General features: G+C 35.0%; 3 protein-coding genes and 1 long non-coding RNA gene across 4 annotated transcripts; all 4 read right to left on the bottom strand.

Moving 5' to 3' along the window:
* Window positions 1–5,052: 5,052 nt before the first annotated feature.
* Window positions 5,053–6,239, bottom strand: LOC133696798 (uncharacterized). The gene is made up of 2 exons (XR_009842748.1): window positions 5,641–6,239; window positions 5,053–5,476 (listed from the first exon to the last, which is right to left on the bottom strand). It is a non-coding gene; the product is annotated as an uncharacterized LOC133696798 (long non-coding RNA).
* A 17,691-nt stretch (window positions 6,240–23,930) lies between these two features.
* On the bottom strand, window positions 23,931–27,468 carry LOC133690668 (glutamate receptor 2.7-like). The gene is made up of 5 exons (XM_062110953.1): window positions 27,200–27,468; window positions 25,851–27,112; window positions 25,400–25,706; window positions 24,882–25,279; window positions 23,931–24,415 (listed from the first exon to the last, which is right to left on the bottom strand). The coding sequence occupies exons 1-5, from the start codon at window positions 27,462–27,464 to the stop codon at window positions 24,041–24,043; spliced, it is 2,607 nt and encodes an 868-aa protein (XP_061966937.1). The 5' UTR covers window positions 27,465–27,468; the 3' UTR covers window positions 23,931–24,040.
* Window positions 27,469–42,002: 14,534 nt separating this feature from the next.
* LOC133704039 (glutamate receptor 2.7-like) lies at window positions 42,003–46,482 on the bottom strand. The gene is made up of 6 exons (XM_062128767.1): window positions 46,375–46,482; window positions 45,916–46,213; window positions 44,403–45,655; window positions 43,433–43,739; window positions 42,932–43,329; window positions 42,003–42,510 (listed from the first exon to the last, which is right to left on the bottom strand). Exons 2-6 carry the CDS (start codon window positions 46,169–46,171, stop codon window positions 42,127–42,129), a joined length of 2,598 nt encoding a protein of 865 aa, XP_061984751.1. The 5' UTR covers window positions 46,172–46,213; window positions 46,375–46,482; the 3' UTR covers window positions 42,003–42,126.
* A 13,003-nt stretch (window positions 46,483–59,485) lies between these two features.
* On the bottom strand, window positions 59,486–63,225 carry LOC133696114 (glutamate receptor 2.8-like). The gene is made up of 5 exons (XM_062118165.1): window positions 62,807–63,225; window positions 61,470–62,719; window positions 61,017–61,323; window positions 60,498–60,895; window positions 59,486–60,029 (listed from the first exon to the last, which is right to left on the bottom strand). The coding sequence occupies exons 1-5, from the start codon at window positions 63,069–63,071 to the stop codon at window positions 59,655–59,657; spliced, it is 2,595 nt and encodes an 864-aa protein (XP_061974149.1). The 5' UTR covers window positions 63,072–63,225; the 3' UTR covers window positions 59,486–59,654.
* Window positions 63,226–72,089: the final 8,864 nt, after the last annotated feature.

Here is a 72,089-nt window from a genome sequence, read left to right as displayed (position 1 = left end):
GTCCAACTTTCTCGATTCTTAGGGCTGCCAATGGTTTTTTTCTCTTTCTAAATTAATTATCAGAAATTTTTTATTGCGCAACATATTTGTCACGATTACGAGGTCCGATACTCAAATCCAAAAGCACAGTGCAAGTTGGAAGGCCGATAGGATGCACCCTTAATTGTGTTTAACTTGTGTGAAGAGGCCACACAAAGTAAAGACGAGGATTTTTCTGTGCGGGGCTGCTTGCCATGCATGTAAGACAAAATACATGGTTGAAGAAGTTCATTTGTCAGCTAAGAAAAAACCCTTCAATAATTTCCTCGTAATTACTCGCCAGATTTCTTCGCAAGCCGAGTTCTTGGAAATTAATGCTTCAGCACATCTATAGTCCTTGGAAATACGTGTCGGTGTCCAAGACTGAATCTGCACGCATCGAGTCTTGAAACGCTTCAAGTTCTTCAGAAAAGAGAATCACGACTCTAGTATATGTCCAGTTACGTTTTTCCAAGCTTGACTATTTAATGTAAAACATTTTAAATTATATAAATTTATCCCTTTTTAATTAATCTCATGAACAATTTTAATTACCTCCCATTGAAGTTGAAATCATTTCAAACACGGGATTGTATGTTTGTATATTAATCTAATTACCATAGTTATTCAGCATACAATTCTTTTTATTCATATTATTAATCTTGTGATATTTAAAATGAAATAAATGATAATGAATCCCATACCCGTGAAAAATCCTTGAATTAAATAGGTGTTTCATGATCTAAGACTCATCTAAGATTTGTATACCAAAATATTAACAATATGGAATATTTCCTTCTCAACTCAAAACACATTTTGTATTGCACCTCTCATCCAAATATATGTATTTGACTATTGATATATATATTGGTTGAAATAATTTTTTTAATATATAATAATAGAAAAAAAATCAATATAGAATATGTGGATATAAAACATTTTATAATCTCCATGTATATTCAATTTATAATTTTTAATTTCTGTTGAACTTTTTAAAAGAAATATCAAATAATTTCAAATTTTATCAATAAAGAACTTAATTGAAAAAACAATAAGGACATAAACAATATATAATTAAACTACTATACTATCATAGTCTCTTAAACAATTTAAGATATTTTGATTAAGATTCAACCAGTATTTATATAAAACAATATATTTCATTAAAAACAGTAATTATTCACTATTAGATAGGGCTGAGCATTTCCGGTTCGGTCCGGTTTTAAACCAAAATAAACAACCAAACCGAATTTATTTATTTTTAATTTTTTGAATCGAACCGAACCGAAAACCGGTTCAAACCGATTAATTTCGGTTCGGTTCGGTTCGGTTTTTTCCCCTTCCAAACCGGTTCAAACCCAATGGTCCTCTCTGCTTCTCCTACAACCTTGACCGCAACAACGTTCAACTACACATAGCGTTGATTGTTCGAGGGAAAGTTCATCCATTTCATTATAATTAATCATATGGCAGGGGGTTGTAGAAATCCACAGATTTGAAAAACAAAAGAAAAGGAATGGATCTACTATTCCAATTCCATTTGTGGCACAGACTCAACAAGAAAATTAAAACCCAAAGGAACCAAATCCACAAGGGAGGGGAGGAAAATCAAAGGCAGAGGGTAAAGTGAGAAAGATGCAGAGAAGGGAGGAATGGATCTACTATTCCAATTCCATTTGTGGCACAGACTCAACAAGAAAATTAAAACCCAAAGGAACCAAATCCATAAGGGAGGGGAGGAAAATCAAAGGCAAAGGGTAAAGTGAGAAAGATGCAGAGAAGGGAGAGGGTGGGGGGGGGGGAGGGTAACGTGAGGGGTAGAGAAGTGAGAGGGTAAAGTGAGAGACAGAGAAGGGAGAGGGTGGGGGGGGGGGGTGAAGTGAGAGGGAGAGAGGGGGGGGCGGCTAGGGTTAGGAAATGTTTGTACTTATAGTTAGTTTTTTTTTTAAATGCTGGTTAATTGAACCGGTTCGGTTCGGTTCAATCGGTTTCAGACTTTAGAAACCGAAACCAAACCGAACCGGAATTTTTTTGTGATTTTTTAATTGGTTAATTCGGTTTTTTTTTTCGGTTCGGTTTTTTCGGTTATTTTTTTTCCGGTTTTCTCGGTTTAATCGGTTTAATCGGTTTATCGGTTTTTTTGCTCACCCCTACTATTAGATTCATAATAGTGGTCAACAATTGAGTATAACAAGAACATATACAGCTAGGAAGGATACACGTGAATAAAGAATACAAATTATATTAGAATTAAGATTGTACCGTCATTATTTGTCATGGACATTTTATATAGAATTAAAATTTTTGTTAGACTAATAAGAGAGTAGTTACGATGTCAAAAAATTAAATGAGAAAAACATGGTTATAGTGATTGATGAACACAGTGGCCAATGGAGTAGTCTTCATCAGATGTGTAGAGGATGTTCTTCATCATTTCATTCTCCACTTTTGTATCTATAGATGAGCTGTACAACTCAATTCATTCTCTTCTTATGAGAAAATTGTTAGTTCATATCATATCCAATTGAGCCAATTTTATAAATACAAATTAAGTGTTATTGAACAAATTACTAATATAGGAGCAATTTTTAATAATTGAGACATATGATAGATTATGCCCCAACTTTTGGGTTTATATACATCTGAGAATGTCTTAGGTTGCGGTATAGTGTGGTTTCTAGACAGTATAGAATTGATACTCTCAAGTACAGTTTATTCCAAATGCTGCATGTTCATGTGATACACAATACCAGAATTCATAGTTTTTCCTACGGATCAAATCCATAGGTGTGAGATTTCATTGTTTTAGTGGTGTCAGGTTTCCAAACATCCTGATTGGAAACTAGATATCAATGCATGATTTACAATATTTAACATTAATGTTAACTTAAAAATTATACTATCATTAATGTTAATTCCTTTAAGATTTAAGATTGGAAACCACATGTTGATGCATGGTTTCCAAACATCATTATTGAAATTATTGATTTATTTTTTTATAAATGTTTAATGCAAGGTTAAATTTAAGTGGGATATAGCTAATGATAATGTTGTAATGAGAGTTTGGAAAAATCACGCTGCAATAAGGTAACATTGAAAATAATACGATAATTTTTTTCTTAATTTTAAATATTAAAATTTCATTTTTCATTATCCAATATAGAATACAGTTGTATCGTGTAAGTTGCGTGATTTTTTATATGATGCGTAAAAAAATCTAAAAATTATGCTTGAGAAAACACTATACCAGGCTCGAATGATGTGACAATTTAGAAAGGATTTCAGGCCGCCATACATCTTAGAAAATATATGGACGGAATATATTTAGCACGTGATGTTCGAGCATTTCGCATAACACTCACAATCCAGTGTAGGGAACCAGAGCAGGCAAATTCATGGTTTAGTTACCACGCACACTAGCAGCTTCGTTATGTTTGTTTTGCATGTGAAGTAAATGGTAAGATTAATTTTAATCACATCTATCTTTAATTATTTTATTGTTATTTATAAATATATTTAACTCGCAACATTTTTTTCTTACAGACTACGACTCTTAAATGTGAACCAAACTCAATTGAGCTTTTTGTGGAGATGCATATGCGTAAAGAGGACTGCCAAAAAGGGATACAACAATGCATTGACAACCATGCCCAATACTTTATGATATGTTCATTCAACCATTTTCTTTCATAAGTTATTATTTTCTTAAATTGAATTTGATGATTTTATTTTTTATTTCCATGAGACATATAACAACTAGTTAAAGGAGAGATACGGGGATGATCGTTTTATTGGATAGAGGGAGGATCGACTGGTGGACCCGATAGAAATCAGGTGTACGAACTCTCCAACACTAAGATCAAGAACTTGCAGACAACCCATAGTGTCTCAACCGTTGAGAGCTTACAATCGATATCGAACACCCAATCTCTAGAGTTCACGACCTTGTTACAATAAGGAGTGCAAGAACATTATGGCCTATCTAAATGAAAAATATGAACAACTCTATGTGGAATATTAAGAACTTCGATCAATGGTCATGGATATTAGATCATAGATGAGTGGTACATGAGCACCCTTTTTTTGGCTCTATGGTCTTGGAACGACTAGCCTTCTTTTCATCCTCCAGTGCCGCCTTTGTTCTAGTTTTATTGTCTTTGAAAATATAAATTTGTAATAAATATTTAGCTTTTATGTTAAGATAATTTATTTTTACATACTTGAATTTTATATAATTTTAATTTTTTTTAGTTATTTTCTTTTTCTGTTCAATAGATTTTTTTTAATTATTAGAAACGGAGTTACTAACATACTCATATTCCAAAGAGTTGGAACTATTACTACATATCATGAAATGAAAAGTATATCATATTAACCTCTTTAATGACTCTTTTCGGTCGTATAGGTTACATGTGTTACATGTGGTATTATTATTGTCATAACCTATTTTTAGGTTTGTCACACCTGATATCGATCTTAAAAATAAATTCATAAAAAGAATAGATTTCTGACATCTTGTTCTTAGATAGAAAAATATCTTGTTTAATGAGTCGCCACCTAGTATTATAGTCACTAGAAACCCTAACTAATCTATAGAGATTTTATGGTACGGGACTGGGTAAGTAAAAATAAAGATATATATTGTTGCACGTCAGAAAACACCCGCGCGCGGCGTCGGCCTGTCCTGGCGATGGCGGTTTTTTGCTCTCTGTTATTGGAATTGATTTTGTTGGAAGTCGCCACCTAGTATTTAATTGAGGGTTACTAGGAAACCCGGGTTGACTGGTCTTGTCAGAGATTCTCGGATAAGAGACTGATTGTGATTAGAGAAGATATTAACACCCCTAACGCACCCTACCTGAGATAAGCTGCTTCGTGGCTTGATTTGTTAAAAAAGTTTTAAAAATTTTATCTTTTCATCGGACTTTAGAAATACAACTTCCGTACAAGTTTGTACTTCTACACCGTGATCCAATCAAAATATTAAATCCTCCTTTATTCTTTTGCCGTCTCATTATAAAAAGATCCCTGAAATAAATACAAACATGCATTTTTATTTTTTTTTGTTTTTCTTTTTATAATTCAATAACATAATAAAAAAATTACAAACACAAACACACATTTTTTATTATATTATATTTTTTCTTCTTTTTCTTTTTTTCTTTTTCTTCTTTTTTCTTTTTCTTCTTTTTTTTTACATCCACAATACAAATTACAATATTCAAAAATAAATAAAAATTACATAAAATAATTTCAAATTTACAAAATGGTCCTTAAAACTCCAAAAATTGCAAGGGAACCCTTCTGCACAGGAATTGGAGGCAGGAACAGCTGGCGGCGCGCGTTCCAACGCGCCACCGTCACTGGCGGCTCGTGAACCCACGCGCCGCCGCTGGAACTCCAAAACAGCAGGGGGTCAGTCACGGTTTCGCCTCTTCTTCTCCTCACCGGTGGTGACCTGCAACAAACAAAGAAAACGCACACAATTGATTTTAGTTGTTTTATTTTTGTTTTCAGATCTGTCTTCCTCCTATCTTTTCAAATCTGCCGAATCTGGAGCTGGGCCTCACACGCGCCGCCGGCGACGAGCCAGGCGTGTGGACGGCAGGATCAACAACTTACCTCTGCCTCCTTCATTTCCACACCGGCAGTGTCGTCCACCGCTGCCACGGTTGGGAGATCGACTGGCTGAGAAGAGATGGGGCTGCCAGCTGGAAGAATCGGGTTGATGGTCTTCCTTCACCGCTGTTGTTCGTGGGTTTTGCTGCTGGAGCTGGGTCGGAGCTGCGAGCGCAGCCGTGCGTGGAGGAGGAGCTGGAGACGGCGCCGCTGTGATGGGGAGACGCTGCTGCTGGTGGCAGATCTGTGGAGTGAGCCGGGTCTGTTTTTTTTTGCCGAAAGAGAAGAGAAGCTGTCGTTGGGGAGGTGTTCGGGTGTGTTGCTGGAAAAGAAAAATGGAGCTGCTGTCTTGGAGAAGGGGAGAGTATCTGGTTTTTGGAAGAAGAGAAGGAAAATGTGCAGGCGGCTGAGATGAAGAAGGAAGGTGGAAATAGCCGAGAGGGAGAGCTGCAACCGGCTGTTTGGGAGAGCCAAAACTGTGGGGGGGGGGGGGGGGGGGGGGGGGGCGGCTCTCTGTCAGGGAGAAGAAAATGTTAAGTTTTTTAGGGTTAAGCTTTTTTTCTTTTTTTTTTGTCAAAATTACCCCCCCTTCTTCTTTTTTGTCAAAATTAACCCCCCCATTGTTCTGAGTTGTAGGCTGCTATTTATTATAGGTAGAGTATTTTTTCGGGCTTTAAAATTGGTCCCTCAAGTTTTGTGTTTGGCCCCTGATTTCAATGGATTCACTTGGTAAAAATTAAATTGGGTCTCTTAAAATTCTGATTTTTCAATTAAGCTCCCAAACTTAATTTTTCACCAATTAAGCCCTCAAATTAATTTTGACGCACTTAAAGTATAATTAAGTCCTTGCACTTAATTAAATCCTTCAATTGGACCTAAATTAATTCTTAAACATAATTAAAATTTAATTTGGCCCATGATTAAATCAAATTGGCCCATTAAAAATTGAATTATGTCATTGGACTTAATTTTTATGCAAATTTGTCCAATACTCATTTAATTTGATCTTTGAATTTGCATTTTTGTATTTTTGGGCATAACAGCGTACACTTGGGCCTTGAAATTCTTCCGAAAATTGCAGCCTGATTTTCGCCTATTTTTGCAGTCTTTCTTGGTCGGCTTTCTCCGCATTGCCAGCCTTTATTTTATTTTTTTTATTTTGATTTTTTTTATTTTAAAAAAAAACGAATTTTGGAGAATCACCCAAAATTGGGTGATGACAGTTGCCCCCCTCTTTACAATTCTTACGGTAGAAAGTCTCGTAAGAGACTTTAGATAGTAAGTATTGTAAAGAAGAAAAACAAGGATGAGATATGATTGACTCATCTTGTTGAGGAATGATGAATCCTCTTAAGGGTTAGAAAGCACACTCGAAAGGAGATAGGGTTAGAAAAATACTCTACCTAAAAGGTCCACTCGAAGGAGCTTTTAAAAAGAGGCAGGGTTGGACAACGCACTACCTAAGATGGTTGATGGCTCTAAGGCGTACTCAAAGGGAGGTAGGGTTGGAAAACACACTACCTAAGAGGTAAGGGCTCTAAGGCGCACTAAAAAAAGAGGCATGGTTGGAAAACACACTACCTAAGAGGTAAGGGCTCTAAGGCGCACTAAAAAGGAGGTATGGTTAGAAAACACACTACCTAAAGTGTTAGTGGCTCTAAGGCGCACTAAAGAAGAGGCAGGGTTGGAAAACACACTACCTAAGATGGTTGTTGGCCCTAAGGCGCATTAAAAAGGAGGTATGGTTGGAAAACACACTACCTAAGGTGGTTGAAGGCTCTAAGGCGCACTCAAAAGGAGGTATGGTTAGAAAACACACTACCTAAGATGGTTGATGGCCCTAAGGCGCACTAAAGAAGAGGCAGGGTTGGAAAACACACTACCTAAGATGGTTGATGGCTCTAAGGCGCATTAAAAAGGAGGTATGGTTGGAAAACACACTACCTAAGGTGGTTAATGGCTCTAAGGCGCACTAAAAAAGAGGTAAGGTGTGAGGGCACGAAGGCCCACTTAAAAAAAGATAGGTAGGTCTAGAAAGCACACTACCTAAGATGTGAGGGCTCGAAAGCCCACTCGAAAAAGGAAGTAGGGTTAGAAAACACACTACCTAAGGTGTGAGGGCACGAAGGCCCACTTAAAAATGGAAACAAGGTTAAAAAACACACTACCTAAGAGGTAAGGGCTCTAAGGCGCACTAAAAAGAAGGTATGATTAGAAAACACACTACCTAAGGTGGTTGAAGGCTCTAAGGCGCATTAAAAAGGAGGTATGGTTAGAAAACACACTACCTAAAGTGGTTGGTGGCTCTAAGGCGCACTAAAGAAGGAGGCAGGGTTGGAAAACACACTACCTAAGGTGGTTGATGGCTCTAAGACGCACTAAAAAAAGAGGCATGGTTGGAAAACACACTACCTAAGGTGGTTGGTGGCTCGAAGGCACACTAAAAGGAGGTATGGTTGGAAAGCACGCTACCTAAGGTGTGATGGCTCGAAGGCACATTAAAAAGGAGGCAGGGTTGGAAAACACGCTACCTAAGGTGTGATGGCTCGAAGGCATATTAAAAAGGAGGCAGGGTTAGGAAAACACGCTACCTAAGGTGTGATGGCTCGAAGGCCCATTAAAAAGGAGGCAGGGTTAGGAAAACACGTTACCTAAGGTGTGATGGCTCGAAGGCACATTAAAAAGGAGGTATGGTTGGAAAACACGCTACCTAAAGTGTGATGGCTCGAAGGCACATTAAAAAGGAGGCAAGGTTAAAGAACACACTACCTAAGATGTGAGGGCTCGAAAGCCCATTCAAAAAGGAAGTAGGGTTAGAAAACACACTAAAAAGAGGAGGTAGGGTTAGAGAACACACTACCTAAGAGGTGAGGGATCGAAAGCCCACTCAAAAAAAGGTGGATAGGACTAGAAAGCACACTACCTAAGATGTGAGGGCTTGAAAGCCCACTAAAAAAAGGAAGTAGGGTTCGAAAGCCCACTCAAAAGAGGAGGTAGGGTTAGAGAACACACTACCTAAGAGGTGAGGGCTCGAAAGCCCACTCAAAAAAAGGAGGTAGGGTTAAAGAATACACTACCTAAGAGGTGAGGGCTCGAAAGCCCACTCAAAAATGGAAGTGATTGTAAGACACTGTCAAGATGAAAGTAATGCATCATGATCAATGTGCATGTATACTTACCTGAGAAATGTAGGTCCCCTTTCTTCATGGAGTTCCTTTTTCTTCATGGAGTTCTGATTTTCTCAAAAGTTTGAGTCTCTGATAGTAAGCTTCGATGACTCTTTTCGCTCTTGCTTACTCGAGTCATCTCTTGTGATATTGACCCCTGGGAAAGACTTGATATCATCATACTTCTTTGTCCTCCGCCCCTTTATCTCAAGAGTTGCCAATTTTGCCCAACATTTTTCCTAGAAAGGGAAAAGGGAATCATGGAGCCGACTCTACCAGATGTTTTTGATTGCCCTCCAGCTTGATCATGCCCCCAAGTATGCAAATCAGGTTTGGGGATGAGGCTATGTGAAGGAAGATTTGGTTATTTACAAGAAGTTGTTTTCATACAGAATTTTTGGTGTTTCAAAGCTATTCCAGACACAGAAATCATTTTGATGTTTGTTCAAAGCAAACTCATTCTAAAGAAAATCAAGTGATTCCTATGGAGAGGTTTTCAGAAATGATGGAAACCTTTTGTTTTGCTTTTGGTGAAAATGTGAAACATGAAGTGACATCTGGTTAGTCACAAAAGGTTTAAATTTCAATTTGGGGGTTATTGAGAACTGTGTTTTGACAAAAATGTGAAGAACACGAGGTGACATCTGGTTGGTCACAAAAGGTTGAAATTTCAATTTTACGATTATTGAGAACCGTTTTCAAAGCATTCATTTTGTTTGCATGAATAATGATTTTGTTTCGCATAAGAAAGCACTGCCTACTGATCCATATTGCTTGCCTTTGATCAGAAAAGGCTTGATTAGGCACGTAATGTTGGCTTTGGCTCTTGGCTATGAAGAAAAGGATATTCGTAGGCCCAAAAGGTGTTTAAGAGACTTTAAGACTAAGGATCACTAGTGCTTATATCCCAAACTTTTTTGTTCATAGATTTCTGGACCTTGGAATTAACTTGTAAAATGGTCCACGGTGCCCTCTAGTGTTGGGCTTGGGCTCTTTCTCATTTTTTTCTTCATTTGATTTTGAGCATCATTGCATTTGCTTTTTTTTGCTCAAATTTTTTTTTTGATCCTTTGGATTTTTCTTATGCCCCCCAACTTTGTATGGGCACCTTTGATGATTGAGAATTTTCTTTTATACCCCTCAGTATTGTTTGGGCACTTTCAATTGTTGAGGTTTTTCATGCCCCTAAGAGTTATTTGGGCACTTTCAATCATTGAGGATTTTTTTTGGCACTTGCCCCCCAGTGTAGGGTGTGATCCTAGCCAAGGTTATTTTTCAAGAAAAAATACATTAGGCTCAAAAGGGGACTGCAAAGGATATATTTTAGCCTTGTGAAAGGATTATCAAAGATGACCTTTCTTCATCTCAAATGCATGCAATTAGAATCGATAAGCCTTGCGTTCATGCGAGTATGCAGAGTGATTTCTCATTATTCATGCAACCAAAACTCAGCTTTAGAGTCACTTCATGGTTTTTTTTTCTGGGTTTTCTAGGTGTATGGTTACCTCTCTAAGGAATCACCTGAATTTTTCAGAACTCGTTTGTTTCGGACAAACATCAACATGATTTCTGTTTTTTGTACTAAACTTTGATTTCCCAAAAATCCTTGTGAAAATATGGGGTCATGCTGCTTGTTTTGGGAAAAAGGAAAAACACGCCCAAAGATTCTTGGCGCAATAGTTTTGTAAGTACAAAGGTGTGCTCAGTATGTTATTTGCATGAACACACAAAAAAGAAAACACATGATTTTATTCACAGGAAAGGCTCATTGGACAAGGAAAATCTTGTGGAATTTTGAGCCAAATTACCGACAAAAACTGGAATAGGTTGAAAAAAAAAATCAAGGAGTTTTTGCAGGTATGATCAAGCAGGGGTAGTTTGAACAAGAACTGGCTCCATTCTGCAACAGTGGTGCAATTCCCCTTCGGATTGTGTTGAGGCTTTTGACCATGTTTGCCCCCCAGTTTCTTTGGGTTGAGTCCTTGTTGGAGGCTGAACAAAAATAGCAGACCGGTTGGAAGGACCTTCACCAGAGGTATTTTTAAGTGTTTGCTCGAGTAAGCTAGAGGCGAGTCAAGCTTTTGTTCAGAGACTCCAACTCTTTTTTGAAAATGGGTGATGCGGCGAGCACACTCTGTATCTCCAATGTTTTTTCCGCTCAAAATTAGGTGTTGTAGCCTTTGAGGGGACCTACCTTTTATTCTGGTGCATGCATGAAAAAATGTATGAACATGAAATCTATATGATGAACTTGCCCTTCGAGGGGTGACATATGATCGTCACTTTTGTATGATGAAACAAGAATCTTGATTCTTGCCCAAACTCTACAATGAAAAATTTCGGAGTGACAAACATTTTGTCACCTACAACTCTTGAATTCAAGATGCTTCAAGAAGGTTCGCCCCGATGCAAATAAAGGATAGCACATACAACCTAAGAACATGTACTATTCATTATGTGAACATGGATGAGTTTTCTACCTGGTCTTAAAAGGGACTTTGAACTGCCTAGTGACCACCTCATGTGAAGGCGGTATAGGGGTTTACAAGGAATGGTCAGGGCACCCTGTGACCGCCATTACCGAGTAAACACTCAGCTCATAGTTGGATGTTTCACAAATCTGAACCCCGACTAAAAGTCACGAGGCAAACCGCTACTCCCCACCTAGCTTAGAGGCTTGTGTGTGCTTTCAAAAATAAATACAAGTGATGCATGAAACAATTCTAAAAATGCATGGATAAAATAAAACAAGACAAAAATGGCAAAATTTAAACACATCAAATACACAAAGCTTATTCCAATGTTGTTAGAAACAGTACCTCCTCAGTGGAGTCGCCATTCTATCGCACGTCAGAAACCACCCGCGCGCGGCGTTGGCCTGTCCTGGCGATGGCAGTTTTTTGCTCTCTGTTATTGGAATTGATTTTGTTGGGAGTCGCCACCTAGTATTTAATTGAGGGTTACTAGGAAACCCGGGTTGACTGGTCTTGTCAGAGATTCTCGGGTAAGGGACTGATTGTAGTTAGGGAAGGTATTAGCACCCCTAACGCACCCTACCTGAGGTAAGCTGCTTCGTGGCTTGATTTGTTAAAAAGTTTCAAAAATTTTATCTTTTCATCAGACTTTAGAAATACAACTTCCGTACAAGTTTGTACTTCTACACCGTGATCCAATCAAAATATTAAATCCTCCTTTATTATTTTGCCGTCTCATTATAAAAAGATCCCTGAAATAAATACAAACATGCATTTTTGTTTTTCTTTTTATAATTCAATAACATAATAAAAAAATTACAAACACAAACACACATTTTTTATTATCTTATATTTTTTCTTCTTTTTCTTTTTCTTTTTTTCTTTTTCTTCTTTTTTCTTTTTCTTCTTTTTTTTACATCCACAATACAAATTACAATATTCCAAAATAAATAAAAATTACATAAAATAATTTCAAATTTACAAAATGGTCCTTAAAACTCCAAAAATTGCAAGGGAACCCTTCTGCACAGGAATTGGAGGCAGGAACAGCTGGCGGCGCGCGTTCCAACGCGCCACCGTCACTGGCGGCACGTGAACCCACGCGCCGCCGCTGGAACTCCAAAACAGCAGGGGGTCAGTCACAGTTTCCCCTTTTCTTCTCCTCACCGGTTGTGACCTGTAACAAACAAAGAAAACGCACTCAATTGATTTAAGTTGTTTTATTTTTGTTTTCAGATCTGTCTTCCTCCTCTCTTTTCAAATCTGCCGAATCTGGAGCTGGGCCTCACACGCGCCGCCGGCGACGAGCCAGGCATGTAGACGGCAGGATCAACAATTTCCCTCTGCCTCCTTCATTTCCACACCGGCAGTGTCGTCCACCGCTGCCACGGTTGGGAGATCGACTGGCTGAGAAGAGATGGGGCTGCCAGCTGGAAGAATCGGGTTGATGGTCTTCCTTCACCGCTGTTGTTCGTGGGTTTTGCTGCTGGAGCTGGGTCGGAGCTGCGGGCGCAGCCGTGCTTGGAGGAGGAGCTGGAGACGGCGCCGCTGTGATGGGGAGACGCTGCTGCTGGTGGCAGATCTGTGGAGTGAGCCGGGTCTGTTTTTTTTTTGCCGAAAGAGAAGAGAAGCTTTTTTTCTTCTTTTCTTGTTTTTTTCTTCTTTTCTTGTTTTTTAGGGATCAATTTAAATTTCTAAGTTGTAGGCTGCTATTTATAGGCAGAGTATTTTTTCGGGCTTCAAAATTGGTCCCTCAAGTTTTGTGTTTGGCCCCTGATTTCAATGGATTCACTTGGTAAAAATTAAATTGGGTCTCTTAAAATTCTGATTTTTCAATTAAGTCCAAATTAAGCTCCCAAACTTAATTTTCACCAATTAAGCCCTCAAATTAATTTTGACGCACTTAAAGTATAATTAAGTCCTTGCATTTAATTAAATCCTTCAATTGGACTTAAATTAATTCTTAAACATAATTAAAATTTAATTTGGCCCATGATTAAATCAAATTGGCCCATTAAAAATTTAATTATGTCATTGGACTTAATTTTTATGCAAATTTGTCCAATACTCATTTAATTTGACATTTGAATTTGCATTTTTGTATTTTTGGGCATAACAGCGTACACTTGGGCCTTGAAATTCTTCCGAAAATTGCAGCCTGATTTTCGCCTATTTTTGCAGTCTTTCTTGGTCGGCTTTCTCCGCATTGCCAGCCTTTATTTTATTTTTTTGATTTTGATTTTTTTATTTTTTGGAAAAAAAACGAATTTTGGGGAATCACCCAAAATTGGGTGATGACATATATTATCACCTCTTAAATGTCCTACCTGAGGCAGACTGCATTGCTGGTTTTGTCTTAAATTGTTAAATGTTTGTTAGTTTATGCTATGATGGTTTGCTTCTAATATTCCTGACTCTGACGTCAATGAATATTCAACTATGGATACTTTCAACTCTGGTGTTGGTAAATATTACATAATAAAAAAACATATTGTATTCTTGACTCTGACATTAGTGAATAAATCGGTAAAATGATTTTAAAATCAATGCATGCATATTTTTTAATTTTTTTTAAAGGGAAAAAAGTATCGTACACTAGATTTGCATTTCACAGTAAAAATTCATAGATCAGTTATACAGTGAAATACCTAAAACAAAATGCAAGGGACCTACAAATAAATTCAAAAAGGTCTACAATTTATTTTTTGGAATTTTTTGATATTCAAAAAGTCCTGTGTGGCTAAATATCAAAATAAAAAGGGGTGAAAATAAAGAGGTAGCAAGTGAATTATAATTCACAGCTACAGTAGCAAGTGGATTATAATGCAAAGGATAAATTAAACTGTAAAGCGTGGGAAGAGAAGAAGAGAGAGACTGACCTGGTCTGCTACTCCTGAAGATGTAGACGAAGTTGAGGGCGATCGGTGCTCTGGTTGGGCGACGTTTCTTTCTCTCCTTTCGCTACTGTTTTCGTTTCTGATTCTCCTTTTCGTTCAATTCTTGTCTGCACTCTTCTTCTTCTTCGTCTCTGTGTTATCCCTTGGTTTTCTCTGTGTTTCTCTTCAGGAGCCGCTGCTTGAAGACGAAGATGTTGATGAGGGAGGGTTGGTTAACCAATGTTCCCCTCTGCTTCTGTTTCTTCTTATCTTCACCTTGTTCTGGTCACCTGTTTTCTCTCTGTCTCTATGTTCTTCTTCTTTTTCTCCTCTCTATTCTCTTGACTCTCTCTACACTCTCTCCGTCTGTTCTTTTTCTTTGCGTTTTCTTTCAGTCTCCTCTTGCTTGCTATCCTCTGTCCGTTTTTTTTAGTCTGTCTGTCCTCCCCCTGGTTCGTGGCCTTCTCTGGCTTTTATAAAGCCAGAGAATGGCCTCTGTTCGAGCGTTCATGCCTCAAGATAATGGGGCACGTTCGCTCCTGTCATTGAGAAGAGTCAAGACTGTTGACCACGATATCATGGCCTCCAGAGAGGGTGTCGTGGAGGATAATGGGCAGCTGTACATTCCCTGCAAAACCAGTCCCTGGGATGAGGTAGAAGGCGATAAACAGTTTTATGACACGCCGCCGTTTTCTACTATGCAGTGGCTATTTAAGATTTGGTCACTGAAGTTCTGAAATTTTTCAATCAATCCCCGGGGTGAATTGTAATTGGGACCCTACATTTTAGCATCATTTACAAAATGGTCCTTGAACTTTAATTTCTTGCAATTTTAACCCGAATCATCTCTAACCTTTTGTATTTCTTCAATTAAGCCTCTGATCATTAATTAAACTAATTTCAAGTCCAGTTATGTCCTCAAACTTTCAATTTATGTTGTCTTAACCCAAATTTCAATTTATTCTTCATTTATTTCATTTTTTATTATTATTTTTACAAAATAAAATAAAAGAGTAAAAAATTGGGTTATGATAAGGTTATTTTACAAATTCATCTTTTTTCTTTTCAAAATAAAAAAAATCAATAAATAATATAAAAACTGGCATTTTAGCAAAAGCAAGTTAGGAAGATTTCTCATGTAGAAAAAATCAAGTTATAATTTTAGATCGAATCGAAAATCTAATTGTATCCCATTTTACCCAAAACTGGAGAGACAATGAAAATTTAAGGTTAAATTACATGATTATTGGACAAATCTACATAAAAATTAAGCTTAAGGACATAATTATATTTTTAATAGGCCAACTTGATTTAATCATGGGCGAAATTAAAGTTTATTTATGTTTAAGAAATAATTTGGGTACAATTGAAAGATTTAATTAAATACAAGGACTTAATTATATTTTAAATGAGTCAAATTAATTTTATTAATGGTTTAATTCGTGAAAAAATAAGTTTGAAAGCCCAAAATGGTTAGAATCATTCAGGGTTGAATCAAGAGCAATAATTTGATATCATTAAAAACAAAATATCCATCTTCCATCCAATATAATAAAGGTAGATTCCCTAATTATAATGATCATGATTACACTTAAACATACAAATTAACATTATCATATCCAATTCATACTTTGAAATCCTCTAATTTTCCCTAACAATAATTGGCTACCCTGGGCTTAGAATCCATGGCCAGTAATAAAAATATATATTGCCCTCCTAATACATATCATTTGTATCATAAAATCACAAAAATTCAACCAAACTAATATTTCCATACCTAAATTCAGATTTCTATCTTTCTATATTTAACAAATAGCTTAATATCTATACATTTTATTTCATATGAATCACAATCATAATCAAACACAATTCCATCATCATACAAATAAAGATCAATCATAACAACATCATTTAAAATAAAAAAATCAATCCAATTTAGTCAAATTTCTACACTTTCATAATTCCAAAATATAACAACAATAACTAAATTTTTAGCAATTAATATTATAATATTCAAAATCAATCTTAAACATTCCCCAATATTATTAAAACATCAAAACTAACTCAATTTACTCAAATTCCCAAATCCTCCAAAATTTCTAACCATGGTGGCCACTTTCATGTTTTAATTTCCATAACTGATTTTTTAATTTATTCAATTTAATCTTTATTCATGTCTTCACAACCCTAAATAACTATGAATTATATAATTAGAAATTTCCATTCGAAATTACATAAACCCTAAAAATTCAAAATTAGATATTTTCAATCCCCCATCATCAATAATCAAGAAGGCAATTGCATTTAATTGAAACAAATATCTCTTGCCACAACTAATTAACCCAAATTAACGAGTCTTTTGCAATAAAATGCAAAAAATCCTTATTTCTCTTTCAATTGTCACATTTCTCTCTCTATCCCTTAAACTCCCAACATCTCTCTATCTCTAAGGTTTATTAGTTTGATTTACTTTTTTTAGGTAGAAATTACCTAGTTCAAACTCTTCATTTTATCCAATTTGAGAGAAATGACAGAGAGAATGGAGAGGAAGAACAAAAATCAAGCTTTCTTTCCTTTTGAAACTGTTGGCTGCCAGTTATAAAAAGAGAGGGAAGATTTTCCTTTGATTTACAATAATTCCACTTCTTTAATATTTCATATGCTATTTCTATTAAAATTATGATAATTGATCAATGTTTGCGTGATGATGTGTTTGTTTATGCAAATGGTCAAGATTGAAACAAATTTTAAAGAATATGGGAAGGAAAAGCTAGAGAAAAATAACAAGAGAATGAGTTTGATTACTACTTGTTTTATTATTTTTTAGATTTTGAGTATAAATGCCAATAAATCATATTGTCAGTGTGGAGGAGCTTCAATTGCATAAGCAAGAAAGAAAAGGAAAAATAAAGAAAGTTTTGTGTTGTCTTTTATTAACGCTCATGAGAATAGATGTGTCAAAGAGGACGATCAAAACAATTTGAGATCATATGATTTAGCATGGTAAGCTATATACTTTGTGAATTAAAATTTTGTTTTGTGTAGGATGTATTTTATGGGGAAATATCTTTTATTTTGAAAAAATCATTGATACGTTGGGTGATTTTTTTTGTCTTTTTGGCCATAAAATTCCTGATAATTTGGCCATAGACTGTCTTTTTGGCCAATGTAATTTTTAAATTGGCCATTTGGAAAACAAACTAGACTCTGAGAAGGGATTTGATGATTTTTATTTGTTTTCCCTATCCTTTTATCAATTTATTTATGATAATTTTGTAATTGATATTGGTTGACTGTATATTAGATCATTTTAGAGGCCAACAATAGCATTACTGTATTTAACAGTTATATTGATGAAATATTCTTTTAGTATTTACTCCACCTTTTTGTCGACAAGTATTTCACCAACTGATTCGCGGATGAAAACCGTCCATCAGTAATTTATTTTCTGTCGGCATGTTCATTGATGAAAAAACCCGATGGTTTTACAAACAAACAATGCGCGCAAAAAAAAACATTACTCACTAAAATATACCGATATAATTATTTTATCGATGATTGACAATGATATTTTGAGTAATTTTATTCCAACCCTCTATAAAATACCGACGGAATAATTACGTCGGTGATGTAACAGTTGAAGTGGCATATGTAGTAATAGTTAGATAATGTTCTTTGGGCAAACTAGCATATGCACAATATGAAAATGGCAATAGGTACAAGGATTTGTGCTTAGATTTAACTTTTAGCATGATAGTGATTGGGTTTGATTTTGGATGCACAATTTGATGAAATCTCAATTGTGAAAGTTTTAGTATTTTTTTTATAAAAATATTATAATATTATTTTGATGATAAAGTTGTAATATTTATATAAATATTTTTTAATTATTAATTAAAATATAATGGTAATTCTGTAAATAATCTAATTTTTTTAACACGATGTAAAATAGAAGCAAAGTGAAATAAAAAAAGAAGAAGAGGGAAAGTGAAAATCACATAACTAAATGATAATCACGATAATTATAGTTGAGAATAACAGAATGACTTAAGCCAACTTTTCCTATTTATATATGTAGGGCAGAATACGACAGTAACCGTAGGGATTACAACATTGGAATAATCCGATATTAATTTTCTATTCAGAGATATACATGTTATACATTTTATAATATGCCCCCTTAAGCTGAGGGTGGAGGATTAACCCGAAGCTTGAACCTGAAAGCAGTAAAGGACGCAGCGGAAAGTGGTTTGGTGAAGACATCAGCAAGTTGATCCTGAGAGGGGATAAAGAGACTTTTAATTTCCTTCTTCGCAACCCGGTCACGGAAAAAATGGTAATCTACCTGAACATGCTTAGTACAAGCATGAAAGATAGGATTCGCCGAGAGATAAGTCGCACCAAGATTATCACACCAAATAGTAGGAGCAGAGACGAAGGAACCTGTAGATCTGTTAACAAATATTGAAGCCAGATGACCTCAGCAGTACCATCTGCTAAGGCTTTATACTCAGCCTCAATGGAGGAGCGGGCAACTGTACGTTGCTTGCCGGATTTCCATGAAATCGGTGTCTGACCAAAGAAAACAAAATAGCCACCCGTAGACTTGCGATCATCAATACTCCCAGCCCAATCGGCATCTGTAAAACCATGAAGAGCAAAAAAGGTACCTCGAGTGATATGAAAACCATAGGATGTCGTTCCTTTTAGGTAGCGAAGTATGCGTTTAACAACAACCTAATGGGAATCTGTAGGAGCATGCATGTACTGACAAACTCTGTTAATAGCAAAGCATATATTTGGACGAGTGAATGTAAGATACTGAAGAGCATCCATAATTTGACGAAATTGTGTGGGATTGGAAAATGGATGATCCGGTTGTATAGCAAGTTTGGAAGGAGAAACTGGAGTATCAATGGGTTTGCAAGAAGTCATACCAGCCCAAGTGAGGATGTCAAGAATATATTTGTGTTGGCGCAACATCAGACCCATACTTGTAGACTGAACTTCAATACCGAGAAAGTAGTGAACATCACTTAAGTCACGAAGCTTGAATCCAGAGCTTAGTAACTGGACTAGGTGATGAAGCATGGCAGAGTTGCTACCTGTAAGCAGAATATCATCAACATGAGGAGGTAAAAGATATTAGTGCCATCAGATAAGATAAACAGAGAGGTGTCAACCTTGGAGGCAAGGAAACCAATAGAGAGTAAAAAATCACTCAGACGAGTGTACCATGCCCTTGATGCCTATTTTAAACCATATAGTGACTTGTGCAATCTGCACACATGAGATGGAAGAGTAGAGTCAACAAAACCTGGAGGTTGTTTCATGTAAACCTCTTCAATAAGAACACCATTAAGAAAAGCATTATGAATATCAAGCTGATGAATCTTCCAATTACAGGAAACTGCAATTGAAAAGACTAATCTGACAGTGGCTTGTTTAAAATCGTAAAATCGTAAAAAAATTTAAAATACATTAAAAAAATTATGCTTCAAATAAAAATTCATACATGGATTTTTTAAGCCTTCACAGTTGAACTCACCAAATAATTGAATGGCAATAAAACAAAAGTGGCTGCAAAGCAAATATATAATGTCAACAAAAGCACTGATGGTAAAGAAAAGCTAAAAAAGGTCACTGAGTTTGAAATAGTATCTTTGAAAGGGAATCCATGGGTTAAGAAAAATAATATATGAAAGCTAACAAAAATATATGAATCGAATTAAGAAAGAAGTTGTGGTGAAATATATGCTCCGCTTTATATGAAGGAGAAAATCACAATGCATTGGCAGCAATACCCTCATTCGTAGTCTGATAAATACGACCCAAACTTGAAAGCATAAGGCAGGCAATGCAAATGAGACAAAAATGAGAAAGAGTAAATAGATATTAGAAAATTCCACATAGCAGTCATATGTGGTTCAAGCCTTTTTTAGATGAGAAAACTGACTAGTTCAAGTCTATTTAAATAAAAAGAAGCTCTAATAAGAACATCATATGAGCTGCAGAACCGACTCTTTGCAAAACTCCAGGTTGACTCCCGCTAGAAAATACTGGATAAGATGCACTGTTAAATGGGATACAAGGCTGCACTATATAATTAAGTAGCAGTCTCCCAACAACAAAATTAACCAAAGAACTTTCCAACAAATTATGGAAGACGCCCATAATAAGATTACAAGATCTAAACAATTCTGAACTTAGAGCAAGAAATAAAGCCAAAGGTCATCCACTAACCTGAACCATGGTTGCATCAATAAAAGGGTTCGTGTCACTTGGTCCAGGAGATGGTCAGTAGAGAAGTTGGGTTGACATTACAATAAGCATGAAATTGAGCAACTCGTGATGTAGAAGCTAGAAGGTATGTGTTTGAACTTGGAACAAAAATAACGCATTTAGAAGATCAAATTGCACAAAATCTTAACATAGTGAGCATGGTGAGAAATCCATGGTGTACCTTACTTCAACAAAGCATGGAACAAAAGTACACAATGCATGACAAGATTTTCGATGTTTTGATCCGTACATGCAATGAAATACCTGTGTTGAAATCATTAGGTGCTGGTTCGCTTACATTCAATGACAAATACAAGTCCTCGATGCTATTATTGCATGTACTTCAAAAAAACAGATGAAATGTAAACTGCATTAACAGCCTTCGCATAAACCTCCGAAGGTGCAACAGAATTCGAAACACACTCTTGCAAACACCATGATAAGTGAATCAAAATCTTTGCCAGATACCTAGAATAACAATTATTTTGTGCAGCACACAAATTATTTTTGTTAAAAATACATAATTTCTATAATTATAGTTCCAATAAACAGAGAAGCGAATGCACTAAAAAATGATGAAGAGGAGAGAGAGAGAGAGAGAGAGAGAGCATGGTTAGTGTGCGAATAAAGTAACAATTAAAGCAAATACAGATTATATAATGCAGGATAAGACGTTGATGAATAGAGGAGGAGGTTTCGTGATAAACCGACTAAAGAGATTGCAGGCTTCATGGAGAGAATATATAGGAAATGTCTTCTCACCGATAAATGAACCGATTAAATACTCGGTCGTGAGCACTGATGACTGGAGTGAAGACTGGACTGATCGTTGCCACTTTTGTGGTTGCTGGTTGGTTAACAGAGAAGGAGATTAGGGATTTGTTCTCATTGAAAAGGAAGAAAGGCAATGCACTGATGACTAGAGACTTTGTTCTCATTAGTGACTGTGCATTTACCCAGCCAATAGACACTGGACAGCTGGAGCATGGGGGAAACATTTACTTCAGTTGATGTGTTTTGGTGAAATCGTTCAATCGGTCCTGAACTCGTGATTTTTGACGATTTCACCCGATTTTAACGATTTCACCCGATTTTAACCCGATTTCACACATTTTTGATTTTTTCAAACGATTCAGCATGTAAATCATGTTTTGACTCGTAAAATCATATGATTTTACGAGTCAAAACGCGATCTTAACAACCTTGTTCATGAGTATGAGGACAAATCAGGCTGTGATGAATACCAATAGTCTGAAAGAAAGTGAAGAGTCTGCGATATTCACCGCCCTAATAAGTTTGAACAGATTTTATTTTTAAAGAAAACTGATATTCTACAAGAGTTTGAAATTGATGGAAGACAAAATAAACATCAGATTTTGCAACAAGTGGATAATACAATATATATTTTGTGTGCGCATCAACAAATATAATAAAATAACAATAACCATCCGAAGAAAAAAAGGGAGCAGGACCCCACACATCACTAAAAATTAATTCAAGTGGAGTAGAAGTTTTGTGACCAGTATGTCTTAAAAACAAACGCGATGATTTTCCTAAGGGACAACTTTGACATTGAAAATTAAGACATTTGTTGTTACAAATAATCTTATTTTTTGAGACTAAAAATTGAAAAATGCAGGAGGTAGGATGACCTAAGCGACGATGCCACAAATCAGCAGAAGCAGAGATGTAGGGAGACCAATAGGCTTAAGGAATTGACGGGACGGAAGACCTGAACCTTGACAAAGTATAAAGACTATCTTTACTCTATCCTGAGAGGAGTACTTCATTGGTGTTGAGATCCTTGACATAAAACAGAAAAGGGTGAAACTCAAAATAAACATTATTATCGAGACAAAATTTCTGAACAGAAAACAGAGGTTTCGTAATTGCAGGAACATGTAGGACATTAGATAAAGTGAACAAACGATGTGGGTTATATATTTTTGTATGGCCAATATGAGATATGAAAAGTCCCTTACCATCACCAACATGCAAATTATCATTACCATTGTATGGTTCTGAAGCAGTCAAGGTTGCAAGGTCAGGTGTGACGTGTTGATTTGCACTGGTGTCCAGAAACTAGTCAGCAGTACCTGCAGAATTATGTAGTGCCAGATTGGCACTATGTTGTTGTCCATAGCCACGTTGCTAAAGTTGGGAGCACTGAGGAGTAGTGTGTCCGAAGTTTTGACATAACTGGCACCGGGAATTGGATCCCTTGTTGTGCTGCCAATTTCCCTGCCAGCTGCTGTGTCTGTTGTCGTTGCTGGGAGTGCTATGGAAGCTACGAAAATTAGGCCTGGAGCCAGAATTTCGAGACCCTCTGTGAAGGTTTTGTTGAGGACGCTAGTTGCCATAAGAACGACCCCTTTCGCGTCCAAACTGAGTAGAAGGTTGATGATGAGAGAGGAGTGCTGAACGTGGGATGTTTGGCGTGGGCAGCAATGGTACATGAATGACAGCAAATCCTATAGACAAATGAGAGGATTTATGAATAAATTCATGAGTTAGCAGATGACTAAGCAAATCTGCATATGGTAGAGGATTTTCCCTTGTAACAAGACTTGTCACAAAACACATATAGATTAAAATCGATTAACAAAATAGGCTGGCCAACAGCTTCTAGCTCATCAAATAAAGTCTTGGCTTTTTGCAGAAATTGAGTTACCGAATCATCACCTTGTCGAAGGTCTTGAAGGGAGCCGTGAAGTTGCAAAATACGGGAGTTAGATGTAGAAGCTAGAGCTTGCTCAAGTGTGTGCCAGACAAAACATGAGGTTGGACAATCAACAATAAGATGAAGAACTTCCATGGATAGCGAAGAGAGCAAGGCGCTTAGAATGAGTTGGTCATGTTGTTTCCAACGAAGAAAAAGTTGAGATACCTGAAGAGAGACACCATAAGCAGCAAGAATATGTGGAGAAGAGCAAGAGTTTGAACTATCAACAAAGCCGAAAACCCCTTGGCCTAAGAGATACGGTTTCATCTGCATTCATCAATACAAATAATTTATGTTTGTCAATTTCAAAGAGATGACCTGATGAGTGTGGGAGAGGGACACAATTGCCACGACAGAAGCTGCAGTAGCTTCAGCAGAAGAGGACGGCAGTAGAGGAGCATTATTGGGGTTGAGAAGAGCACGGCCAACATCTATATGTTGTGGCCACTGCAGAACTGAAGCTAAAGAAGAAAGTGGTCTTGCGGCAGGAGTGTAGGAAGGCACAACCGGTGCTGATGTAGAGGAAGAGATGGCTGCCGGCTGAGAAGGATCCATTGCAGAGAGGAGAAGATGTATTTTAGTTTATTTAAGGCTCTAATACCAATTTGAGAATAACAGAATGACTTAGGTTGGTCTTAGCCAACCTTTTCTATTTATATATGTAGGGCAGAATACGGGTGTAACCATAGGGATTACAACATTGGAATAATCCTACATTAATTTTCTATTCAGAGATATACATGCTATACATTCTATAATAATTATCCCTTTAGCTAATTTGTATTCTAATCACATGCAACATGTACAGTAATGTATAAATCTGCATAACTTCATCAATTTTGTTAGATTTCTCTTCACAACAACGGCTTTCTATGGCTAAATTCAAGCCAGCGAGACTGGAGCCTCTGGAAAAGCTTTTGGAGGAATTTCTACTTTGGCAACTCTTCTACTAGTGAAATGCCTCCTCGAAGAGAGCCACCGTTTCAGTACAGCTGAGATAATTCCCCATACGTTTTTATGCCTCAACAAATTAGTGTGACAGACGTATATGACGAAGGCAATTGTTGTTGTGCCTCCAGTTATAAAGAAAAGTTCTCGAAATCCACTGGGACCAAGGCTGGAACTATCACTTGGCATCTTCGGGCATTTTTGTGGGGTAATCCATCTCTTCTCTAGTTCTTGTAGCGTTCCATTTTCTGATAAATTCAGTAGAGCCTCATTCATGCTAGCAAGTAATGGAGATCCACGCGGAAACGCCTGGTAAACAAATTAACCATGTAAAAATTTAACCACTGCTTAAGTTCATGTTTAATTCATATATATATATATATATATATATATATATATATATTTGGACATGTTAGTATTTCGAAGCAACTAAGTCTAAGATTAGGCATGTGTCTTTTACCATAACCTACTAATTTATTCAACTTATATTTAATGATTCATTGCACCTATCTAAGTGATCTCTCTCCTACTAATTTTGTTCAAAATCAAAGATTTCATTGTTAGTTTCCTTTGGTCAAACTCAACACCTTGTAATTTGTGGTCCAACCTACCTACAAAGTCAACAAAAAGCCTCTGGCCCTAATACAAATTTTAAAAGAACTAATCCTACATGCATATTTTGGTTTGGCCCGTAAGAATGTAAATTAGCAATAGTAATTTCAGGAAAATTATTAATGAACGGAAAAGGTGAATAAATATGAGCGCGAGATCTTACAAATCGAAACCCTCCAATTTTGTACGGTGGTCCAATTTGGATGAAGCTATTGCAGTATTTTGCAAGGAATATCTTGGCAAAGGGAGTTCCAAGAAAGGCAGCAGAAATTTTCTTGTCCTCGAAGCCTTTAGCATAACTTTCTGCTGACTGAAAATGCAGCAAGTTTTGGCTCTTGAATTTTAGAACTTCCGCCAAATATCTTTCCGTATAGGAACCTGTACAACATCCAACCATTGCATTGCTATTTAATAGTTCTTCAACGGTTGGTATAGTGGGTTCAAGCCTCTGTACAGTTAGCATGCTTGTGAGGTTGGCTGTGTACGTCTGGATGATGATTAGAGCCACAAACAGCCACACCACCCCTGACATCCTTGATAGATTGCTATGAAGCTTTGGCCCTAAATCAAATTGTTGTCAGCAAGATATTGTTATTCATTGCTTGTTAAAGGATTAGTTATATATTTTCAAAAGTTCAAATCAAAGAAGGAAACTGATTGGAACTAAAAACTTTAATTTACCATTCAAGGAGAAAAGAGTGTTGAAGGATAACCAAATCATGATCCCAATTTGATTTGGGATGGAGCCTTGTAGTTCATCACAATGCTTTCGCTCTATCCACCAAACAACAAAACCATTGTAGACTGTAATCACTGAGATTAAAACCCACATGGTTGCGGTGAATGGTTTAATGAATGACCATGCTTTACTGCTCGAACGGACCGGGACGATCAACACCAATCCTGTTTCAGTATATGGATAGGTGAATTCTGCATATTGGTGTCTGCTTGCAACTATTTCCACATCACCAACAACTGCGTCAAAATTCTGGTGTTGTGGGCAAAAAGTCCAAGTACAACAAAGTATGATTAGTCTAAAGTTTTTTTTTTTTTTTTTTCAGAATATGCGTGCATGCATGATCAATTAATGAAAATTTAATTAATCATTTTACTCTATCAAGCTGCCTCTTACCTTTAGATGAAGTTGCTCTACAAGTTCATTGTAACTTCCATTGAAGTATTGGAACTCGTATGGCGGAAAGAATGGCATGCTTGCTGTAGTTGCTTTGAAGACCTCGTTTGCAAAACCAGAGAAGTTCGTTCCCAAGCGATCATCACTTTCCACTTTCACATATTCTTCGTAACCTGACAAGGAAGCCACTCCGATTCGAAATAGCTTAGCACTTGTCAGTGTAGTCCATCCTCTTGGAGTATACCTAGGCCCCCCTGGCCAATGCACTTGCTCCAAATCAATCATCGACGAGTTATAAGTAGAATTTTCATGGATATTCTCCGAGAATCCTGATCCATTGGACCAATAGGTCCAATTCCCGAGTTCATTGTAACCCGTTCCTATTACGTTCACGATCTCAAATATTTCTGCTGCAGCAACTTTCTGGTTTTTGAATTTAACTTTACCTGATAAACCACGAAAGTCTGCGTCCAAAATGTTTTCCAACAACTCTTTCCCTCCCCCTTTACTTCCGGCCTTATTTAATCCAAGAGCTATTGTCCTCATAGCATCATAGGCTTGCACGGCGTAAATCCCAGGCTCTTTCTTTTCTTCCAGGGGAAATTTTCTGCTAAAACGTGTACGAAATCTTTGATTAAAAGTCTCGAAACGCCGTCCCATTTTAGGGAAGTAACTCCGGACTCCTAGAATTCCTTGCATTGAGGATATTACAGAGGCATTGATGGAATGGACAAGGCTTGTAAAGGGATCTGTTGTGATCCATACGTAGTCCTTTTTCATCATTTCCATTTTCTTTGCCATTTCAAATAACCGCACAGCCAATTTGAAGGACAAATGAACAACAAAGACTCTACAGAACTGCTTGCTTTTGATATTTTCAAGCTCTTTGGACATTGAATCAGAAGTAGCAAAAGGAGAGAAGGCTACAAATTGGCTTACTTCTGAATTAACTTCTCTAAGGGCATCATGTAGATGTGGTATGACTCCCCTTGCTGAAGAATCTGTATCTTCATATATCACAATGACCTGATGCCAGTTCCATGATTGCACAATAGCAGCTATAGCTTTCATTTGAGCACGCTTATCAGGTGAAGCTTGAAGTAGAGAAGGCCATCGTTCAGGTGCCCATTCTGGAGCTGTGTCAGCTAAAGAAAGAATTGGAACCTGTGTTTCTCTTGCAATCTCAGCAACTAATGACACCTCTTCCCATGTCTGTGGTCCTATAATGGCTTGTACTTGTCGTGTGTCGATAAGATCCTTAGCTGTGTAAGCAACGCACAGATGTGAGCTTGGATTTATCTTAATTTAAGGCAAACGATACCTATTTCAAAAGCAAAACATATAGTTACCTTCAAGAGCTGCATGGATGGTATCCTTTTGAGAGTCATTTATAAGCAAAAATGTTAGATTTCCGAAGCTATAGAAATCCTCCTTTGCAACTTCCATCGCTACTATTTCTTCTTTGCCAATACGGGAACTTGTATCCACAATAGCTCCTATTCCAGTACTTCCTTTGAAAATAGCCTGTGTCTTGGTGCTTTGATCGGCTCCTGTACCCGATGTCAAGAGCAAAATTAGAGCGAACAACGAGAAGGCGTGAGGCAAAGTACCCATTGTATTCTTAACGAAATAACGAAGTACTAGAGCTGATTCATACTTGTTAGCCTAGAGATCTCAATTTATATTTTACTTCGTCAACTTTCAACCTTAAGATTTTTCTCCTTTGTTCAGGGGTTATAATTTGGTCTATATTTCTCATCCATTTTCTGCATCATTTCATTAAATATTGCGTGCAAGTATATCCTACTATTTTTTGTCGCCGATTTTTGACACCGTACAAAACATGGTGATCAATGGGACACTTGGTGCAAATCCCCACAGCTACAAATTTCACTAGAGTGTTATTTGGCTATCTACGTGTCAACTAAGATTAAATTTCAAGGGATTGACATGAAAAAGGGTTATTTTCGGTTGATTTACAAACTAATTGAGAATACCCTTATTTAAAAAAAAAACACGACAATAAAAATAAAAAGATTATTTATCAATAACTAATTAGTAATAAAGTTTAAAATGTATTTAAATAATGATTGTTTATTTTTAAAAAATATAATTTTAATATTAAAATATAATGATAAAAAAATTTAAAAAAAAATAATTTGAAGTTATTTTTTGTAATGCTAATTATTTAATATTTTTAGCTGTTTGATATTGAGTAATTAGCATGACAATTGTTTCTGATTCTTGGTATGCTTAGATTTGAGTTAATGCATACTGACCCACCCATTCATTAGGTTAGGTTGACTCACGATTTCAACTTTTTTTTTTGTTTTAAATAAAGAAAACTCAATAATAGTTATGCAATGACCATTTATACGAATTTTCTTATTAGAGCTTCACGCACGTGTATTATTCATTCATTTACTTAATATTTTTACTATATTTTTCAAGAATTGATTAAGTAGTTAATAATTAGGAAATGAAATTACTATATGAACAGTTTTCAACTTTAAATTTTTTAATAATTTTCTTATAAATATAATTAAAATAATATTCTTTGAGGATGTGAGCTTTAGAAAAGGAACTATTATTAATATTATCATTATAGTTTTTATGACTTTTTTTATTTTAAAGAATTTTTTTCATTATATGTGAGAATATATTTGATGAATCAATGTATTTCATACTAAAATTTGTTTTACAAAAGCTCATAAACAAAATAGACAATAAGTAAGAAGAAGCTCAGCGAAGGCCAAGGTCCATGATAAAAAGATTTGGTAAAGATAACACCCTCTTCTTTTTTGCGGTCTAGGCTAAGTGCCCAGACAGTTGTGGGTCTCACATCTGGTTAGACTCAACTCCTTTAAGCTTGGCCACAAGTCAGGCTCAAGCGTATATGGATCTAGCACATTACCAAACCCAACTTCTTTGAACTTGGCTACATTCCAAGCCCAAACACTCGTGGGTTTAGTACTTTGTCAGAGCCAATTTCCTAGAACTCGGCTACACGTAGGCCTAAGGGCCTGTGGGTTCAATACTTTACTAGATCCAACTCCCTTGCGCTTGGCTATACATCAAGCCCAATCACCTATGTGTTCGGTATCTTGCCAAACCCAACTCCTTTTTGGGCTTAGGTTTTTTCTTCAGATACAATCACCTAAAATGAGAATCTAGGGTCATCATTTCCCTACTCCCTAGCCAGCCAAAATGTCCTCTAAAGACCATCTTTAGTTCAAATTAATATTAATATTGATTATAAAGGATGATCCTATCAACGTTAATATTATGTATAAATTGATGTAAGACTATCTTCCATAAGCATGTGACACTCTCAATATTAATGTCTTGTAAGAATACACTTACATTCAATATTAATGTTGATTATAAGGGTCTTTATTCCACTTGAAAGAAGAAGAAAAAGACTTATAACCTCTCGAAGAGAAAACAGAAAAAGTTATAAATATGCTCTAAACAATCCAAGAAAAGGGTTTATGATCTTTTACTCTCCGATAATTAATTCTCAGCATTTATTACATACTAAGAACAAATACTTTTGTTCTTAGAACTGAATATGTATTTACCACATCTCTTCATAAAAGTCATTGCTTAATCATCAAAGGGTCCTAAAAAGTCCACAACAGGGTTTTTGGTGGAAATTCAGACTCTATCATCAACCCCTAGAAACCTCATCCATGAAGAATAGAAGATTGACAAGAACAAGTGATCATCCATAATCCAAATGCCACAAAATATATTTTCCCTAGCATTCAGGTTTTTGGAGAATCATCAATATTATAGGTATAGTTTTTAACCTTACAACTTGTTCGAGAAAAGAAAATACGAGGAAAAAAAAGAAGATGAATGTGAAAATAGTAATTTTTGTTTATTTGGTAGGTGACAAAAAGTGCTTGGAAAGAAAGTAAGAAAAAATTTTGATTTAAAAAATATATGGGGTGTTCGGTTTTATTGTTGATTAAACGAGGGTAGTGGAGAAATATTTTTATTAGTATTTTGGGTTAATTATATTAAAATATTACCCCTCACCGATCACAAACATCAATTTTACACTAAACTTATCTAAGAGTTTCAATCCTATCCTTTCTTACACTCTTCATCCAATTCTATTAACAAAAACCATTAATGATCCATGTAGCTAGCAACTCCAAAAATTTTCAGATTAATCAAATTTAATATTTAAAACTTAATGAAGAAAAGGAAGACTTTCAAATTAAATTGCTTTTGTTTAGGGAAAAATAAAATAAAAATAGAAGTTAAGAAAACTAAAATAAAAGAAATTAAAAATAAATTTCATATAAAGTCAAAATCAAGAAACTAAAAATTTGAAATTTTTGGGTTTCAATTTTTTTTACTATAATTTTGTTTATATCTCCTGTTAAATTATAAATTTAATGTCTTTAAATTCTGTAGTTATAGGTGGGAATTTAAAAAATTATGTCAACTGATTTGAAGGAAAGAGTGGTCAGAAGTATATAGTTGATTAGATTACATTTAAGGGATAACTGATTGATCCCATTAGAGAAGGTATTTTGTCGTTAACCCTAATATTTTCCTAATTTCTAAACAAGATAAGAAAAATTTCTCCATTTTTACTCCTTTCCCCTCTTCCATATATATACAAGGAAGGAAACCATCCAAGTTATTTCTACGAATAAAAGAGCCAAGATCCTATGTCTGAGGGGCCATTCTACGATTGCTACTTCTGCGTACATATGAGACAACAAGAAGTATAACTTGTAATGCCTGCCATGGAATCACATACATGTCAAAGGTCCAATGGCGGCTATGTATTGTAGGTCCAACTTTCTCGATTCATTCATGTACGTATTGTAGGTCCAACTTTCTCGATTCTTAGGCTGTCAATGTCTTTTTTCTCTTTCTAAATTAATTATCAGAAAATTATTCCTTGAATATTGGGTTATAGAGGAAGATGGAATTAATTTCATTGCCGCTGATCGTTCATATCCCAAAGGAAAGTGCACAGGGATTTTTGTGGCTCGATAATGTGGAAACATTTTTATTGCATAACATCTTTGTCACGAGTGCGAGGTCCGATACTCAAATCCGAAAGCACAGCGCAAGTGGGAAGACCGCTAGGATGCACACTCGATTGTATTTAACTTGTGTGAAAAGGCCACAAAGTAAAGACGAGGATTTTTCTGTGTGGGGCTGCTTGCCATGCACGCGAGACAGAATACATGAACCCTTCAAGAATTATTTATTAGAGGGGTTAAAATTAATATAATAAAATATAATATTTATTTTAATTTATTATATATAAGTTGTAAAACAAAACCTGTATAATTTAGTTTTATTCAAATAACTTACTACAAACATATAATGACCTTATTATAATGTAAAATAAGTTGAATCAACCTGTTAACTAGCAGATAAATTGTTGATTTTTCTGTTTCAACCAATCCCTGACATAAATCAGCAATCGATGACATGTTTTTTACCTTTGGATGATTGGGTATGTGATTGGATGACATATTCTAAAATCAAAACATATATCGTGAGAAAAAATTGATAACATAAAAAAAATCTAAGTATAATCAAAACAAACCAATAAAATATATCTAATTAATTAGAAAAAAAATCACCATAACAAGAATTCAAAAAATAATTTGTAGAACTAGCAGATTTGAGAAACAAATGAGCAAAAATGGTAGAATTATAAAAAAAAACCTCATTAAATTGTTAACAAACATCTCAAAATAAAACAAAAATAAATTTTAAATTTAAGTTACCTTATTTTATTTGATGAAAGATAAATTAATTGGTGGCTCTGCTTCAATCTTTTTGTAGAAAAATTCTACTCATGATTTGTGTTTTTATCGGCTGGAAAATTTATATTAGAGCTATACAAGGTAATGATCTTATATTTTTTTCTTTTCATGTCGGTCAAGAGTAAATAAAAAATTAAAAGTAAAGTTACATTTAATTACTGTTAATAAGGCCACCTTTTTAAAATAAAAAAATTATATCAATCAAATTTTGCCATGTCATTTTTATTTTATTTTTACATAAAAATAAAGTAAAATTATTATAAATGACTTGGAAAAGAATTGGTGTGTGTATATCTTGGTCAATGCAAGGAACCATACATAGAATGCAACCACTTAGAAGGCAAACCTGTTTGGCAAGATTGCAAGCAGATTTGAAAAGTTAACACCTCCAACTCACACTTAATTAACTAAAAAAAATTTCAAATGTTTTTTTCAAATGTTTCTTCGCAAGCCGAGTTCTTGGAAATTAATGCTTCAGCACATCTATAGTCCTTGGAAATACGTGTCGGAGTGCAAGACTGAATCTGCACGCATCGAGTCTTGAAACGCTTCAAGTTCTTCAGAAAAGAGAATCACGACTCTAGTATGTATCCAGTTACGTTTTTCCAAGCTTGACTATTAATTAATGTAAAACATTTTAAATTGAATATCAATTAAGAATTTAGTTGTAAGAGTGGTCTGGTGTCATATTTTGTTTATTTTTTAATATTTCATAATTTATTGATTTTCGAATTATATAAATTTATCCCTTTTTAATTAATCTCATGAACAATTTTAATTACCTCCCATTGAAGTTGAAATCATTACAAACACGGGATTGTATGTTTGTATATTAATCTAATTAACATAGTTATTTGGCATAAAATTCTTTTTATTCATATTATTAATCTTGTAATATTTAAAATGAAACAAATGATAATGAATCCCATACCCATGAAAAATCCTTGAATTAAATAGGTGTTTTATGATCATCTAAGACTCATCTAAGATTTGTATACAAAAATATTAACAATATGCACTATAAGATTTCACAGTTTTACCGACGGAACAATTCCGTCGGTGTGTGATTAGAAGTTCGTCGGTGATTTTTTTACCGACGTCATCACCGACGGATTACGTCCGTCGGCTTTACCTTCGTCGGTGATTCCCATTCCGTCGCTATATCGGTCGGAAAAAAAAAAAAACCATTTGCTGATGGTTTTACAGACGAAATTTGCGCGCCAAAAAAAAGATTCCTGCTTGAAATATACCGACGGATTTTTATTCCGTCGGTGATATTGTGATTGACCGACGAAATCTATCCGTCGGTAAATCCGTAGGTGAGTGTATGAAATACCGACTGAATATATCCGTCTGTAAATTTGTCGGTACTGGTGGCAGCTTACTGTTAAATGCCGACGGATTAATTCCGTCGGTAAGTCTGTCGGTGAGTGTTTAAAATACCGACCGAATTCATCCGTCGGTAAAATCCTTGGTAATAGTTTTTTTCTTAATATGTTTTTAAAAAATTATTTAGGATATATAATATAAAACTATATAAATTAATTGTAATACAAACCAATTATGCAAATAAAATTTATATTAAACATAAAAAAAAAGTTAAATAATATTCATTACAAACTGAATATGTTTCAAGAAAAATATTAAATGAAGTTTTAAAGGTAAATAATGTTTATTACAAATTAATATAAAGGTGGAGCTGGAGGAGGAGGAGGAGATCCTGGAGGAGGCTGGTGGTTATACGGCCAAAAAAGATTAGGCGCACATGTTCCACTATTTGCCATGTTCATAATCATTTCGCGAAGCTGTTCATAAGCCGCTTTTTGTTGTTCATAAGCCGTTTCATACTCCGCTTTTTGCTGTGCTTGAGACGCTTTGATTTGCTCAGACTCCACTCTTTGTTGTGCATGAGAAGCTTTGAGTTGTGCGTACTCCGCTGATAGGTTATCGTATTTCTCGGTAAGCTGAGTCGTGTGTTGCTGCAAGGCCACGAACTCCTTAGATTGAGAGTTTGATATTGATTGGGAGCTCCCAACAGTTGAAACACTACGGGTCGACCACAAGTTGTCGCCCGTAGTGTTGGAGAGTCCGTAAACCCGATTTTTATCGGGTCCACCCGATGAGCCAACCTCTATCCACAAATCCGGATCGAATTCCGGATGGGTCAAAATATCATCTCCGTATCTCTCCCTCAACCGATTATTATAGGTCTCCTGAAAATAAAAATAAAAAGTAATCATCATATTCAATACAATAAACATAATAACTTACAAAATAAAATGGTTGAACAAACATACCACGAAATGCTGAGCATGGTTATCAACGAACTGTTGCGTCCCCTTCTGGCAGTCTTGACTCCGCACGTGCGTCTCCATAAACAGCTCCATCGGGCTCGGCTCACGTCCAAGAGACGCAGCCTATAATGAACAAAGATATATTAATAACAACTGAATTTAACGATATATTTTATTTAAATTAATCTTACCATCCGTTTCGTATGTGCAGCAAACGGAACGGAGCCGCCAGTGTGCGTTGTCACCCCGCCATGAATTGGCCGATTCCGGTTGTCAGCACCGGACTGTGAGCGTCGTGTGAACCGCTCAGATGTCATGTGCTCAAGATAGTGCGGCCATATATCTTCCGAGATGTATATCGGTTTGAAATCCCTCCAAACCGCAACATCATTCCAGCCTTGGAAACCCCTATCCCTCGCGGGTTTTTTTGCCTTTTTTTGTGCTTCATACCAAAAATCACTCAACCTACTTCACGCAACCAAAAATTACATTTCGAAACATAAATTTTTGTCAAAAAAAAATCTTGTATTGTTTTCGATCTTACCTAGTTGCCGCGTGATTTTCCCACACCCTCCTCACAACAGTGTTATGCTCACTGTCGCAGCAGAATTTGTGCTGTGTATAAATAAATAAGTTTAAATAAAAATAATAATTTATTTACAATTATATTAATAAGCTGAAAATTATAAATTAATACCAACCTCAAACCTGTTAAACCATGAATTGATTTGAGGCATCCATTCAGGATACTTGGATATCTAACTCCATTGAAACAATGGAATCTCCATTGACGATTTAAACGCCAATGATATTACTCGAGCGGCTTCAATGTTTGTGAACCTGAAAATAAATGAAATAAATTCAATAGTGATTACTTCATAAATTATGTTGTAATTTAAAAAAAAAACTAAAACTTTAACAAACTTACATTGAAAGGTCGTCCTTCCACTGTGCCTCATACTTGCGGCTAAATTGATTTAGCTGCGAAGGCACGGCGCCTCTGTGCTCTGAAGTACCGCTGGAAGAGGCAGCATCGGTTGACGGCGCAGGTGGTGTAGGTGCCTCTTCTTGAGAGGCACCTAAGGAAATATCATCCTCGCTGCTAAACGAACTAGCTGCGACCATACTTGAGCGACCAGCTTTGGTTTTCGTTCTACGTATCTATACAATTTTATACAAATAATTATATAATTAAATTTAAATGTAAAAAAAAAATTCGACAGCACCTCCCCTATACCGGATACTACCAAAATCCACAAACCTGCACATATTAACAATAGCCACAACCAATTTACCCAATCTATACTAATTATTCCAACATATTCAATTACTAATCCTAAGGTAAATTCAACATTAAGAATTACAATTCAAGTAATTATTCAATAATTATGCCAATACAACAAAACAATAAATTAAAAAAAACTCTAGAATAACAATCAAAATAAATGGAAAAAATTAAACACAAAGCATGCAATAATAGAGTAAAACTAATAATTATTCCAACATATTCAATTACTAATTCTAAGGTAAATTCAACATTAAGAATTACAATTCAATAAATTATTCAATAATTATGCCAATACAAAAAAACAATAAATTAAAAAAAACTCTAGAATAACAATCAAAATAAATGGAAAAAATTAAACACAAATCATGCAATAATAAAGTAAAATTAATAATTATTCCAACATATTCAATTACTAATTCTATGGTAAATTCAACATTAACAATAAATATTCAACAAATTAACTAATACTAATTATGCCAATACAACAATAAACAATATTCAATAAATTCAAAAAAAAAACTAGACTTTAGCAATGAATTATGCAAAAAAAAAAACTATCGACTTTATCTACATTACAAACAATACACCAAAATAAAAAATAACCAAAAAATAGCAAAAAAAATCATCAAAGTAAAATGAAATAAAGAAAAAACTAACCTTTTAAACTGAAGGAGATTCACGATAAAAAAAAGCTTGAGACTTTATCTACATTACAAACAATACACCAAAAAAAAATAACCAAAAAAATAGCAAAAAAAAACCATTAAAGTAAAATGAAATAGAGGAAACACTAACCTTTTAAACTAATGGAGATTCACGATAAAAAAGCTTAAGATCGCCTGAAGAACAGAGAGGAAAAGAATGGTGAAAAACTGAGGAGAAGAGAAAATGAACTGAAGAGGCGGTCGGGGGAGGATAAATACCAATTTTACCGACGGATTCACCGACGGCTATATAATTAATTATTATTTTAATTTATTCCATCAGTGAGGTGTTAAAAATCCATCGGTAAAATTTGAATTTCGCACCAATTTTTTTAATGGCCCTCCATATTTTTCCTAGTCCGTCAGTAAATCCGTCGGTAATATGACGCGGTCAGAGATGCATTTAATGCATAACCCTTTGATATTCGCGCGGTCCGTCGATAATTTTATCGGTAACATTGACAACGTACCGACGGCTATATATTCGTAAGTGTTGCCGTCGGTGATGTGGTGGCATTTCAAGTAATTATTTTTGAACTCTCTGTGTTTTCCCGACGGACTACGTCCGTCGTTGATGTGGTGGCATTTCAAGTAATTATTTTTGAACTCTCTGTGAAATGCCGATGGACTACGTCCGTTGGTGTTTCCGTCGGTAATGTGGTGGCATTTCAAGTAATTTTTTTCAAACTCTCTGTGTTTTCCCGACAGACTACGTCCGTCAGTGTGGCCGTCGGTGAAGTGGTGGCATTTCAAGTAATTATTTTTGAACTCTGTGAAATGCCAACGGACTACATCCGTCGGTGTTTCCATCAGTGATGTCGTGGCATTTCAAGTAATTATTTTCAAACTCTCTGTGAAATGTCGATGGACTATATCCGTCGGTGTGGCCGTCGGTGATATGGTGGCATTTCAAGTAATTATTTTCGAACTCATTGTGAAATGCCGACGAACTAAGTCCGTCGGTGATGTGGTGGCATTTCAAGTAATTATTTCGAGTCACAAAATATATCATCCATTTTCAAATAATTATTTCAATTAATTATTTCATAATTGTGGCATTTCAACTGATTATTTCAAGTAATAAATATTTTGTATTTCAAAATATATCATCCATAATCTAAATTACATGAAAAAAAGGGTTTTACATAGGGCTTCATTTTGGTAGTTTTGTGCTTGTTTGAACTCTATTTCTGACAAATATCTTGCTCTTACGATATTTTTAGGTGTGGGTCGTCCAGTATTAGAGAATATTGACAAGTTCCCACTGGAAGGCACTTCACCGCCATCATCATGCCGTGGAACGCGATTGATTCTCGTTCTCATATGAGGTTCGAAATAGTACGAGATAAATATTGAGATCTCCTCAACAATATAGGCCTCACATATCGAAGCCTCAACATGCGCCTTGTTCTTAACCTTTTTCTTGAGATTAAACAAGTACCTGCATTGAAATATTAATCAAGTATTTTCAATTAAGAAAAACATATAAAATACTTTTATATATGAATTACATTGCAACTGTAATATCTAACCGTTCAAATGGGTACATCCATCTAAATTGGACCGGTCCTCCAGCTTTTGCCTCAAACGGTAGATGTTTAGGGAGATGCTCCATTGAGTCAAAAAATGATGGAGGGAATATCATCTCAAGTTTGCATAGTGTCTCGACGATATTCGTTTAAAGCCTCTCAATGTGATCAACATTCAACTTGCTGGAGCATATATCTCTGAAGAAATTATTGATCTCCGTGAGTGCATCCCATATTCCCTTTGGCAACAAATCACGAAAAGCTAATGGGATGAGTGTTTGCATAAACACGTGGCAGTCATGACTCTTCATTCCATACAATCTGCAGTCCTCATTCCATACAATCTGCAGTCCTCTATATTAACCAGCCTTGATATGTTTGATGCATGTCCATCCAGAAAACGCTTACTCTTAAGCCATTTGTAGACGAGCAGTTGTGCGTTTTTCTCTAACACGAAGCTTGCTCTTGGTTTTGCGACCCGTGACTCATCATAAACCAACTCTATATTTTTACAGTTATAGTATAAAGCTATATCCAATCTAGCCTTGATGTTGTCCTTTGTCTTCCCCTTCACATCCATAACGGTGTTGAACATGTTCTCAAACATGTTCTTTTCGATGTGCATGACGTCAAGGTTATGGCGGATCAGATTGGTCTTCCAATAAGGAAGCTCCCTAAAGATACTTCGCTTTACCCAATTATGGGTCAAACCAAAACCAGGAAACTTTTGCTTCCCTGATTGAAGGCCAAACACAATGTCACCGTACTCTGAGACAACATCATGCAATTCTTCACCAAAAAGACGCGAGGATGCAACATCTTTTTCAACTCTGCCAACAAAGAAATCTTTTCTGTTCTTTCTGTACCTGTGATTAAGTTGCAAGAAGCGACGATGACAGTCAAAAAAAGAAGCTTTACCTCCATTTGCTAGCATGAATGCCTTATTGTTTTCCATGCAGTATGGACATGCGAGTTTCCTATGCGTGCTCCAATCAGAAAGCATTCCATAAGCTGGAAAATCATTGATAGTCCACATCAAAGCCGCCCTCATAAGGAAATTTTGTTTCCTCGATATATCATAAGTCAGACCTCTGGAGGACCACAACTGCATCAACTCATCAATCAACAGTTGAAGACAAACATCTATATTCCGCCCCGAGCTTCTTGGACCGGGTATGACAGTAGATAAAAACATGAACTCCGACCTCATACACATTCCTGGTGGCAAGTTATAAACTGTGAGTATGACCGGCCAACAAAAATAAGGAGCAGCAAATGACCCAAATAGGTTGAATCCGTCTGTACACAACCCAAGACGCACATTCCTTGATTCAGCTGAAAAGTGAGGATGAACACTGTTAAAGTGTTTCCACGCTTCGTCGTCAGAAGGATGAACCATCACTCCATCAACCACATGGTGTGCTTCGTGCCATGTCATGTGCTCAACAGTCCTTGGTGACATGAATAACCTCTGCAGTATAGGTGTGATCTGGAAGTATCTAAGTTTTTTATATGCCACTAGAGTCTTTTCCCTGCCAGTTCTAGGTTTGTAACGGGAATGCCCGCATGTCATGCACTCGATCTTAGCATTTTCATGGTAGTATAACATGCAGAAGTTAGGGCACATGTCAATTTTTTGGTATCCTAAACCGAGGGGTTTCATCATGGACTTCGCAGCATAAAAGTTCTCTTTCAGCCTGTTCCCTTCAGGTAAAATGCTTCTTGCCCATTCAATAATCTTGTCATACCTGGCCTCACTTAACCCGTGATCTGACTTGATGGTGAACACCTGTGCTACGGCCGATAATTTACTGTGGTTCGTGCAGCTATCCCATAATGGTTCGTCAGAATCTTTCAACAAATCAAAAAACCTAGCTGCATCTGCATTAGGTTCTTCTTCTATGATTGAACATTGACTGCCATTACCTTGATTCATTCTCATTGCATCCATAACCATATTTCTGTAAGGATTAGTGTTGTCATTTGCCGTTTCATGCACGTTGCTAGCACTAGAAGTAGACCCAACCACCGTTTCTTCCATTCTCCTTTTACTACCAAATACTTCTCCATGTGCATACCAACACTGGTAATTCTCTATAAACCCCTTATGTAGAAGATGCATCATTATAACATCTTGATGCAGATACTTTTTATTTTCACACTTCCTGCATGGACACCTAATACCACCTCCAGTAAAATTTCTGGGAATAGATGTTGCGAAATTAATAAAACCCTGAACCCCGTTACAATAATCCATCATCCGCAATCCTTGGGGTGAATCTCAATACATCCATAAACGATCATCCATGACTTATATCGAACCTCTATAAAATTATGATGACATCATGTATTAATTAACTAAGTTAGGTAAATAAACTTGTAAAAATATTACTTTACCTCGAGATTATCCAACAAATCAATCACAACTTCTCGTAAATATTAAATATTCATTATCATTTATCAATGTCCATACAAATTAAAATATATAAATTTACAGAAATTACCACTCCGCAATACCATTGATAAAACTTTAAACAGACCCATTAAGCAAGCTATTAATTATTTCAAAATAGCACATGTAATTCGGTAGTTCTATAAAGTGTTAACAATTTACAAACAAATACAATCTTACAAAATCTAAAACAAACCATAACAGGTATAGAATTATACATTCATATACTACAAGTTTGTTTGAGAAATAACAATAAAACATGTACATCTACTAACAAAATACATATACTAAAAAACAAATTGACATTTAATTAAATGTTAAAATTTAAAAAGATAGAATTACTTACAAAAATTGATAAAATTCGTCGGTAAATCAGCACACGGATGCTGTGACCACAAAACTTCAAGAAATATAACTTGTTGTGCTGATATGAGGTAGATTTTGTTTTTTGGGGGGGAGGGGGGCTGGTTGTTTGCAGATGGGGAGAGTTGGGATTAGGAAGAAGAAGGAGAAACAGGGGAGGAGAGGGTCAGCAGAGCTGTCATATATTAACTTTTTCCAACGGTTTCACCGACGGATTTTCCTTCGGTGATTACGTCGGTGATTCTGACGGAAACATAGACACGTCACCATACGGATCTGCCATTTCAAATCCCTCGGTGAGTCCGTTGGTAATTTAAACGGCGAACCGGTCACGTCACTGCATTTTAAATCCGTCGGTGATGCCGTCGGAAATAAATAACCCGCCAAAACCTCCATGTCAGCGACCCACCTTTTTTTTAATTCGGACATTTTTCCGTTCGTAATTCAGTCGGTAGTTACCAACTGAATTACAGACGGAAGAGTGGCCGTCAGTAATTTCGACCTCGAATTACCGACAGAAATATTCCATCAGTAAATCCATTGATAGTTAACGAATTTCTAGTAGTGATGGAATATTTCCTTCTCAACTCAAAACACATTTTGTATTGCACCTCTCATCCAAATATATGTATTTGCCTATTGATATATATATTGGTTGAAATAATTTTTTAATATATAATAATAGAAAAAAAATCAATATAGAATATGTGGATATAAAATTTTTTATAATCTCCATGTATATTCAATTTAATGTTTTAATTTCTGTTGAAGTTTTTAAAAGAAATATCATATAATTTCAAATTTTATCAATAAAGAACTTAATTGAAAAAACAATAAGGATGTAAACAATATATAATTAAACAATTTAAGAGATTTTGATTAAGATTCAACTAGTATTTATATATATATATATATAAAATCATGTATCCATGTGTCATTTCATTAAAAACAGTAATTATTCACTATTAGATTCACATTAGTGGTTAACAATTGAGTATAACAAGAACATATACAGCTAAGAAAGATACGCGTGAATAAAGAAAATAAATTATATTAAAATTAAGATTGTATAGTTTTTATTTGTCATGAATAATTTATATAGAATTAAAATTTTAAATTCATGTGAAATTCTATTTTTATAAAATTATAAATAAATTATCTAGCAGCTGGAAATGGTAGTTAGCCCCATATATCAACCTTATTCACAAGTTTTATGCAATTTACAAACTTTCTTTTATCACTTTCTTGTAATTTATTTTTTATTTATTTTTTATTTAATTTTCTTTATTTACTTTGCATTTTTACCTATCGTTCTTTCTCTTAACCTATTAAAATTAAGTTAAAAATTTCACTCTTTGGTTGCTTTGTGAATCTGCTAGTTGGCTTAACTCGGGATTAAATTTTTAATTATAGGTATTTTTTTGTTGGGAGGAAGAAATGAATGAGGGGCAACATTAATTAAATAACCAATGTCAAGAAATGATTAATTGACATGTACTAATTTGTTAGACTAATAAGAGAGTAGTTACGATGTCAAAAAATTAAATGAGAAAAACATGGTTATAGTGATTGATGAACACAGTGGCCAATGGAGTAGTCTTCATCAGATGTGTAGAGGATGCTTTTCATCATTTCATTCTCCACTTTTGTATCTATAGATGAGCTGTACAACTCAATTCATTCTCTTCTTATAAGAAAATTGTTAGTTCATATCATATCCAATTGAGCCAATTTTATAAATACAAATTAAGTGTTATTGAACAAATTACTAATATAGGAGCAATTTTTAATAATTGAGACATATGATAGATTATGCCCCAACTTTTGGGTTTATATACATCATACAAGAGATTGCATGCTTGATGCCTGCGGAGCCAAATTATTAACAGAATTCTCAGCATTGCTTAATCTTCTAGTGATCTGCCTTTGACAGACCCAAAATCTCATTGCAGCCATCATAAGTCTCCATATGGTTGTGTATCCGAGCATGGAATTGCCTCTTGAGAAAATGTAGATTGCAAGGGAGATTGTTGATGTGCCGGTGGTTATTATGAAGAGTGTCCCAAAGCTGCTGAGGCTAAGGCTATGATTTTCATCTTCCACATCTGGGCAATTTCCTGGCTTAATGAGTCTGTTCTCTAGTTCCAGTAGAGTTCCATTTTCAGATACTTTCAGTAGAGCTTCGTCGATGCTAGGAAGTAATGGAGATCCACGGGGCAATGCCTGAGACACAAATCATGAAACTTCAATTAATTACACTGATATAAACCTACAATGTCATTAGGGCTGAAAGGAATAAGGCTACAACCAACTATCTTCCCACCATGCCACTAATCTAAAATTAGATGTTGAGCAAAGTTTCATTTCTCACTTTTCCATGTAAGTTCAGAAAAGAGAGGACCCTGATTAGTGGACAGTGCAACGGCAAGTGTGAAATACAAGTGATATGATGAATGCCTTAGGTTGCAGTATAGTGTGGTTTCTAGACAGTATAGAATTGATACTCTCCAGTACAGTTTATTCCAAATGCAGCATGTTCATGTGATACAGTTCTATTTAAGTTTTGCAAATGTTCATTTCAATCCCTGTTTTTTTCACAGGAAAAAATAAAAGGAAAATGAATCAGTAGGGGATATTATCTTACAAATCCAAACCCTCCGACTTTGTACGTTGGCCCTACTGAGACAAAGCGGCGGCAGTACTTTGCAAGGAATAATTTGGCCAGAGGAACTTCAAGAAAGACAGCAGCAATTTCTTTGTTCTTGAATGCTTGAGCATAAGCCTCCAGTGTGGTATAATTCCTGATGTTTTGCGTCTTGAAACGTAAAACATCCACCAAATAATTTTGCAGGTAGGAACCTGTGCAATATCCAACAACTGCATTGCTATTTAGCAGGGCCTCAACATTAGGAGCAGCACCATCAAGCTTCTGGACAGTAAGCATGCTCGAAAGGTTAGCTGTGTAAGTCTGTGTGATTACTAGCGCCACGAATAGCCAGACTACCATCGACATCCTGGATAGATTGCTATGCATTTTCCCCCCTAAACCAAAATATTAGTAGTTGTATTATATATCAACATGGAATTACTATAGTTTCTAGATCTGAAAAGAAAAATTAAGAAACGGGAGATAAAGGAATCTTACCATGTAACGAGAAAAGAGTGTTGAAGGCTAACCAAAGCATTATTCCTATTTGATGCAGCATAGAACCCTTAAGTGAAGGGCAATGATTTCGCTCTATCAACCAAATTATAAAACCATTGTAGACAGTTATGACTGCAATTAGAACCCACATGGATTTTGTGAAGGGTCTGATGAATGACAATCCTCTATTGCCTGATTGAGCAGGGACTATCAGCATCAATCCTGTTTCCGTGTAAGGCTTTGTGAATTCTGCGAGCTGGTATCTGCTAGCCAATATTACCACATCACCAACTACTGCATCATACTTCTGCTAACACGGATAGAAAGTTCAAGCCCGATCAGTCACAAGCCTTTGAAAATTAGAAAAATTCACCGACTACTGCATCATACTTCTGCTAAATCACTTGAGTTAATAAGATTTTTACGTTTGGCTTTTTTGTATGCATGGACTTTTCCTTCTAATAATTATGCTAGTGTTCTTGCTTTCTAGGACAAATCTTTTCATGAACAAGTTAAGTTCAAATTAAGTACAATCAACTACATAACCTTTCCTTGAGAGGACAACCAAACCAAGCCATTGAGATGCTTACTAGAAGGTCGGTTCAAAACTTTGGAAACTGGATGGGATTTATGAATGAGGGAAGCTATCTCTAATTGTGTAGTCCAAAGCACTATTAGACCTCCCAATAAAGCAAAAACAAAAGCAAATTTACACATATTTCAGTTGGCATCCATGTTCTGAAGTCAAACCATAACCACTTTTCCTAGGCATTAATTGAAGATTATAATCATTAGAAGTGAGCAAAAATATGGATACTATGAGCATTTACGTTCCTAGAAATTATCTAGTCAATGTTTAAGAATAAAACCGAAAGTAACCTTAAGCTTCTTAAAGAGCACATCAGTACCAAATGGTCACGAAATCAAACGAAAAAGTGAATGGACAAAGAGTTGTTCTTTTTCGTCTTACCTTGAGATAGATTTGTTTTACTAGCTCATCATAAGAAGTGTTTTTGAAGGCAATGAACTCGTATGGAAAAATGAACGGCAAGCGTCGTATAGTTTCTTTGAAAACCTCGATTGCAAATCCAGAAAAATTAACACTATTTCCCAAGTGATCATATTCCACATGCACAAACTCTCTATAACCTGATTCGCCAGGCACACCAATTCGCCATGGGTTTGCACTCGTTGCTAGAGTCCATCCTCTTGAAGTATGCCACGGTCCCTCTGGCCATAGCGCTTGCTCCAAATCAGTCATACAAGAGCTGTAAATAGAATTTTCATGGATAGTCTTACAGAAGCCTAATCCTTTTGACCAAAACCCAAGTTCCTTGTAACTCTTTCCAATTACATTGATATGAAATCTGTTAGCAGGAGCTCTTTTGTTGATGAATTTGACGAACTGAACTTTTCCTGATAGACCATGGAAGTCCACTTGCAAAATTCTTTCTAACAACTCTTGACCTACTCGGTTACTTCCATTCACCGCTACAGCCATTGTCCAAACTGCATCATAGGCCTCTGCTGCATAAATTCCAGGTTCATTGTTGTCATCTTTAGGATTTTGTATGCTAAATTTCCTTCGAAATCTTTGACGAATCTCATGAAAATGGTGCCCTCTTTCAGGGAAATAACTCTTGACCCCTATTATTCCCTGCATTGACGAGGAGATAATAGAGGCATTGGAGTGAACAAGGCTTGTAATGGGATTTGTCGTGATCCATACATAGTCTTTTTCCATCATTTTCATTTTCTTTGCCTTTTCAAATAGTCGCACGGCCAAAGGGAAGGACAAATGAACAACAAAGACTCTGCTCTGCTCACTTTTAAGTTTTTCGAGCTCTTTAGACAACGTAATGGTAGAAGCAAAAGTAGGGAGGACGAGACCTTGGATGACTCCTACACCTGCATCTCTCAGGGCATTAAAGAGATATGGTGTGACTGCGATAGCTGATGAATCCGTACCTTCGTATATTACAGTGACCTGATGCCAGTTCCATGATTGCACAATAGCTGCAATGGCTTTCATTTGCTCTTGCTTGCTAGGTGAAGCTTGAAGCAGGAAAGGCCATCGCTCTGTTGCCCATTTGGGAGTGGTGTCAGCCAAAGAAAGAATTGGAACCTTAGTTTGGCTACTGATCTCAGCGACTGATAACGCCTCTTCCCACGTCTGTGGTCCTAAAATGGCTTGTACTTGTTGATTGTTGATGAGATCCATTGCTGTTTACTCAAATTGAATATAGAATTAAAAATCTTTTAAGAACAAATTAATGCTGCACTCTAATTCAGCAGAACAAGTAGTTTAATTGTAATTCATCAGCACTAAATTAATTGTTGTTAAAAGTATTATATTTAGCAACAATTATTTGCCTGCTGCTAGCTGCGTATTTAAATATGAGGCAAAACATGTCTACTCCATTGCAATGATGTAAACAAGTAAGCTCATAGTACTAATTAAGATAGGCCAGCGAAATAAATACCTGCAAGAGCTGCAGAGACAGGATCCCTTTGAGAATCTTTAATGTGAAGAAACAAGGTCTGATTGCCGGTGCCATGGAAATCCGCCATTGCAATTTCCATGGCAACTCTCTGCTCTTTACCAATACGTGAACTCATATCGATAATAGCTCCAATATTGATGCCTTTTGCATGGACTCCCTCTGCTGCTGTTTTCTTCAGCATAAATAAAAAGGTTAATGCAAAGAAAGAGAAGATCATATGGTTAAACATGTTCATCTGTGCTTCAAGGCAGTAACATAGAGCTCGAGCTTAATTTCCCTACATACACACACATACACATATATGCGCAGTTAGTACTAGCTAGTCTGATCATTTACTTGGTCAACATTAAGTATTACGGATTATATTATGAAATTAAAAAAATACTATATAACAAAACTACGGAAACGTTGAACAATATAGTGTTAATTAATTAGTACCATGCATTTCCAATGGAAGAATATTCATTTGCAATAGAATATTTAGTTCATGTGAAGTCGTCTAATCGAGATCGAAAGACGCGTCTAAGCTAAGAACAGTGCTTTAATACATATATAACACTTCTATCTTTTAATTTACTATACTGCCGGGGACATTCAATTTCCAGGAATTTCTCCCGTAAAAATTGGTTTACTTGCTAAGCATGCCAGATTCTGTAGTGACAATATCCTAAGCAGATCCTGCTAGAATTTTAGAATAGTCTGGTCAATAGTCAACAATGTCTTGGGTCTTTCTTCAGGCTGTCTTGTCGTCTTCTATTTGATCGCATTTATGCAGGTCCCGGGTGGGGGAGTTTCCTCGTAACAGACAAGCATGCATCGTCCAAGCAAGGACACGGTGGTTGGCAGAACATACCCGTAAATTCGTTGAATATTCTTCAATATCCTTGAAGTTTGGAATCTATACAAGTTGTTCTTTCGAGGAAAAATCGCTTATGTTGATAGCGTTATTCATATAGAAAGTTCACATGAAGTTAACTGATGTGGAATATTCTCGTATAATTATAAAAATAGAAATAACAGTAATGTAACGTTGTGTTTCTTTAATTTTTTCCAAAACACAAATTCAAGATTATGGTGTTTTATGGTTGTGTTGGACTCAAAATAATCTCTTAAATGAAAAGCATTTGAGGTATGGTAAAGCGTTATGTTTTTTATTGGAATTAATTAATTTTTTATCTGTAACAAAATTCTAAAAATTCTTTTTTAAAAAAACTTTTTAACAACTACACCTCTTTAAAAAAATTTAACAGCTTTTTTATTTTTTTAACTATTATAACAACTCTTTAATTTTCTAATTTATTTTTTTGTCTAATTGTTACATGTTAGCAACCTATATATATATCATGCACTTTTACAGTCAAAGAGAGCTAAAAAAAATCATATATTATTTTTCTATGTTTGCAAGGTTGCTGGTATCTCCTTTCTATCTTGGTCGTTGTTTTTGTAACCCTTATTTTTAGAGAAGGAACTTGTTGGATCCCGGAGAATAGTCTTGTGTTGAGAAAATATCCTTAAAGACAGTGTTTGTACACGTATCAAGTTATATTTTGTTTGTATTCATTGTATTTTAATTACAACAATCTTAAGAATATTTTAGTAACATGAACAAGAACATTACTATCAATAATGTTGCTATCCTGAACAATGTTGTTGTTGAGAACTTAGTTACTGTCATATCTCCTATCGCCAACTATTTTTGTTTCCACTGTGTCATTAGCTAAATCATTCCCTGATATTTCAAAGATTGAGGTTTTTGCTAGAAAAAATTATATATGTTTTGTCTAACTACTACTGTCTTTAATCTTATATGATTATGAATATTTTTATATATAAAAAAATATAAAGCATAACATTTTATTTATAGAAAAAACCTAATATGAATGGTAAAATATTACTTTGCTCCTAAAAAAATATCACAGTTGTAACCCATTTTTGGGTCCCCCACAAAATATATATATAAAAATATATATATAGCCAAAGGAGGTTAAGAAAAAATAACAGGAGGCAGAAGCGCTCAGAAAATTGTCAGAAAATTGGTCAATGAGGTTAAAAATACAAAGATTGGATTTTTGACAGTATATTCTTGAAGGAGGAGAGCCCTGTTGAGAAGGAAAATTTGAAATTTGAGGAGAAAAGCCCAAATTTAGATGTTTATGGACTTAATTTGATTTTTAAATGAATTTATAGGGGATTTGATTGCAAGAAAAATTGATTTTTAAGTCAATTTGGGCTTTAATTAGAAGAAATTTAAGTTCTGGGGCCAAAATATATTTTTTAGGAATTTATTAAGTCAAATCAGGGGCTTAATTGCATAAATATTGAAGTTTAAGGGCCAATTAGGGACTTAATTGAAGAAATCCGAAACCAAGGACCAAATTGGAAAAGGCGCGTAAGTATAAGGGCTGCAATTAACGAAATCAGGGGCCTAATTGAAGAAATTAGAAGTTTATTGATCAATTAAGGGCTCAATTGCATAAATCCGAAACCAAGGACCAAAGTGAAAAACGCGGCCAACAAGAGGGGCGGAGACCGAAATTGACAGGGATGCAATTGAATGAACAAAAGATGATTGAGGGCTAATTTGAACATTGGCGCATGTCTGGCGCCACAGTTAAATGAAACGGCGCGTTTTCTCTAAAACGACGCCGTTTCATATATATATATAAAAGAAGAAGAAGAAGAAAGACCGAACGGTGCCGTTTTGAACGGCACTGTTCCCCTTTCTTCTTCCCCCCCGAACATGCAGCGAGGAAGAAGGCAAAAAGGGATGCCTTTTGTTTGAATTTTTGGCCGGCCCCTCTCTCTCGCCTGGAGCCCACCGACCGAACACAATGGCCGACCACCCACCACGCACCACCCACCGAACCTTGGCAGTCGCGCCCAATGGCCGACCAGCCGGCTGCTCCCCATGAGAGCTGTAAAAGGCAGTGCCCTTGGCCTCTATAAATAGAGCCCAAGAACGCTGAGAGCGGGGGACCGAGAGGAGAGGAGAACTGAAAGGGTGGAGGAGAAAACGAAAAAAACAGAGGGAGAAAAGGGGAGGAAGAACCGAAAGAAGAGAGAAACCGAGAGGAGAGAAAAACATAAAAAAAAAACAGAGGAAAGAAAAGACAGACCGAGAGAAGAGAGGGAAGGGAAGAAAAGAAAAAAAAGAAGAAGACCGAACCATAGGAAAAGGAAGGGGAAAGCTGGAAACCGGTAGAAAACTGGAAAAGGAACAGTAGCACCACCGGACGTTCGGAACAGCCGCAGCGCCGCCTGGAGCCACCACAGCAGCGCCAGCGAAGCCGACAGACCAGCGAAGCACAGCCTCCTCCGCGCCAGGTAATTCTTCTTCCCCTCCGTTGCTGCATTTTGTGTTGTTTGCTGCATGCAGAACGTTATTCGTTCTGCATGCAAGAGGGTGGGGGGAAAATAATTCCCCCCGCCAGCATTGTTGCTGGGCCAGGCTGGTCCTGGCCCAGAAGAGGGTAATAGTTTTTTGGGCCGAGATCGGCCCAATACATTTTGGGCGAAATCAGCCCAACACCTTTGGTTGGGCCGGACCAGCCGAGCCCCTTTAATATTATATATTATATATATTATTTTTTGTATTATTTATATATATATATATATAATTACAAAAATTCTTCAAAAATTATTTCAAAAAATATGTGATTTTTCTGTAATTTTATTATTGTATTTTGATCAATATTGGTTTGTATTTTTATGTTATAGAGATACAAATTCGGTATTAAAATACCCGGTTTTCATCAAAACAACAAAGATTTTCCAGATAAAAAAAAATGTCTTTTGCTTTCAAAAATTTTCTAAATATCTTAAAAATATTGTTGATTTTTCTGCATATTTTTATCAAAGTGGATTAATATTTGGTTGTATTTTTATACCGTAAGAATACCAACCCAGTATTAAAGTACCCGATTTACATCAAAACATCAAAAAAATATACATAATTAAAAAAAAAATTTGTTTTAAAATACGGCCTAGTCTCTCCAATATATATATATAACTATTATAACATCATATTTTTCCTACAACAAAGAAAATTTCAAAACAATATATGTATTAGCATGCATTTTGGCTTTAATAACCAGTTTATTCAAGCCATGAGAACTAGGCCAATATTTCAAAAATTCTAAAAACATCTTTTGGTCTTCTTTTAGTATTTGAGATTATGAATTTATACATAAAACATATTCATGATATTAAAAATATGGTTTTTTTTACATAGATGTTAGAACGGTTAGGTTTTACTCGATAAGATAAGGATCTCCTTATTGAGGAGGACTTTTCTTGAACCATAGACGGACCAACATACATAGACGTCAGAACGGTTAGGTTTTACCCGATAAGATAAGGACCTCCTTATTGAGGAAGACTTTTCTTGAACCATAGACGGACCAACAACTAGGAAACACAACGAGACCTTGAATTTTATCAGACAAATAAACAATGCAGCTTACCTTAGGTAGGGCGTATTTGGGGTGCTAATACCTTCCCTTTACGCAACCAGTCCCCGTGCCCGATCTCTGAGACCAGTTAGGGTTCCTAGTGACCAAAATACTAGGTGGCGACTCCCACACCATTTTTCATTAATAAGAGACAAAGAATTCCTTGTCTCCCCATATTTACCAGATATATATCCCCCTAATACACACTTGAGGGTGGACGATCGCCGCGACGTCGTGCACCCGCGACATATATTATTTCAAGATAATTTTAAAAAATTATTCATTCAAGTCCCTACTTGTTTTTCTTGGTCTAGAATTGTAATTTTCTCTATTAATTACATCTAATCTTTAATTTTTAAAACTTATTCACAATTAGGTCACATTTTATTAATCATCCCAGTATATTTTTTGACTAATGGTTCTTAATGTGTATGACTTATTATATTCCTAATAAGTTTGCCTAAATATAAATTATATTTCTAAATAAAATAAGATTAAATAAATTATCTTTAAATTTATTATAATTCAACAAATTAATTAACTTATAATTGAAAATCAAGTATAATATCTTGCAACATGTCACGATCCATCAAATATTAAAAAAGTCATACATGGTTGACATAATATTTTAGTGACTTGTTTCTTAATGTAATTATTATCTTCATCGCCATCCCCATTGTGCCCACCTAGATTTTGAAAAAAATATTGACCTTCTCTCCTTTCACGTCACAGGTGACTCAAGTATTACAGAATAGGCAAATATAGAATCATTTCATCAAGAATATTCTGATTTAGATATTAGGACATGGAGTGCGTTTACTCTATCAAATCATATTTGTTCTTAATATTATAGTTATTTATTTTTTAAATAAGATTTGAAACTCTTTTCAAATCTCATTCCATGTTGTGCAAGGATTTCACAATTAATATTATTCAAGAACATGTGGAATGATTTTTCTAATTTATTTAGGGTGTTAAATCATCTCTCGGTCACTCAAATATTTTTATATCATTCATGTTATATATATATATATATAGTCTGGTCAATAGTCAACAATGTCTTGGGTCTTTCTTCAGGCTGTCTTGTCGTCTTCTATTTGATCGCATTTATGCAGGTCCCGGGTGGGGGAGTTTCCTCGTAACAGACAAGCATACATCGTCCAAGCAAGGACACGGTGGTTGGCAGAACATACCCGTAAATTCGTTGAATATTCTTCAATATCCTTGAAGTTTGGAATCTATACAAGTTGTTCTTTCGAGGAAAAATCGCTTATGTTGATAGCGTTATTCATATAGAAAGTTCACATGAAGTTAACTGATGTGGAATATTCTCGTATAATTATAAAAATAGAAATAACAGTAATGTAACTTTGTGTTTCTTTAATTTTTTCCAAAACACAAATTCAAGATTATGGTGTTTTATGGTTGTGTTGGATTTAAAATAATCTCTTAAATGAAAAGTATTTGAGGCATGGTAAAGTATTATGTTTTTTATTGGAATTAATTTTTTAACAATAACAAAATTCTAAAAACTCTTTTCTTTTAAAACTCTTTAAATTCCCTAACAGAGTTTTTATTTCTTTAATTGTTGTAATAGCTATTTAATTTTCTAATTTATTTTTTGTCTAATTGTTACATGTTACAAGTGGAAGACAAACAATGTCCCACCATATGCAAGTGGGAATACCTAATCTCCCACTTGGCACATGGTGGAGGACACAAACGGTGGGCATAAATCAAGGCATGATTTATGCCCCTTCACTCCCATCTTGTATACATATAAGCTCAGTGAAGAGCTGCGAGTGAGTGTGTGAAAAACACAGAGAGAACAGAAGAGAAGTGAGAGCAGCAGAGAGAGCTTGAGTTAGTAGAGTTGAGTTGAGAAGAGTTTTCTCCTCCTCCTTTGTTTGTATTGTTTCTTTGAAGTGATTAATACAAACCAGTAGCTCCGTGGAGTAGGCAAGTTGCCGAACCACGTAAATTGATGTGTGTTTGAGTTCGGGAATAACCCAACAACTGGTATCAAAGCTTGTTCTTGAAAAAGAGGGTGTTTGATCCAAACTCAAAAATCAAAGTTCTCAAAACGTGTTTTTGACATTACCATCGCTAGAGGAAGAAGAGATGAATTCACTGGTGAAAACCCGGAGAATAGTCTTGTGTTGAGAAAATATCCTTAAAGACAGTGTTTGTACACGTATCAAGTTATATTTTGTTTGTATTCATTGTATTTTAATTACAACAATCTTAAGAATATTTTAGTAACATGAACAAGAACATTATCATCGATAACATTGCTACTCTCAACAATGTTGTTGTTGAGAACTTAGTTACTGTCATCTCTCCTATCGCCAACTCTATTGTTGTTGCCATTGTGTCATTAGCTAAGTCATTCCCTGATATTTCAAAGATTGACGTTTTTGCTGGAGAAAATTATATATGTTCTGTTTAACTACTACTGTCTTTAATCTTATATGATTATGAATATTTTTATATATATAAAAATATAAAGCATAACATTCTATTTATAGAAAAAACCTAATATGAATGGTAAAATATTACTTTGCTTCTAGAAAAATATCACATATATTATTCAATCAAGTCCCTACTTGTTTTTTCTTGGTCTAGAATTGTAATTTTCTTTATTAATTACATCTAATCTTTAATTTTTTAAAACTTATTCACAATTAGGTCACATTTTATTAATTATCCCAGTATATTTTTTGACTAATGGTTCTTCATGTGTATGACTTATTAGATTCCTAATAAGTTTGCCTAAATATAAATTATATTTCTAAATAAAATAAGATTAAATAAATTATCTTTAAATTTATTATAATTCAACAAATTGATTGATTTATAATTAAAGATCAAGTATAATATCTAGCAACATGTCATGATCCATCAAATATTAAAAAAGTCATGTAAGTTGCGTGATTTTTTATATGATGCGTAAAAAATATCTAAAAATTATGCTTGAGAAAACACTATATCAAGCTTGAATGACGTGACAATTTAGAAAGGATTTCAGGCCGCCATACATCTTGAAAAATATATGGGCGGAATATATTTAGCACGTGATGTCCGAGCATTTCTCATAACACTCACAATCCAGTGTAGGGAACCGGAGCAGGCAAATTTATGGTTTAGTTACTATGCACACTAGTAGCTTCGTTATGTTTGTTTTGCATGTTAAGTGAATGGTAAGATTAATTTTAATAACATCTATCTTTAATTATTTTGTTGCTATTTATAAATATATTTAACTTGCAACATTTTTTTCTTACCGGTTACGACTCTTAAACGTGAGCCAAACTCAATTGAGCTTTTTGTGGAGATGCATATGCGTAAAGAGGACTGCCAAAAAGGGGTACATCAATGCGTTGACAACCATGTCCAATACTTTATGATATGTTCATTCAACCATTTTCTTTCATAAGTTATTATTTTTTTAAATTGAATTTGATGATTTTATTTTTTATTTCCATGAGACATATAACAACTAGTTAAAGGAGAGATATTGGGATGATCGTTTTATTTGGATAGAGAGAGGATCGTCTGGTGGACTCGATAGAAATCAAGTGTACGGACTCTCCAACACTAAGACCAAGAACTTGCAGACAACCCATAGTGTCTCAACCGTTGAGAGCTCGCAATCGATACCGAACACTCAATCTCTAGAGTTCACGACCTTGTTACAATAAGGAGTGCAAGAACATTACGGCCTATCTAAATGAAAAATATAAACAACTCTCTGTGGAATATGAAGAAATTCGATCAATGGTCATGGATATTATATCATAGATGAATGGTACATAAGCACCCCTTTTTTGGCTCTATGGTCTTGGAACGACTAGCCTTCTTCTCATCCTCCAGTGCCGCCTTTGTTCTAGTTTCATTGTCTTTGAAAATATAAATTTGTAATAAATATTTAGCTTTTATGTTAAGATAATTTATTTTTACATGAATTTTATACAATTTTAATTTTTTTTAGTTATTTTCTTTTTCTGTTCAATAGATTTTTTTTAATTATTACGGACGGAGTTACTAACGGACTCATATTCCAAAAAGTTGGAAAACTATTACTGCATATGCCACTTCAACTGTTACATCACCGACATAATTATTCCGTCGGTATTTTATAGAGGGTTGGAATAAAATTACTCCAAATGTCATTGTCAATCATCAATGAAATAATTCTATCGGTATATTTTAGTGAGTAATGTTTTTTTTTGCGCACATTGTTTGTCTGTAAAATCATCGGGTTTTTTTCATCAATGAACATGCCGACAGAAAATAAATTATTGATAGACGGTTTTCATCCGTGAATCAGTTGGTAAAATACTTTGCGATAGAAAGGTAGAGTAAATACCAAAAGAATATTTCATTGATATAACTGTTAAATATAGTAATGATATTGTATTCAGTCAACCAATATCAATTAAAAAATTATCATAAATAAATTGATAAAATAATAGAGAAAACAAATAAAAATCATCAAATCCCTTCTCATAGTCTAGTTTGTTTTCCAAATGGCCAATTTAAAAATTACATTGGCCAAAAAGACAGCCTATGGCCAAATTATCAGGAATTTTATGGCAAAAGAGACAAAAAAAATCACCCAAAATATCAATGATTTTTTCAAAATAAAAGATATTTTCCCCCCATAAAATACAACCTACACAAAACAAAATTTTAATTCACAAAGTAAATAGCTTACGATGCTAAATCATATGATCTCAAATTGTTTTGATCGTCCTCTTTGACACATCTATTCTCATGAGCGTTAATAAAAGACAACACAAAACTTTCTTTATTTTTCCTTTTCTTTCTTGCTTATGCAATTGAAGCTCCTCCACACTGGCAATTTGATTTATTGGCATTTATATTCAAAATCTAAAAAATAATCAAACAAGTAGTGATCAAACTCATTCTCTTGTTAATTTTTCTCTAGCTTTTCCTTCCCATATTCTTTAAAATTTGTTTCAATCTTGACCATTTGCATAAACAAACACATCATCACGCCAACATTGATCAATTATCATAATTTTAATAGAAATAGCATATGAAATATTAAAGGAATTATTGTAAATAAAAGGAAAATCTTCCCTCTCTTTTTATAACTGGCAGCCAACAGTTTCAAAAGGAAAGAAGGCTTGATTTTTGTTCTTCCTCTCCATCCTCTCTGTCATTTCTCTCAAATTGGATAAAATGAAGAGTTTGAACTAGGTAATTTCTACCTAAAAAAAGTAAATCAAACTAATAAACCTTAGAGATAGAGAGATGTTGGGAGTTTAAGGGATAGAGAGAGAAATGTGACAATTGAAAGAGAAATAAGGAATTTTTGGATTTTATTGCAAAAGACTCGTTAATTTAGGTTAATTAGTTGTGGCAAGAGATTTTGTTTCAATTAAATGCAATTGTCTTCTTGATTATTGTTGATGGGGGATTGAAAATATCTAATTTTGAATTTTTAGGGTTTATGTAATTTTGAATGGAAATTCCAAATTATATAATTCATAGTTATTTAGGGTTGTGAAGACATGAATAAAGATTAAATTGAATAAATTAAAAAATCAATTATGGAAATTAAAACATGAAAGTGGCCACCATGGTTAGAAATTTTGGAGGATTTGGGAATTTGACTAAATTGATTTAGTTTTAATGTTTTAATGATATTGGGGAATGTTTAAGATTGATTTTGAATATTATAATATTAATTGCTAAAAATTTAGTTATTGTTGTTATATTTTGGAATTATGAAAGTGTAGAAATTTGATTAAATTGGATTGATTTTTTAATTTTAAATGATGTTGTTATGATTGATCTTTATTTGTATGATGATGGAATTGTGTTTGATTATGATTGTGATTCGTATAAAATAAAATGTATAGATATTAAGCTATTTGTTAAATATAGAAAGATAGAAATCTGAATTTAGGTATGGAAATATTAGTTTGGTTGAATTTTTGTGATTTTATGATAGAAATGATATGTATTAGGAGGGCAATTTATATTTTTTTTACTAACCATGGATTCTAAGCCCAGGGTAGCCAATTATGGTTAGGGAAAATTAGAGGATTTCAAAGTATGAATTGAGTATGATAATGTTAATTTGTATGTTTAAGTGTAATCATGATCATCATTATAATTAGGGAATTCATCTTTATTATAGGAGATGGAAGATGGATATTTTGTCTTTAATGATACCAAATTATGGCTCTTGATTCAACCCTAAAGGATCCTAATCATTTTGGGCTTCCAAACTTATTTTTTCACCAATTAAGCCTTTAATAAAATTATTTTGACTCATTTAAAATATAATTAAGTCCTTGTACTTAATTAAATCTTTCAATTGTACCCAAATTAATTCTTAAACATAATTAAAACTTTAATTTCTCCCATGATTAAATCAAGTTGACTTATTAAAAATCTAATTATATCCTTAAGCTTAATTTTTATGTAGATTTGTCCAATAATCATGTAATTTGACCTTGAATTTCCATTGTCTCTCCAGTTTTGGGTAAAATAGGATAGAATTAGGTTTTCGATTCTATCTAAAAGTATAACTTGATTTTTTCTACATGTGAAATCTTTCTAGCTTGCTTTTGCTAAAATGCTAGTTTTTATTTTATTTTTTGATTTTTTTATTTTGAAAAAAGAAGAAGATGAATTTGTAAAATAACCTTGTCATAGCCCAATTTTTTACTCTTTTATTTTATTTGAATTTGTAAAAAAAAAAAGAAATAAATGAAGAATAAATTGAAATTTGGGTCAAGACAATATAAATTGAAAGTTTGAGGATATAATTGGACTTGAAATTAGTTTAATTAATGATCAGAGGCTTCATTGAAGAAATACCAAAGGTTGGAGATGATTGGGGTTAAAATTGCAAGAAATTAAAGTTTAAGGATCATTTTGTAAATGATGCTAAAATGTAGGGTTCCAATTACAATTTACCCAGGGCATTGATTACAAAATTTCAGAACTTCAGTGACCAAATCTTAAATAGCCACTGCATAGTAGAAAACGGCGGCGTGTCATAAAACTGTTTATCGCCTTCTACCTCATCCCAGGGACTGGTTTTGCAGGGAATGTACAGCTGCCCATTATCCTCCACGACGCCCTCTCTGGAGGCCATGATATCGTGGCCAACAGTCTTGACTCTTCTCAATGACAGGAGCGAACGTGCCCCATTATCTTGAGGCATGAACGCTCCAACAGAGGCCATTCTCGGGCTTTATAAAAGCCAGAGAAGGCCACGAACCAGGGGAGAGGACAGACAGACTAAAAAAAAACGGACAGAGGATAGCAAGCAAGAGGAGACTGAAAGAAAACGCAAAGAAAAAGAACAGACGGAGAGAGTGTAGAGAGAGTCAAGAGAATAGAGAGGAGAAAAAGAAGAAGAACATAGAGACAGAGAGAAAACAGGTGACCAGAACAAGGTGAAGATAAGAAGAAACAGAAGCAGAGGGGAACATTGGTTAACCAACCCTCCCTCATCATCAACATCTTCGTCTTCAAGCAGCGGCTCCTGAAGAGAAACACAGAGAAAACCAAGGGATAACACAGAGACGAAGAAGAAGAAGAGTGCAGACAAGAATTGAACGAAAAGGAGAATCAGAAACGAAAACAGTAGCAAAAGGAGAGAAAGAAACGTCGCCCAACTAGAGCACTGATCGCCCTCAACTTCGTCTACATCTTCAGGAGTAGCAGACCAGGTCAGTCTCTCTCTTCTTCTCTTCCCACGCTTTACAGTTTAATTTATCCTTTGCATTACCAGTAGCGATGAATAAATGTTTTGTTTATGTAGCAAGCGTGCGTTGTCATGGAAACCTGCTACTCAATCGGCTCAGGTTTTCGCAAGTGACTAGGCTAAACTGGAGTCCTGCCCAGCTTTAAAAATAAAATAAAATAAAAAGAAATGGCTGAGATTGGATCGGGCCAGATCAGTTTGCTTTGGTCAAGGATGTGATTGACAAAACACATCCTTATATCTTCCCTCTTTATTTTTATTTTTTTTATTTTGATATTTAGTCAAACAAGACTTTTTGAATATCAAAAAATTTCAAAAAAAAATTGTTAACCTTTTTGAATTTATTTGTAGTCCCTCACATTTTGTTTTAGGTATTTCACTGTATAACTGTTCTGTGAATTTTTACTGTGAAATGCAAATCTAGTGTACGATATATTTTTTTCCTTTAAAAAAAATTAAAAAATATGCATGCATTGATTTTAAAATCATTTTACCGATTTATTCACTAATGTCAAAGTCAAGAATACCATACGTTTTTTTACTATGTAATATTTACCAACACCAGAGTTAAAAGTATTCGTAGTTGAATATTCACTGACGCTAGAGTCAGGAATATTAGAAGCAAATCATCATAGCATAAACCAACAAATATTTAGCAATTTAAGACAAAATTAACAATGCAGTCTGACCTTATGTAGGACATTTAAGGGGTGATAATATATATCTTTATTTTTACGTAACCAATCTCGTACCATAGAATCTCTATAGATCAATTAGGATTGCTAATGACCATAATACTAGGTGGCGACTCCATAAACAAGATATTTTTCTATTTAAGAACAAGATGTCAGAAATCTATTCTTTTCATGAATTTATTTTTAAGACCATTGTGATATCGGGTGCGACAAACCTAAAAATAGGTTATGACAATAATAATACCACATGTAATACATGTAACCTAGACGACCGAAAAGAGTCATGAAGGAGGTTAGTATGATATACTTTTCATTTCATGAAGACAACTTTTAGATAATGTTCTTTGGGCAAACTAGCATATGCACAATATGAAAAACGCAATAGGTACAAGGATTTGTGCTTAGATTTAACTTTTAGCATGATAGTGATTGGGTTTGATTTTGAATGCACAATTTGATGAAATCTCAATTGTGAAAGTTTTAGTTTTTTTTTATACAAATATTATAATATTATTTTGATGATAAAGTTGTAATATTTATATAAATATTTTTTAATTATTAATTAAAATATAATGGTAATTCTGTAAATAATCTAATTTTGTTTACACGATGCATGTAAAATAGAAGCAAAGTGAAATAAAAAAAGAAGAAGAGGGAAAGTGAAAATCACATAACTAAATGACAATCACGATAATTATCCCTTTAGCTAATTTGTATTCTAATCACAAGCAACATGTACAGTAATGTATAAATCTGCATAGCTTCATCAATTTTGTTAGATTTCTCCTCACAACAACGGCTTTCTATGGCTAATTAAATTCAAGCCAGCGAGACTGGAGCCTCTGGAAAAGCTTTTGGTGGAATTTCTACGTTGGCAACTCTTCTACTAGTGAGGTGCCTCCTCGAAGAGAGCCACCGTTTCAGTACAGCTGAGATAATTCCCCATATGTTTTTATGCCTCAACAAATTAGTGCGACAGACGTATATGACGAAGGCAATTGTTGTTGTGCATGCAGTTATAAAGAAAAGTTCTCGAAATCCACTGGGACCGAGGCTGGAACTATCACTTGGCATCTTCGGGCATTTTTGTGGGGTAATCCATGTCTTCTCTAGTTCTTGTAGCTTTCCCTTTTCTGATAAATTCAGTAGAGCCTCATTCATGCTAGCAAGTAATGGAGATCCACGCGGAAACGCCTGGTAAACAAATTAACCATGTAAAAATTTAATCACTACTAAGTTCATGTTTAATTCATATATATATATATATATATATATATATATATATATTTGGACATGTTAGTATTTCGAAGCAACTAAGCCTAAGATTAGGCATTTGTCTTTTACCATAACCTACTAATTTATTCAACTTATACGTAATGATTCATTGAACCTATCTAAGTGATCATCTCTCTCCTGCTAATTTTGTTCAAAATCGAAGACTTCATTGTTAGTTTCCTTTGGTCAAACTCAACACCTTGTAACTTGTGGTCCAGCCTACCTACAAAGTCAACAAAAAGCCTCTGGCCCTAATACAAATTTTACAAGAACTAATCCTACATGCATATTTTGGTTTGGCCCGTAAGAATGTAAATTAGCAATAGTAATTTCGGGAAAATTATTAATGAACGGAAAAGGTGAATAAATATGAGCGCGAGATCTTACAAATCCAAACCCTCCAATTTTGTACGGTGGTCCAATTTGGATGAAGCTATTGCAGTATTTTGCAAGGAATATCTTGGCAAAGGGAGTTCCAAGAAAGGCAGCAGAAATTTTCTTATCCTCGAAGCCTTTAACATAACTTTCTGCTGACTGAAAATGCTGCATGTTTTGGTTCTTGAATTTTAAAACTTCCGTCAAATATCTTTCCATATAGGAACCTGTACAATAGCCCACCATTTTATTGCTATTTAATAGTTCTTCAACGGTTGGTATAGTGGGTTCAAGCCTCTGTACAGTTAGCATGCTTGTGAGGTTGGCTGTGTACGTCTGTATGATGATTAGAGCCACAAACAGCCACACCACCCCTGACATCCTTGATAGATTGCTATGAAGCTTTGGCCCTAAATCAAATTGTTGTCAGCAAGATATTGTTAATTAATTGCTTGTTAAAGGATTAGTTATATATTTTCAAAAGTTCAAATCAAAGAAGGAAACTGATTGGAACTAAAAACTTTAATTTACCATTCAAGGAGAAAAGAGTGTTGAAGGATAACCAAATCATGATCCCAATTTGATTTGGGATGGAGCCTTGTAGTTCATCACAATGCTTTCGCTCTATCCACCAAACAACAAAACCATTGTAGACTGTAATCACTGAGATTAAAACCCACATGGTTGCGGTGAATGGTTTAATGAATGACCATGCTTTACTGCTCGAACGGACCGGGACGATCAACACCAATCCTGTTTCAGTATATGGATAGGTGAATTCTGCATATGGGTTTCTGCTTGCAACTATTTCCACATCACCAACAACTGCGTCAAAGTTCTGGAGTTGTGGGCAAAAAGTCCAAGTACAACAAAGTATGATTAGTCTAAAGTATGTTTTTTTCTTTTTTTTTAGAATATGCGTGCATGCAAGATCAATTAATGAAAATTTAATCAATCATTTTACTCTATCAAGCTGCCTCTGACCTTTAGATGAAGTTGCTTTACAAGTTCCTTGTAACTTCCATTGAAGTATTGGAACTCGTATGGAAAGAATGGCATGCTTGCTGTAGTTGCTTTGAAGACCTCGATTGAAAAACCAGAGAAGTTCGTTCCCAAGCGATCATCACTTTCCACTTTCACATATTCTTCGTAACCTGACAAGGAAGCCACTCCGATTCGAAATCGCTTAGCACTTGTCAGTGTAGTCCAACCTCTTGGAGTATACCTAGGCCCCCCTGGCCAATGCACTTGCTCAAAATCAATCATCGACGGGTTATAAGTATAATTTTCATGGATATTCTCCGAGAATCCTGATCCATTGGACCAATACCCGAGTTCATTGTAACCCGTTCCTCTTACATTCACGATCTCAAATATTTCTGCTGCAGCAACTTTCTGCTTTTTGAATTTAACTTTACCTGATAAACCACGAAAGTCTGCGTCCAAAATGTTTTCCAACAACTCTTTCCCTCCCCTTTTACTTCCGGTCTTATTTAATCCAAGAGCTATTGTCCTCATAGCATCATAGGCTTGCACGGCGTAAATCCCAGGCTCTTTCTTTTCTTCCAGGGGATATTTTCTGCTAAAACGTGTACGAAATGTTTGATTAAAAGTCTCGAAATGCTTTCCTATTTTAGGGAAGTAACTCCGGACTCCTAGAATTCCTTGCATTGAGGATATTACAGAGGCATTGATGGAATGGACAAGGCTTGTAAAGGGATCTGTTGTGATCCATACATAGTCCTTTTTCATCATTTCCATTTTCTTTGCCAGTTCAAATAACCGCACAGCCAATTTGAAGGACAAATGAACAACAAAGACTCTACAGTACTGCTTGTTTTTTATTTTCTCAAGCGCTTTGGACATTGAATCAGAAGAAGCAAAAGGAGAGAAGGCTACAAATTGGCTTACTTCTGAATTAACTTCTCTCAGGGCATCATGTAGATGTGGTATGACTACCCTTGCTGAAGAATCTGTATCTTCATATATCACAATGACCTGATGCCAGTTCCATGATTGCACAATAGCAGCTACGGCTTTCATTTGAGCACGCTTATCAGGTGAAGCTTGAAGTAGAGAAGGCCATCGTTCAGTTGCCCATTCTGGAGCTGTGTCAGCAAAAGAAAGAATTGGAACCTGTGTTTCTCTGGCAATCTCAGCAACTAATGGCACCTCTTCCCATGTCCGTGGTCCTATAATGGCTTGTACTTGTCGTGTGTCGATAAGATCCATAGCTGTATAAGCAAAGCACAGATCTGAGCTTGGATTTATCTTAATTTAAGGCAAACGATACTTATTTCAAAAGCAAAACATATAGTTACCTTCAAGAGCTGCATGGATGGTATCCTTTTGAGAGTCATTTATAAGCAAAAATGTTAGATTTCCGAAGCTATAGAAATCCTCCTTTGCAACTTCCATCGCTACTATTTCTTCTTTGCCAATACGGGAACTTGTATCCACAATAGCTCCTATTCCAGTACTTCCTTTGAAAATAGCCCGTGTCTTGGAGCTTTGATCGGCTCCTGTACCGGATGTCAAGAGCAAAATTAGAGCGAACAACGAGAAGGCGTGAGGCAAAGTACCCATTGTATTCTTAACGAAATAACAAAGTACTAGAGCTGATTCTCTTCCTCCATACTTGTTAGCCTAGAGATCTCAATTTATATTTTACTTCGTCAACTTTCAACCTTAAGATTTTTCTCCTTTATTCAGGGGTTATAATCTGGACTTTATTTCTCATTCATTTTCTGTATCATTTCATTAAATATTGTGTGCAAGTATATCCTACTATTTTTTGTGGCCGAGTTTTGACACCGTACGAAACATCATTTTAAAAATAGAACTGTTTATATATATGTGTGTGTATATATATATATATATACGCGAGACAGAATACATGGTTGAAGTTCATTTGTCAGCTACGAAAAAGCCATTCAAGAATTTCCTCGTAATGGATATTTACACTCCAGACTTCTACAGTCTTTGGAAATACGTGTCGGAGTGCAAGACTGAATCTGCACGCATCGAGTCTTGAAACGCTTCAAGTTCTTCAGAAAAGAGAATCACGACTCTAGTATATGTCCAGTTACGTTTTTCCAAGCTTTGACTATTTAAGACTCATCTAAGATATGAAATATTTCCTTCTCAACTCAATACACATTTTGTATTGCACCTCTCATCCAAATAAAGAACTTAATTGAAAAAACAATAAGGATGTAAACAATATTTAATTAAACAATTTAAGAGATTTTGATTAAGATTCAACTAGTATTTATATAAAAAAATCATGTATCCATGTGTCATTTCATTAAAAACAGTAATTATTCACTATTAGATTTATATTAGTGGTCAACAATTGAGTATAACAAGAATATATACAGCTAGGAATTTAAGAATATGCGCGAATAAAGAGTATAAATTATATTAGAATTAAGATTCTATAGTCTTTATTTGTTTTAGACAATTTATATAGAATTAGAATTTTAAATTCATGTGAAATCCTACCTTTATAAAATCATAAATAAATCATCTAGTAGCTGGAAATGGTAGTTAGCTCCATATATAAAACTTATCCACAAGTTTTTTGCAATTTACAACCTTTCTTTTATCACTTTCTTGTAATTTATTTTTTATTGTTTTTTTATTTAATTTTCTTTATTTACGTAGCATTTTTACCTATCTTTCTTTCTCTTAACCTATTAAAGTTAAGTGCAAACTTTTGGCTCTTTGCTTGATTTGCGAATCTGCTAGTTGGCTTAACTCGGGATTAAATTTTTAATTATAGGTTTTTTTTGTTGGGAGGAAGAAATGAATGACAGGTAACATTAATCAAATAACCAATGTCAAGAAATGATTAATTGACATGTTAGACTAATTTGCTAGACTAATAAGAGAGTAGTTACGATGTCGAAAAATTAAATGAGAAAAACATGGTTATAGTGATTGATGAACACAGTGGCCAATGGAGTAGTCTTCATCAGATGTGTAGAGGATGCTCTTCCTCATTTAATTCTCCATGTCAATAAAGAACAACACTTTTGGATCTATATATGATAGATTAAGTCCCAACTTTTGGGTTTATATACATCTGAGAATGTCCTAGGTTGCAGTATAGTGTGGTTTTTAGACAGTATAGAATTGATACTCTCCAGTACAGTTTATTCCAAATGCAGCATGTTCATGTGATACACACTACGAGAATTCACAGTTTTCCTGACGGATCAAATCCATCGGTGTGAGATTCAGACTTTATTGGTAATTTTTTATCGACTAAATCACTGATAGAAAGTCTTTCATCGGTAATCTCACATTACGCTGCTAAGTCTATCGGAAAAAAAAATTACTGATGGTTTTTCAGACAGAAAATGCGCGCAAAAAAAAACATTCCCGCTGGGAATATATTGACGGATATATTCCGTCGGTGATTATGGTATATCCAGTAAATATTTCTCAACTCTCGATAAAATGCTGACGGACTTTATTCGTTTGTGAAGGCGTCGGTGATTGTGGCATTTTTAGTAAATATTTCTCAACTCTCGGTAAAATGCCGACGGAGACATTTTGTCGGTAACTCTGTTGGTGGGGTTTTTTATATATTTTTTTAAAAAAATTATTTAGAATAAATAATATAAAATTATATAAATTAATAGTAAAAAAACCAATTATGCAAATAAAATTTTATTAAACATCAAAAATAAAAAAATAAAGTTAAATAATATTCATTACAAATTTAATGTGTTTTCAAAAATAAATTAAACAAGAACAATGGTGGAGCTGGAGGAGGAGAAGAAGGCTGGTTGTTCCCAGGACCATACGGCCAAAAAGGGGGCACACATGTATCATCCTTCTGTGATGTAATGTTCTTGACCATTTGGCGGAGTTGTTCATAATTCGTCGAGAGTTGCTCGTATTTTTCGGCGAGATGAGTCGTGTGTTGTTCATAATTCGCCGATAGTTGTTCATATTTTTCGGTGAGATGAGTCGTGTGTTGTTTCAAGGCCACGATCTCCTCAGATTAGATGCTCGATACTGATTAGGAGCTCCCAACTGTTGAGACACTACGGGCCGCCCGCAAGTTATCGACCGTAGTATTGGAGAGCCCGTACACCCAATTTTTAAATTAAATTAATGAAATATTGATTAGTTGTTCATAAATTATGTTATAATTAAATAAAAAAACTAAAACCGAAACAAACTTACATTGAAAGGTTGTCCTTCCAATGTGTCTCGTACTTGCGGGTGAATTGATTCCGTTGTGAAGGCACACCGTCTCTGCGCTATGAAACCGTGCTGGAAGAGATAGCATCGCAAGTCAGCGCAGGTGCCTCTTCTTGATCAACACCTAAGAACATATCATCTTCACTGCTAGAAGAACTAGCTGCGAACATATGTGAGTGATGAGCTATTGATTTCGTTCCACGCTTCTACACAATTTTATACGAATAATTACATAATTAAATTTGATTCTTAAAAAAAAAAATTGACAACACCTCTCCTATACTGGAGACTACCCAAAGTTTTAAACCTGCAAATATTGACAATAGCCACAACCAATTAATCCCATTCAAAAATCTTATATATAACCTAACATCTATACAAATAACAATTAAAATTAATGGAAATAATTAAACACATATAATGCAATAATAGAGTAAAATTGAGATAAAATAATTAAATTTATTCCTATATATTCAATTACTAATTGCAAGTTAAATTCTATAATAACAATTAAAATTCAACAGTATTCAATTATTATGGCAATACAAACAATAAAATATATTCAACAAATTAAAAAAAAGAACTATAGACTTTAGAAATGAAAAATGCTTACCTTAATAAAAATACACCAAAACAAAAAACACAACAAAAAATAGAACTAGAGAAGAAAATATAAAAAAATAAAATCATTAAGCATATTAAATGGAAATACATACATTTTAATTTGTTGAAGATAGAACTAGAGATTACAAGCAACAAATAACAGTTTTGAAGCAAATAAGAGGGAAAAAAAATTAAAGCTTTGAAACGAAGCAGGTGAAAAATGAACTGAAGGGGCGGTCACTGGGATATATACCGCAATTTTACCGATGAAATCCCCAACGGTCAATTTAAATAATTTTATTTTTAATTATTCCGTCAGTGAATTTTTAAAAATCCATCTGCAAATTATGAATTTCGCACTAAATTTTTTTAATTACCCTCCATCATTTTCGTAGTCCGTCGGCAAGTGCACGCGGTCAAAGAAGCATTAATTACCTGCCCTTTGGAATTCGCATCGTTCGTCGGTAATTGTTCATATTGTAATTGAAAGATTTGAGATTCGGTCAGTCGTGCGTTATTGGGCAGTCAATATTATCGATGTTGCCTGCAATGTTGTTCCAAATTATATGAGTTTATGATATTGCAATATATAAATAGTACATTCTTAACAAAATTTAATTAGTAGTACATATACTTACTGAATAAAAGGTCTCAGCTCATCACAATTAAATAGAACATAATTGTGTGCTTGTCTGAACTCTATTTCTAACAAATATCTTCCCTTTACGACCTTTTTAGGTGTGGGTCGTCTAGGATTGGAGAATATTGATAAGTTCCCACTGGAAGGCACTTCACCACCATCATCATGATGTGGAACGCAATTGATTCTCGTTCTCAAATGAGGTTCGAAATAGTACAAGATAAATGTTAAGATCTCCTTAACAATATAGGCTTCACATATCGAAGCCTCAACATGCACCTTGTTCTTAACCTTTTTCTTAAGATTAAACAAGTACCTGCATGAATTAATCATATAATTTCAATTAAGAAAAAAAAAGAAAATACTTTTATATATGAATTACATTGCAACTATAATATCTAACCATTCGAATGGATACATCCATCTATACTGGACTGGTCCTCTAACTTTTGCCTCGAACGATAAATGTATGGGGAGATGCTCCATTGAGTCAAAAAATGATGGAGAGAATATCATCTCAAATTTGCATAGTGTCTCGATGATATTTGTTTCAAGCCTCTCAATGTGATCAACATTCAACTTGCTAAAGCATATATCTCTAAAGAAATGATTGATCTCCGTGAGTGCATCTCATATCCCTTGTGGCAACAAATCATGATAAGCTAATGGAATGAGTGTTTGCATAAACACGTGGTGATCATGACTCTTCATTCCATACAATATGCATTCCTCCATTTTAACCAACCTTGATATATTCGAGGCATATCCATCAGGAAAACGCAAACTCTTAAGCCATTTGTAGACTAGTTGTTGTGCATTTTTCTCTAATACAAAGCTTGCTCTTGGTTTTGCGACCCGTGACCCATCCCAAACCAACTCCATATTTTTAAGGTTACAGAACAAAGTTATATACAATCTAGCCTTGATGTTGTCCTTTGTTTTCCCCTTCACATCCATGATGGTGTTGAAAATGTTCTCAAACACGTTCTTTTCTATATGTATGACGTCAAGGTTGTCATAACCCATTTTTAGGTTCTTCCCAATTACATTTCTTTTGCTTCAAAAAATAAAATGAAACATTGCCATTTTGAATGACATTGTTCTTCTTCTTCCCTGCACATATAGAGGCAAGGAAGAAGAAGATTTAAATCTCCTTTTGCCGCTCAACTTCTCCTTCTTTACCTCCCCACTTGCCTAACTATTGACACAACCCATACCTTCATTAATGGACAAACAGGAGACCCATGCCCCCCACCATGATGAAAAGCAAAAGAACCATGCCCCAACCACCATGCCTTGTGCTTGGACAAGGTACGGTGAACCTCTCCCCGACTGCCTATAAATACAAGGGAACGAGCGACACAAGAGAGGGGAGGAGAGAAAAAGGAAACCAGGGGGAATTTTTTTGAGAAAACAGGGAGCAAACAATAGATACCAGGGGGAAAATATTTTGAAAAGAATGAAAAAAATAGAGGGATGGGAGAGAAAATTATAGAGGAAGAAGGAAGGAAAAAGGAGAACCATCATTGTTCTTCCTCTCCACTGCCACTGAGAAGATTGCATCGAAAACAGACTTAGCAAACAAAAAGATAGAGAAGGGAGTATCGATCAACAGCAAAAAATAAAAAAAACAGAGGCTCATACCTCTGCATAGAGAGGAGAAGAGCCATCGTCGCCCACCACAGCAACTCCACCGGTCAGCAACCACCAACAGCACCGCCTTGAAGCCACCGCAGGTCCACCGCCCTCTCCTCCTCCTTCTCCTCTTCCTCTCTTCTTCCTTCTTCTTCTTATACTCCCTGCAAACACAGAGGAAGAACTCCCTTCTCCACCGCAACAGTTGCTCCACTACAAGCACACCACCTGACAACCACCGTTAGCCACCTCCACCACTAGAAATTTTTGTTGTAGAGCAATAATCAAAATTCTTGTATCATCATACAAGGGTGCGACCATGTGTCAACCCTAGAAGGGCGAACTCATCATATAGAAACATACTCATACATTTATCATGCATGTTGCCAGGTTGAAACATAGGTCCCCAACCTAAGATTTGCTACACTTGAAAGATGGAAAATAAATAAAGAGCTTAATTGGAGCCCATTATCAAAATGAAATTGAGAGCATCAAAGGCGAAGTAGCTAGACTTACACATCTGCTTGAACAAGTGCTGAGCTCCAAAAATGGAAAAAGGGATTTTTGCACAACCTCCAGTGAAAACACCATCAATCCACGATGATTAGTACTTAAAAGTGCATTTTTAGCAAGGTTTTATATCATCATTTTGCACTTGAAGTATCAATAACTCCTTAACTAAAGCATGTTTTATAATAACAAGTTTGATACTATAAGATACCTTTAATTTATGGTAAATGTTCATCTTAAATGCAGACCTATCACATGAATCAAAGGATTGATTGATGAGTTTAACTATTGAAATTGAGAAGACAAAGAGAGGGTTAAGCTTAGAAAAGAGATGCTTGTTCTGTCCAAATTGGAACATTGTTCAATCATTAGAACATATCTGAAGCTGTAGATCTTGGATTTCAATTTGGTTTATATGGCTAGAAAGCTAAGACATAGGCCTAAAACATTCATGGATAGTGCAAGACTCAATTATGTTGTTTGGAAGTCCAAATCTTAGCAACAACGGAGAAGTCAAAATCTGTCTTACAGCCCAAACATTGTTCAGTGTTCAGCCCATATCTCGAGTTCTAGAAGTCCAAATGCACTGATTCTTTTTTTTTTTGTTGGAAAGCTGAGATAATTTCCTAGAACTTTCATGATTTAAGTCTGTTCAAATTCTGACATTATCAATGATGTTTTGTTTAGACAAGAAGATAAGGATTGTCACCAAGTCAAGATGTGGCCACCCACTAAACAATTAGTCATCAAATCAATAGTTTCAAATTTTGGCCTATAAAAGGAGGCATTTGCCATACATTTAGACATCTTGGTTTTCAGATCAAGATCATGTTCATGCTCTCTCTTTATATTTTTGTAATGCTTAAATTTTGTTTATATTAATCTTTTATTTATGCTTTAAATATCCTTTCCTTTACTTAATTAACTTATATCTTATTTATGTTCTTATCTTGTTTATTTATGTTTCTCTTCTTCATTATGTTTAGCTAAGTTTATTATGTCAAGGTGAAAAGGTTATACTAATGGTATAAGAATAAGTATAGTATAAACTCAACATGAACTTTAATATTTGATACTAACATGTTTTGTATTTGTTATCTTATTCACTCTTAATACTTTGCTTGTTAAATGGTTAATCTAGATTTATGTTGTATAACCCTTGGTACAACAAATACTTGGTACCTTCATAGCCCAACTGTATGGTATAACCGATACATGTGCTATGAAAGGAACTTGATTTGTTGTTAACATAAGTTATAATCATGAATACCTGACAACATTTACAAGTATTAGCATTATTCGAATAAGATAACTAATGTAATCATGTTAACAATTTATAATCCGATTGGAACCTCCTTTGTGTGTGCTTTCCAATTGAGTAATAAGATTTTATATTATACTTGTTTGAAATACCATTAGTGGATCCTCTAACCTTGATAATTATTTTTATCATTGTTTAATTCTTATATCAATATCACATCTTAAAGCTCTCTTCAACTTATTATTATTATTATTATTATTATTATTATTATTATAGTTAACCTCCCTGTGGTTCGACCCTGATCTTGTCGGGTTATTTATTACTTCGACACTCCTGCACTTGGGAGAAAACATCAATCGTTTGGTCGTGTCACATATTATCTGTGATTGAGCTTCTTTGAAGCTTTTTGGTTCACAGACATTTGATATATAGGTAAGGAATGCACTATGTGTTGGAGACAATCAATGATAAGACACAAATTTGGAAATAGGATACCTCACACTATAGGTGACATAGTCTTGCATTCGAGATGGTGGTTGATATGTTCGAAGAGAAACTCTCCTAGTGTCTTGCAGAGCATCAAAAGAACCAGGTAGTTCTGAATCACTGATACGGTTAAGTTGGGAATTGCAGGAATCAGTGGCAGACTTGAGTTGAATTTGTTGGTTAGTTTGTGGGTGATGTTGTCGCAGGACATTATTGCTGGAATCAGAGGCAGACTGAGGTTGAATATGTTGGTCTATCTGTGGTTGATGTTGTCACAGAGCATCATTGCTAGAAATGAATGTAGTGTTGGAGAGCTCGTACACCCAATTTTTATCAGGTCCACCAGATGATACTACCTTCATCCACAAATCCGGATTAAAATCTGAATGGGTCGAAGGATAGTCCCTATATCTCTCCCTCAACCGGATATTATAAGTCTCCTGAAAATGAAAAAAGAAATCATCATATTCAATTCAAGAAAAATAATAACTTACAAAATAAAATGGTTGAACGAACATTCCACGAAGTGTTGAGCACGATTGTCAATGAACTATTGCACCCCCTTTTGGCAGTCTTCACTTCACACGTGCGTCTCTAAAAATAGCTTTATTGGGCTCTGCTCACATCCAAGAGATGTAGCCTATAAGAAAAAAAATTAATTAAGTAACAACAAATTAATTAATGATATATTTCATTTAAATTAATCTTACCATCCATTTTGCATATGTAGCAAACAGAATGGAGTCGCCAGTATGCATGGTCACCGAAACATGAATTTGTCAGTTCTGGTTGTCGGCACCGGACTGTGAGCATCGTGTGAACCGCTCAGATATCACGTGCTCAATATATATCCCGGGATGTATAGCGGTTTGAAATCCCTCAAAACCGCCACGTAGTTCCAGCCTTGGAATCGTTATCTCTCATGTTTTTTTTTTGTCTTTTTTGTGTTTCATACCAAAGATCACACAATGTACTTCCATACTGACAAATTAGATTTTAAAACAAAAATTTTTTTAAAAAATATCGTATTTTTTTCGATGTTACCTAGTTGCCACGTGATTTTCCCACACCCTCCTTGCAACATTGTTATGCGCGTTGTCCCACTCACATTTATGTTGTGTATAAATAATTTATTTAAAATAAAAAAAATAATTTATTTACAATTATAATAATAAATTATAAAAAATAAGCTGGAAATTAGAAATTAACATCAATCTGAAATCTTCAAAACCATGCATCAATATAAGGTCTC

This window comes from Populus nigra, chromosome 1 (assembly GCF_951802175.1).
Source record: "Populus nigra chromosome 1, ddPopNigr1.1, whole genome shotgun sequence".
NCBI classification, from domain to species: Eukaryota; Viridiplantae; Streptophyta; class Magnoliopsida; order Malpighiales; family Salicaceae; genus Populus; species Populus nigra.
Note: the sequence above shows the minus strand (reverse complement) of the source record. Positions and strands in the feature narration are given on the sequence as shown.

Excerpts from the sequence above, each read along its gene's own strand:
- LOC133690668 (XM_062110953.1), bottom strand. The coding sequence starts at position 27,464 with ATGGGTACTTTGCCTCACGCCTTCTCGTTGTTCGCTCTAATTTTGCTC. Across the intron at positions 25,707-25,850 it reads TAGAGCAACTTCATCTAAAG|AATTTTGACGCAGTTGTTGG; the intron begins GTAAGAGGCAGC and ends CCACAACACCAG. Across the intron at positions 24,416-24,881 it reads AAATTGGAGGGTTTCGATTT|GCGTTTCCGCGTGGATCTCC; the intron begins GTAAGATCTCGC and ends TTTGTTTACCAG.
- LOC133704039 (XM_062128767.1), bottom strand. The coding sequence starts at position 46,171 with ATGAACATGTTTAACCATATGATCTTCTCTTTCTTTGCATTAACCTTT. Across the intron at positions 43,740-44,402 it reads TAAAACAAATCTATCTCAAG|AAGTATGATGCAGTAGTTGG; the intron begins GTAAGACGAAAA and ends CCGTGTTAGCAG. Across the intron at positions 42,511-42,931 it reads AAGTCGGAGGGTTTGGATTT|GCATTGCCCCGTGGATCTCC; the intron begins GTAAGATAATAT and ends TTTGTGTCTCAG.
- LOC133696114 (XM_062118165.1), bottom strand. The coding sequence starts at position 63,071 with ATGGGTACTTTGCCTCACGCCTTCTCGTTGTTCGCTCTAATTTTGCTC. Across the intron at positions 62,720-62,806 it reads CATCCATGCAGCTCTTGAAG|CTATGGATCTTATCGACACA; the intron begins GTAACTATATGT and ends TTGCTTATACAG. Across the intron at positions 60,030-60,497 it reads AAATTGGAGGGTTTGGATTT|GCGTTTCCGCGTGGATCTCC; the intron begins GTAAGATCTCGC and ends TTTGTTTACCAG.